Below are 72,089 nucleotides of genomic sequence, written 5' to 3'. Positions count from 1 at the left end.
CCCAGGAGAGTTCCAAATGTGTGTGGGTAGAATATATATCCCACGGGGGTAAAATTGAAAAAAGTTAAAAAAAATTTTTTCTTGGACTTTGTCATTTTTCCAGCGCTTATCAGACTTTCTGATAGGGGAAATGTCAGTGAGCATTCCGATTTCAGTTCCAGAGCAATTCGCCCAATGAGTCCTTGATATTTAGTCGTTTTCAGCCAATATTTTGGTTTTTTGAAAATTTCACTTTTTTGTGAAAATATCCACTAAATGAGGGAATAATATGTGTGAGGGTACCCCAGAAGAGTTCCTAATGTGTGTGGGTAGAATATATATCCCACGGGGTAAAATTGAAAAAAGTTAAAAAAAATTTTTTCTTGGACTAAGTCATTTTTCCGGCGTTTATCAGACTTTCAGATAGGGCAAATGTCAGTGAGCGTTCAGATTTCAGTTCCAGAGCGATTCGCCCAATGAGTCCTTGATATTTACTCGTTTTCAGCCAATTTTCTGGATTTTTGAAAATTTCACTTTTTTGTGAAATTATCCACTAAATGAGGGAATAATATGTGTGAGGGTAACCCAGGAGAGTTCCCAATGTGTGTGGGTAGAGTATATATCCCACGGGGTAAAATTGAAAAAAGTTAAAAAAAAATTTTCTTGGACTAAGTCATTTTTCCGGCGTTTATCAGACTTTCAGATAGGGCAAATGTCAGTGAGCGTTCCGATTTCAGTTCCAGAGCGATTCACCCAATGAGTCCTTGATATTTAGTCGTTTTCAACCAATTTTCTGGATTTTTGAAAATTTCACTTTTTTGTGAAAATATCCACTAAATGAGGGAATAATATGTGTGAGGGTACCCCAGGAGAGTTCCAAATGTGTGTGGGTAGAATATATATCCCACGGGGTAAAATTGAAAAAAGGTTAAAAAATTTTTTTTTTTGGACTTAGTCATTTTTCCGGCGTTTATCAGACTTTCAGATAGGGGAAATGTCAGTGAGCATTCCGATTTCAGTTCCAGAGCGATTCGCCCAATGAGTCCTTGATATTTAGTCGTTTTCAGCCAATTTTCTGCATTTTTGAAAATTTCACTTTTTTGTGAAAATATCCACTAAATGAGGGAATAATATGTGTGAGGGTACCCCAGGAGAGTTCCAAATGTGTGTGGGTAGAATATATATCCCACGGGGGTAAAATTGAAAAAAGTTTAAAAAAATTTTTTTTTTGGACTTAGTCATTTTTCCGGCGTTTATCAGACTTTCAGATAGGGCAAATGTCAGTGAGCGTTCCGATTTCAGTTCCAGAGTGATTCACCCAATGAGTCCTTGATATTTAGTCGTTTTCAACCAATTTTCTGGATTTTTGAAAATTTCACTTTTTTGTGAAAATATCCACTAAATGAGGGAATAATATGTGTGAGGGTACCCCAGGAGAGTTCCAAATGTGTGTGGGTAGAATATATATCCCACGGGGGTAAAATTGAAAAAAGTTAAAAAAAATTTTTTCTTGGACTTTGTCATTTTTCCAGCGCTTATCAGACTTTCTGATAGGGGAAATGTCAGTGAGCATTCCGATTTCAGTTCCAGAGCAATTCGCCCAATGAGTCCTTGATATTTAGTCGTTTTCAGCCAATATTTTGGATTTTTGAAAATTTCACTTTTTTGTGAAAATATCCACTAAATGAGGGAATAATATGTGTGAGGGTACCCCAGAAGAGTTCCTAATGTGTGTGGGTAGAATATATATCCCACGGGGTAAAATTGAAAAAAGTTAAAAAAAATTTTTTCTTGGACTAAGTCATTTTTCCGGCGTTTATCAGACTTTCAGATAGGGCAAATGTCAGTGAGCGTTCCGATTTCAGTTCCAGAGCGATTCACCCAATGAGTCCTTGATATTTAGTCGTTTTCAACCAATTTTCTGGATTTTTGAAAATTTCACTTTTTTGTGAAAATATCCACTAAATGAGGGAATAATATGTGTGAGGGTACCCCAGGAGAGTTCCAAATGTGTGTGGGTAGAATATATATCCCACGGGGTAAAATTGAAAAAAGGTTAAAAAATTTTTTTTTTTGGACTTAGTCATTTTTCCGGCGTTTATCAGACTTTCAGATAGGGGAAATGTCAGTGAGCATTCCGATTTCAGTTCCAGAGCGATTCGCCCAATGAGTCCTTGATATTTAGTCGTTTTCAGCCAATTTTCTGCATTTTTGAAAATTTCACTTTTTTGTGAAAATATCCACTAAATGAGGGAATAATATGTGTGAGGGTACCCCAGGAGAGTTCCAAATGTGTGTGGGTAGAATATATATCCCACGGGGGTAAAATTGAAAAAAGTTTAAAAAATTTTTTTTTTTGGACTTAGTCATTTTTCCGGCGTTTATCAGACTTTCAGATAGGGCAAATGTCAGTGAGCGTTCCGATTTCAGTTCCAGAGTGATTCACCCAATGAGTCCTTGATATTTAGTCGTTTTCAACCAATTTTCTGGATTTTTGAAAATTTCACTTTTTTGTGAAAATATCCACTAAATGAGGGAATAATATGTGTGAGGGTACCCCAGGAGAGTTCCAAATGTGTGTGGGTAGAATATATATCCCACGGGGTAAAATTGAAAAAGGTTGAAAAAAAATTTTTTTTGGACTTAGTCATTTTTCTGGCGTTTATCAGACTTTCAGATAGGGAAAATGTCAGTGAGCGTTCAGATTTCAGTTCCAGAGCGATTCGCCCAATGAGTCCTTGATATTTACTCGTTTTCAGCCAATTTTCTAGATTTTTGAAAATTTCACTTTTTTGTGAAATTATCCACTAAATGAGGGAATAATATGTGTGAGGGTAACCCAGGAGAGTTCCCAATGTGTGTGGGTAGAGTATATATCACACGGGGTAAAATTGAAAAAAGTTTAAAAAAATTTTTTCTTGGACTAAGTCATTTTTCCGGCGTTTATCAGACTTTCAGATAGGGGAAATGTCAGTGAGCATTCAGATTTCAGTTCCAGAGCGATTCGGCCAATGAGTCCTTGATATTTAGTCGTTTTCAGCCAATTTTCTGGATTTTTGAAAATTTCACTTTTTTGTGAAAATATCCACTAAATGAGGGAATAACATGTGTGAGGGTACCCCAGGAGAGTTCCAAATGTGTGTGGGTAGAATATATATCCCACGGGGTAAAATTGAAAATAGTTTAAAAAAAAATTTTCTTTGGACTTAGTCATTTTTCCGGTGTTTATTAGACTTTCAGATAGGGGGAATGTCAGTGAGCGTTCCGATTTCAGCTCCAGAGCGATTCGCCCAATGAGTCCTTGATATTTAGTCGTTTTCATCCAATTTTCTGGATTTTTGAAAATTTCACTTTTTTGTGAAAATATCCACTAAATGAGGGAATAATATGTGTGAGGGTACCCCAGGAGAGTTCCAAATGTGTGTGGGTAGAATATATATCCCACGGGGGTAAAATTGAAAAAAGTTTAAAAAATTTTTTTTTTTGGACTTAGTCATTTTTCCGGCGTTTATCAGACTTTCAGATAGTGGAAATGTCAGTGAGCGTTCCGATTTCAGTTCCAGAGCGATTCGCCCAATGAGTCCTTGATATTTAGTCGTTTTCAGGAAATATTTTGGATTTTTGAAAATTTCACTTTTTTATGAAAATATCCACTAATTGAGGGAATAATATGTGTGAGGGTACCCCAGGAGAGTTCCAAATTTGTTTGGGTAGAATATATATCCCACGGGGGTAAAATTGAAAAAAGTTTAAAAAAAATTTTTTTTGGACTTAGTCATTTTTCTGGCGTTTATCTGACTTTCAGATAGGGGAAATGTCAGTGAGCGTTCCGATTTCAGTTCCAGAGGGATTCCGCCAATGAGTCCTTGATATTTAGTCGTTTTCAGCCAATTTTCTGGATTTTTGAAAATTTCACTTTTTTGTGAAAATATCCACTAAATGAGGGAATAATATGTGTGAGGGTACCCCAGGAGAGTTCCAAATGTGTGTGGGTAGAATATATATCCCACGGGGGTAAAATTGAAAAAAGTTTAAAAAAATTTTTTTTTTGGACTTAGTCATTTTTCCGGCGTTTATCAGACTTTCAGATAGGGCAAATGTCAGTGAGCGTTCCGATTTCAGTTCCAGAGTGATTCACCCAATGAGTCCTTGATATTTAGTCGTTTTCAACCAATTTTCTGGATTTTTGAAAATTTCACTTTTTTGTGAAAATATCCACTAAATGAGGGAATAATATGTGTGAGGGTACCCCAGGAGAGTTCCAAATGTGTGTGGGTAGAATATATATCCCACGGGGGTAAAATTGAAAAAAGTTAAAAAAAATTTTTTCTTGGACTTTGTCATTTTTCCAGCGCTTATCAGAATTTCTGATAGGGGAAATGTCAGTGAGCATTCCGATTTCAGTTCCAGAGCAATTCGCCCAATGAGTCCTTGATATTTAGTCGTTTTCAGCCAATATTTTGGATTTTTGAAAATTTCACTTTTTTGTGAAAATATCCACTAAATGAGGGAATAATATGTGTGAGGGTACCCCAGAAGAGTTCCTAATGTGTGTGGGTAGAATATATATCCCACGGGGTAAAATTGAAAAAAGTTAAAAAAAAATTTTTCTTGGACTAAGTCATTTTTCCGGCGTTTATCAGACTTTCAGATAGGGCAAATGTCAGTGAGCGTTCCGATTTCAGTTCCAGAGCGATTCACCCAATGAGTCCTTGATATTTAGTCGTTTTCAACCAATTTTCTGGATTTTTGAAAATTTCACTTTTTTGTGAAAATATCCACTAAATGAGGGAATAATATGTGTGAGGGTACCCCAGGAGAGTTCCAAATGTGTGTGGGTAGAATATATATCCCACGGGGTAAAATTGAAAAAAGGTTAAAAAATTTTTTTTTTTGGACTTAGTCATTTTTCCGGCGTTTATCAGACTTTCAGATAGGGGAAATGTCAGTGAGCATTCCGATTTCAGTTCCAGAGCGATTCGCCCAATGAGTCCTTGATATTTAGTCGTTTTCAGCCAATTTTCTGCATTTTTGAAAATTTCACTTTTTTGTGAAAATATCCACTAAATGAGGGAATAATATGTGTGAGGGTACCCCAGGAGAGTTCCAAATGTGTGTGGGTAGAATATATATCCCACGGGGGTAAAATTGAAAAAAGTTTAAAAAATTTTTTTTTTTGGACTTAGTCATTTTTCCGGCGTTTATCAGACTTTCAGATAGGGCAAATGTCAGTGAGCGTTCCGATTTCAGTTCCAGAGTGATTCACCCAATGAGTCCTTGATATTTAGTCGTTTTCAACCAATTTTCTGGATTTTTGAAAATTTCACTTTTTTGTGAAAATATCCACTAAATGAGGGAATAATATGTGTGAGGGTACCCCAGGAGAGTTCCAAATGTGTGTGGGTAGAATATATATCCCACGGGGTAAAATTGAAAAAGGTTGAAAAAAAATTTTTTTTGGACTTAGTCATTTTTCTGGCGTTTATCAGACTTTCAGATAGGGAAAATGTCAGTGAGCGTTCAGATTTCAGTTCCAGAGCGATTCGCCCAATGAGTCCTTGATATTTACTCGTTTTCAGCCAATTTTCTAGATTTTTGAAAATTTCACTTTTTTGTGAAATTATCCACTAAATGAGGGAATAATATGTGTGAGGGTAACCCAGGAGAGTTCCCAATGTGTGTGGGTAGAGTATATATCCCACGGGGTAAAATTGAAAAAAGTTTAAAAAAATTTTTTCTTGGACTAAGTCATTTTTCCGGCGTTTATCAGACTTTCAGATAGGGGAAATGTCAGTGAGCATTCAGATTTCAGTTCCAGAGCGATTCGGCCAATGAGTCCTTGATATTTAGTCGTTTTCAGCCAATTTTCTGGATTTTTGAAAATTTCACTTTTTTGTGAAAATATCCACTAAATGAGGGAATAACATGTGTGAGGGTACCCCAGGAGAGTTCCAAATGTGTGTGGGTAGAATATATATCCCACGGGGTAAAATTGAAAATAGTTTAAAAAAAAATTTTCTTTGGACTTAGTCATTTTTCCGGTGTTTATTAGACTTTCAGATAGGGGAAATGTCAGTGAGCGTTCCGATTTCAGCTCCAGAGCGATTCGCCCAATGAGTCCTTGATATTTAGTCGTTTTCAGGAAATATTTTGGATTTTTGAAAATTTCACTTTTTTATGAAAATATCCACTAATTGAGGGAATAATATGTGTGAGGGTACCCCAGGAGAGTTCCAAATTTGTTTGGGTACAATATATATCCCACGGGGGTAAAATTGAAAAAAGTTTAAAAAAAATTTTTTTTGGACTTAGTCATTTTTCTGGCGTTTATCTGACTTTCAGATAGGGGAAATGTCAGTGAGCGTTCCGATTTCAGTTCCAGAGGGATTCCGCCAATGAGTCCTTGATATTTAGTCGTTTTCAGCCAATTTTCTGGATTTTTGAAAATTTCACTTTTTTGTGAAAATATCCACTAAATGAGGGAATAATATGTGTGAGGGTACCCCAGGAGAGTTCCAAATGTGTGTGGGTAGAATATATATCCCACGGGGGTAAAATTGAAAAAAGTTTAAAAAATTTTTTTTTTTGGACTTAGTCATTTTTCCGGCGTTTATCAGACTTTCCGATAGGGGAAATGTCAGTGAGCGTTCCGATTTCAGTTCCAGAGCAATTCACCCAATGAGTCCTTGATATTTAGTCGTTTTCAACCAATTTTCTGGATTTTTGAAAATTTCACTTTTTTGTGAAAATATCCACTAAATGAGGGAATAATATGTGTGAGGGTACCCCAGGAGAGTTCCAAATGTGTGTGGGTAGAATATATATCCCACGGGGTAAAATTGAAAAAAGTTTAAAAAATTTTTTTCTTGGACTTAGTCATTTTTCCGGCGTTTATCAGACTTTCAGATAGGGGAAATGTCAGTGAGCATTCCGATTTCAGTTCCAGAGCGATTCGCCCAATGAGTCCTTGATATTTAGTCGTTTTCAGCCAATTTTCTAAATTTTTGAAAATTTCACTTTTTTGTGAAAATATCCACTAAATGAGGGAATAATATGTGTGAGGGTACCCCAGGAGAGTTCCAAATGTGTGTGGGTAGAATATATATCCCACGGGGTAAAATTGAAAAAAGTTTAAAAATATTTTTTTTTGGACTTAGTCATTTTTCCGGCGTTTATCAGACTTTCAGATAGTGCAAATGTCAGTGAGCGTTCCGATTTCAGCTCCAGAGCGATTCGCCCAATGAGTCCTTGCTATTTAGTCGTTTTCAACCAATTTTCTGGATTTTTGAAAATTTCACTTTTTTATGAAAATATCCACTAAATGAGGGAATAATATGTGTGAGGGTACCCCAGGAGAGTTCCAAACGTGTGTGGGTAGAATATATATCCCACGGGGGTAAAATTGAAAAAAGTTTAAAAAATTTTTTTTTTTGGACTTAGTCATTTTTCCGGCGTTTATCAGACTTTCAGATAGGGCAAATGTCAGTGAGCGTTCCGATTTCAGTTCCAGAGCGATTCACCCAATGAGTCCTTGATATTTAGTCGTTTTCAACCAATTTTCTGAATTTTTGAAAATTTCACTTTTTTGTGAAAATATCCACTAAATGAGGGAATAATATGTGTGAGGGTACCCCAGGAGAGTTCCAAATGTGTGTGGGTAGAATATATATCCCACGGGGGTAAAATTGAAAAAAGTTTAAAAAATTTTTTTTTTTGGACTTAGTCATTTTTCCGGCGTTTATCAGACTTTCAGATAGGGCAAATGTCAGTGAGCGTTCCGATTTCAGTTCCAGAGCGATTCACCCAATGAGTCCTTGATATTTAGTCATTTTCAACCAATTTTCTGGATTTTTGAAAATTTCACTTTTTTGTGAAAATATCCACTAAATGAGGGAATAATATGTGTGAGGGTACCCCAGAAGAGTTCCTAATGTGTGTGGGTAGAATATATATCCCACAGGGTAAAATTGAAAAAAGTTTAAGAAAAATTTTTCTTGGACTTTGTCATTTTTCCGGCGTTTATCAGACTTTCTGATAGGGGAAATGTCAGTGAGCATTCCGATTTCAGTTCCAGAGCAATTCGCCCAATGAGTCCTTGATATTTAGTCGTTTTCAGTCAATATTTTGGATTTTTGAAAATTTCACTTTTTTGTGAAAATATCCACTAAATGAGGGAATAATATGTGTGAGGGTACCCCAGGAGAGTTCCAAATGTGTGTGGGTAGAATATATATCCCACGTGGTAAAATTGAAAAAGGTTGAAAAAAATATTTTTTTGGACTTAGTCATTTTTCTGGCGTTTATCAGACTTTCAGATAGGGCAAATGTCAGTGAGCTTTCCGATTTCAGCTCCAGAGCCATTCGCCCAATAAGTCCTTGATATTTAGTCGTTTTCAACCAATTTTCTGGATTTTTGAAAATTTCACTTTTTTGTGAAAATATCCACTAAATGAGGGAATAATATGTGTGAGGGTACCCCAGGAGAGTTCCAAATGTGTGTGGGTAGAATATATATCCCACGGGGGTAAAATTGAAAAAAGTTTAAAAAAATTTTTTTTTTGGACTGTCATTTTTCCGGCGTTTATCAGACTTTCAGACAGGGCAAATGTCAGTGAGCGTTCCGATTTCAGTTCAAGAGCGATTCACCCAATGAGTCCTTGATATGTAGTCGTTTTCAGCCAATATTTTGGATTTTTGAAAATTTCACTTTTTTGTGAAAATATCCACTAAATGAGGGAATAATATGTGTGAGGGTACCCCAGGAGAGTTCCAAATGTGTGCGGGTAGAATATATATCCCACGGGGTAAAATTGAAAAAGGTTGAAAAAAATTTTTTTTTGGACTTAGTCATTTTTCTGGCGTTTATCAGACTTTCAGATAGGGAAAATGTCAGTGAGCGTTCAGATTTCAGTTCCAGAGCGATTCGCCCAATGAGTCCTTGATATTTACTCGTTTTCAGCCAATTTTCTGGATTTTTGAAAATTTCACTTTTTTGTGAAATTATCCACTAAATGAGGGAATAATATGTGTGAGGGTAACCGAGGAGAGTTCCCAATGTGTGTGGGTAGAGTATATATCCCACGGGGTAAAATTGAAAAAAGTTTAAAAAATTTTTTTCTTGGACTAAGTCATTTTTCCGGCGTTTATCAGACTTTCAGATAGGGCAAATGTCAGTGAGCGTTCCGATTTCAGTTCCAGAGCGATTCATTCAATGAGTCCTTGATATTTAGTCGTTTTCAACCAATTTTCTGGATTTTTGAAAATTTCACATTTTTGTAAAAATATCCACTAAATGAGGTAATAATATGTTTGAGGGTACCCCAGGAGAGTTCCAAATGTGTGTGGGTAGAATATATATCCCACGGGGGTAAAATTGAAAAAAGTTTAAAAAATTTTTTTTTTTGGACTTAGTCATTTTTCCGGCGTTTATCAGACTTTCAGATAGGGCAAATGTCAGTGAGCGTTCCGATTTCAGTTCCAGAGCGATTCACCCAATGAGTCCTTGATATTTAGTCGTTTTCAACCAATTTTCTGGATTTTTGAAAATTTCACTTTTTTGTGAAAATATCCACTAAATGAGGGAATAATATGTGTGAGGGTACCCCAGGAGAGTTCCAAATGTGTGTGGGTAGAATATATATCCCACGGGGTAAAATTGAAAAAAGGTTAAAAAATTTTTTTTTTGGACTTAGTCATTTTTCCGGCGTTTATCAGACTTTCAGATAGGGCAAATGTCAGTGAGCATTCCGATTTCAGTTCCAGAGCGATTCACCCAATGAGTCCTTGATATTTAGTCGTTTTCAACCAATTTTCTGGATTTTTGAAAATTTCACTTTTTTGTGAAAATATCCACTAAATGAGGGAATAATATGTGTGAGGGTACCCCAGGAGAGTTCCAAATGTGTGTGGGTAGAATATATATCCCACGGGGGTAAAATTGAAAAAAGTTTAAAAATTTTTTTTTTTTGGACTTAGTCATTTTTCCGGCGTTTATCAGACTTTCAGATAGGGCAAATGTCAGTGAGCATTCCGATTTCAGTTCCAGAGCGATTCACCCAATGAGTCCTTGATATTTAGTCGTTTTCAACCAATTTTCTGGATTTTTGAAAATTTCACTTTTTTGTGAAAATATCCACTAAATGAGGGAATAATATGTGTGAGGGTACCCCAGGAGAGTTCCAAATGTGTGTGGGTAGAATATATATCCCACGGGGTAAAATTGAAAAAAGGTTAAAAAAAATTTTTTTTTGGACTTAGTCATTTTTCCAGCGTTTATCAGACTTTCAGATAGGGCAAGTGTCAGTGAGCGTTCCGATTTCAGTTCCAGAGCGATTCACCCAATGAGTCCTTGATATTTAGTCGTTTTCAACCAATTTTCTGGATTTTTGAAAATTTCACTTTTTTGTGAAAATATCCACTAAATGAGGGAATAATATGTGTGAGGGTACCCCAGGAGAGTTCCAAATGTGTGTGGGTAGAATATATATCCCACGGGGTAAAATTGAAAAAAGGTTAAAAAATTTTTTTTTTGGACTTAGTCATTTTTCCGGCGTTTATCAGACTTTCAGATAGGGCAAATGTCAGTGAGCATTCCGATTTCAGTTCCAGAGCGATTCACCCAATGAGTCCTTGATATTTAGTCGTTTTCAACAAATTTTCTGGATTTTTGAAAATTTCCCTTTTTTGTGAAAATATCCACTAAATGAGGGAATAATATGTGTGAGGGTACCCCAGGAGAGTTCCAAATGTGTGTGGGTAGAATATATATCCCACGGGGGTAAAATTGCAAAAAGTTTAAAAATTTTTTTTTTTTGGACTTAGTCATTTTTCCGGCGTTTATCAGACTTTCAGATAGGGCAAATGTCAGTGAGCGTTCCGATTTCAGTTCCAGAGCGATTCACCCAATGAGTCCTTGATATTTAGTCGTTTTCAACCAATTTTCTGGATTTTTGAAAATTTCACTTTTTTGTGAAAATATCCACTAAATGAGGGAATAATATGTGTGAGGGTACCCCAGAAGAGTTCCTAATGTGTGTGGGTAGAATATATATCCCACAGGGTAAAATTGAAAAAAGTTTAAGAAAAATTTTTCTTGGACTTTGTCATTTTTCCGGCGTTTATCAGACTTTCTGATAGGGGAAATGTCAGTGAGCATTCCGATTTCAGTTCCAGAGCAATTCGCCCAATGAGTCCTTGATATTTAGTCGTTTTCAGCCAATATTTTGGATTTTTGAAAATTTCACTTTTTTGTGAAAATATCCACTAAATGAGGGAATAATATGTGTGAGGGTACCCCAGGAGAGTTCCAAATGTGTGTGGGTAGAATATATATCCCACGTGGTAAAATTGAAAAAGGTTGAAAAAAATATTTTTTTGGACTTAGTCATTTTTCTGGCGTTTATCAGACTTTCAGATAGGGCAAATGTCAGTGAGCATTCCGATTTCAGCTCCAGAGCCATTCGCCCAATAAGTCCTTGATATTTAGTCGTTTTCAACCAATTTTCTGGATTTTTGAAAATTTCACTTTTTTGTGAAAATATCCACTAAATGAGGGAATAATATGTGTGAGGGTACCCCAGGAGAGTTCCAAATGTGTGTGGGTAGAATATATATCCCACGGGGGTAAAATTGAAAAAAGTTTAAAAAAATTTTTTTTTTGGACTGTCATTTTTCCGGCGTTTATCAGACTTTCAGACAGGGCAAATGTCAGTGAGCGTTCCGATTTCAGTTCAAGAGCGATTCACCCAATGAGTCCTTGATATGTAGTCGTTTTCAGCCAATATTTTGGATTTTTGAAAATTTCACTTTTTTGTGAAAATATCCACTAAATGAGGGAATAATATGTGTGAGGGTACCCCAGGAGAGTTCCAAATGTGTGCGGGTAGAATATATATCCCACGGGGTAAAATTGAAAAAGGTTGAAAAAAATTTTTTTTTGGACTTAGTCATTTTTCTGGCGTTTATCAGACTTTCAGATAGGGAAAATGTCAGTGAGCGTTCAGATTTCAGTTCCAGAGCGATTCGCCCAATGAGTCCTTGATATTTACTCGTTTTCAGCCAATTTTCTGGATTTTTGAAAATTTCACTTTTTTGTGAAATTATCCACTAAATGAGGGAATAATATGTGTGAGGGTAACCGAGGAGAGTTCCCAATGTGTGTGGGTAGAGTATATATCCCACGGGGTAAAATTGAAAAAAGTTTAAAAAATTTTTTTCTTGGACTAAGTCATTTTTCCGGCGTTTATCAGACTTTCAGATAGGGCAAATGTCAGTGAGCGTTCCGATTTCAGTTCCAGAGCGATTCATTCAATGAGTCCTTGATATTTAGTCGTTTTCAACCAATTTTCTGGATTTTTGAAAATTTCACATTTTTGTAAAAATATCCACTAAATGAGGTAATAATATGTTTGAGGGTACCCCAGGAGAGTTCCAAATGTGTGTGGGTAGAATATATATCCCACGGGGGTAAAATTGAAAAAAGTTTAAAAAATTTTTTTTTTTGGACTTAGTCATTTTTCCGGCGTTTATCAGACTTTCAGATAGGGCAAATGTCAGTGAGCGTTCCGATTTCAGTTCCAGAGCGATTCACCCAATGAGTCCTTGATATTTAGTCGTTTTCAACCAATTTTCTGGATTTTTGAAAATTTCACTTTTTTGTGAAAATATCCACTAAATGAGGGAATAATATGTGTGAGGGTACCCCAGGAGAGTTCCAAATGTGTGTGGGTAGAATATATATCCCACGGGGTAAAATTGAAAAAAGGTTAAAAAATTTTTTTTTTGGACTTAGTCATTTTTCCGGCGTTTATCAGACTTTCAGATAGGGCAAATGTCAGTGAGCATTCCGATTTCAGTTCCAGAGCGATTCACCCAATGAGTCCTTGATATTTAGTCGTTTTCAACCAATTTTCTGGATTTTTGAAAATTTCACTTTTTTGTGAAAATATCCACTAAATGAGGGAATAATATGTGTGAGGGTACCCCAGGAGAGTTCCAAATGTGTGTGGGTAGAATATATATCCCACGGGGTAAAATTGAAAAAAGGTTAAAAAAAATTTTTTTTTGGACTTAGTCATTTTTCCAGCGTTTATCAGACTTTCAGATAGGGCAAGTGTCAGTGAGCGTTCCGATTTCAGTTCCAGAGCGATTCACCCAATGAGTCCTTGATATTTAGTCGTTTTCAACCAATTTTCTGGATTTTTGAAAATTTCACTTTTTTGTGAAAATATCCACTAAATGAGGGAATAATATGTGTGAGGGTACCCCAGGAGAGTTCCAAATGTGTGTGGGTAGAATATATATCCCACGGGGTAAAATTGAAAAAAGGTTAAAAAATTTTTTTTTTTGGACTTAGTCATTTTTCCGGCGTTTATCAGACTTTCAGATAGGGCAAATGTCAGTGAGCATTCCGATTTCAGTTCCAGAGCGATTCACCCAATGAGTCCTTGATATTTAGTCGTTTTCAACCAATTTTCTGGATTTTTGAAAATTTCCCTTTTTTGTGAAAATATCCACTAAATGAGGGAATAATATGTGTGAGGGTACCCCAGGAGAGTTCCAAATGTGTGTGGGTAGAATATATATCCCACGGGGGTAAAATTGCAAAAAGTTTAAAAATTTTTTTTTTTTGGACTTAGTCATTTTTCCGGCGTTTATCAGACTTTCAGATAGGGCAAATGTCAGTGAGCATTCCGATTTCAGTTCCAGAGCGATTCACCCAATGAGTCCTTGATATTTAGTCGTTTTCAACCAATTTTCTGGATTTTTGAAAATTTCACTTTTTTGTGAAAATATCCACTAAATGAGGGAATAATATGTGTGAGGGTACCCCAGGAGAGTTCCAAATGTGTGTGGGTAGAATATATATCCCACGGGGTAAAATTGAAAAAAGGTTAAAAAAAATTTTTTTTTGGACTTAGTCATTTTTCCAGCGTTTATCAGACTTTCAGATAGGGCAAGTGTCAGTGAGCGTTCCGATTTCAGTTCCAGAGCGATTCACCCAATGAGTCCTTGATATTTAGTCGTTTTCAACCAATTTTCTGGATTTTTGAAAATTTCACTTTTTTGTGAAAATATCCACTAAATGAGGGAATAATATGTGTGAGGGTACCCCAGGAGAGTTCCAAATGTGTGTGGGTAGAATATATATCCCACGGGGTAAAATTGAAAAAAGGTTAAAAAATTTTTTTTTTTGGACTTAGTCATTTTTCCGGCGTTTATCAGACTTTCAGATAGGGCAAATGTCAGTGAGCATTCCGATTTCAGTTCCAGAGCGATTCACCCAATGAGTCCTTGATATTTAGTCGTTTTCAACCAATTTTCTGGATTTTTGAAAATTTCCCTTTTTTGTGAAAATATCCACTAAATGAGGGAATAATATGTGTGAGGGTACCCCAGGAGAGTTCCAAATGTGTGTGGGTAGAATATATATCCCACGGGGGTAAAATTGCAAAAAGTTTAAAAATTTTTTTTTTTTGGACTTAGTCATTTTTCCGGCGTTTATCAGACTTTCAGATAGGGCAAATGTCAGTGAGCGTTCCGATTTCAGTTCCAGAGCGATTCACCCAATGAGTCCTTGATATTTAGTCGTTTTCAACCAATTTTCTGGATTTTTGAAAATTTCACTTTTTTGTGAAAATATCCACTAAATGAGGGAATAATATGTGTGAGGGTACCCCAGAAGAGTTCCTAATGTGTGTGGGTAGAATATATATCCCACAGGGAAAAATTGAAAAAAGTTTAAAAAAATTTTTTCTTGGACTTTGTCATTTTTCCGGCGTTTATCAGACTTTCTGATAGGGGAAATGTCAGTGAGCATTCCGATTTCAGTTCCAGAGCGATTCACCCAATGAGTCCTTGATATTTAGTCGTTTTCAGCCAATATTTTGGATTTTTGAAAATTTCTCTTTTTTGTGAAAATATCCACTAAATGAGGGAATAATATGTGTGAGGGTACCCCAGGAGAGTTCCAAATGTGTGTGGGTAGAATATATATCCCACGTGGTAAAATTGAAAAAGGTTGAAAAAAATATTTTTTTGGACTTAGTCATTTTTCTGGCGTTTATCAGACTTTCAGATAGGGAAAATGTCAGTGAGCGTTCAGATTTCAGTTCCAGAGCGATTCGCCCAATGAGTCCTTGATATTTAGTCGTTTTCAGCCAATTTTCTGCATTTTTGAAAATTTCACTTTTTTGTGAAAATATCCACTAAATGAGGGAATAATAAGTGTGAGGGTACCCCAGGAGAGTTCCAAATGAGTGTGGGTAGAATATATATCCCACGGGGGTAAAATTGAAAAAAGTTTAAAAAATTTTTTTTTTTGGACTTAGTCATTTTTCCGGCGTTTATCAGACTTTCAGATAGGGCAAATGTCAGTGAGCGTTCCGATTTCAGTTCCAGAGTGATTCACCCAATGAGTCCTTGATATTTAGTCGTTTTCAACCAATTTTCTGGATTTTTGAAAATTTCACTTTTTTGTGAAAATATCCACTAAATGAGGGAATAATATGTGTGAGGGTACCCCAGGAGAGTTCCAAATGTGTGTGGGTAGAATATATATCCCACGGGGTAAAATTGAAAAAAGTTTAAAAAAATTTTTTCTTGGACTTAGTCATTTTTCCGGCGTTTATCAGACTTTCAGATAGTGGAAATGTCAGTGAGCATTCCGATTTCAGTTCCAGAGCGATTCGCCCAATGAGTCCTTGATATTTAGTCGTTTTCAGCCAATTTTCTGCATTTTTGAAAATTTCACTTTTTTGTGAAAATATCCACTAAATGAGGGAATAATATGTGTGAGGGTACCCCAGGAGAGTTCCAAATGTGTGTGGGTAGAATATATATCCCACGGGGTAAAATTGAAAAAAGTTTAAAAAAATTTTTTCTTGGACTTTGTCATTTTTCCGGCGTTTATCAGACTTTCTGATAGGGGAAATGTCAGTGAGCATTCCGATTTCAATTCCAGAGCGATTCGCCCAATGAGTCCTTGATATTTAGTCGTTTTCAGCCAATATTTTGGATTTTTGAAAATTTCACTTTTTTGTGAAAATATCCACTAAATGAGGGAATAATATGTGTGAGGGTACCCCAGGAGAGTTCCAAATGTGTGTGGGTAGAATATATATCCCACGTGGTAAAATTGAAAAAGGTTGAAAAAAATATTTTTTTGGACTTAGTCATTTTTCTGGCGTTTATCAGACTTTCAGATAGGGAAAATGTCAGTGAGCGTTCAGATTTCAGTTCCAGAGCGATTCGCCCAATGAGTCCTTGATATTTACTAGTTTTCAGCCAATTTTCTGGATTTTTGAAAATTTCACTTTTTTGTGAAATTATCCACTAAATGAGGGAATAATATGTGTGAGGGTAACCCAGGAGAGTTCCCAATGTGTGTGGGTAGAGTATATATCCCACGGGGTAAAATTGAAAAAAGTTAAAAAAAAATTTTTCTTGGACTAAGTCATTTTTCCGGCGTTTATCAGACTTTCAGATAGGGCAAATGTCAGTGAGCGTTCCGATTTCAGTTCCAGAGCGATTCACCCAATGAGTCCTTGATATTTAGTCGTTTTCAACCAATTTTCTGGATTTTTGAAAATTTCATTTTTTTGTGAAAATATCCACTAAATGAGGGAATAATATGTGTGAGGGTACCCCAGGAGAGTTCCAAATGTGTGTGGGTAGAATATATATCCCACGGGGTAAAATTGAAAAAAGGTTAAAAAATTTTTTTTTTTGGACTTAGTCATTTTTCCGGCGTTTATCAGACTTTCAGATAGGGGAAATGTCAGTGAGCATTCCGATTTCAGTTCCAGAGCGATTCGCCCAATGAGTCCTTGATATTTAGTCGTTTTCAGCCAATACTTTGGATTTTTGAAAATTTCACTTTTTTGTGAAAATATCCACTAAATGAGGGAATAATATGTGTGAGGGTACCCCAGAAGAGTTCATAATGTGTGTGGGTAGAATATATATCCCACGGGGGTAAAATTGAAAAAAGGTTAAAAAATTTTTTTTTTTGGACTTAGTCATTTTTCCGGCGTTTATCAGACTTTCAGATAGGGGAAATGTCAGTGAGCATTCCGATTTCAGTTCCAGAGCGATTCGCCCAATGAGTCCTTGATATTTAGTCGTTTTCAGCCAATTTTCTGCATTTTTGAAAATTTCACTTTTTTCTGAAAATATCCACTAAATGAGGGAATAATATGTGTGAGGGTACCCCAGGAGAGTTCCAAATGTGTGTGGGTAGAATATATATCCCACGGGGGTAAAATTGAAAAAAGTTAAAAAAATTTTTTTTTTTGGACTTAGTCATTTTTCCGGCGTTTATCAGACTTTCAGATAGGGCAAATGTCAGTGAGCGTTCCGATTTCAGTTCCAGAGTGATTCACCCAATGAGTCCTTGATATTTAGTCGTTTTCAACCAATTTTCTGGATTTTTGAAAATTTCACTTTTTTGTGAAAGTATCCACTAAATGAGGGAATAATATGTGTGAGGGTACCCCAGGAGAGTTCCAAATGTGTGTGGGTAGAATATATATCCCACGGGGTAAAATTGAAAAAAGTTTAAAAAAATTTTTTCTTGGACTTAGTCATTTTTCCAGCGTTTATCAGACTTTCAGATAGTGGAAATGTCAGTGAGCATTCCGATTTCAGTTCCAGAGCGATTCGCCCAATGAGTCCTTGATATTTAGTCGTTTTCAGCCAATTTTCTGCATTTTTGAAAATTTCACTTTTTTGTGAAAATATCCACTAAATGAGGGAATAATATGTGTGAGGGTACCCCAGGAGAGTTCCAAATGTGTGTGGGTAGAATATATATCCCACGGGGTAAAATTGAAAAAAGTTTAAAAAAAATTTTTCTTGGACTTTATCATTTTTCCTGCGTTTATCAGACTTTCAGATAGTGGAAATGTCAGTGAGCATTCCAATTTCAGTTCCAGAGCGATTCGCCCAATGAGTCCTTGATATTTAGTCGTTTTCAGCCAATACTTTGGATTTTTGAAAATTTCACTTTTTTGTGAAAATATCCACTAAATGAGGGAATAATATGTGTGAGGGTACCCCAGGAGAGTTCCAAATGTGTGTGGGTAAAATATATATCCCATGGGGTAAAATTGAAAAAAGTTTAAAAAAAATTTTTCTTGGACTTAGTCATTTTTCCGGCGTTTATCAGACTTTCAGATAGTGGAAATGTCAGTGAGCATTCCGATTTCAGTTCCAGAGCGATTCGCCCAATGAGTCCTTGATATTTAGTCGTTTTCAGCCAATTTTCTGCATTTTTGAAAATTTCACTTTTTTGTGAAAATATCCACTAAATGAGGGAATAATATGTGTGCGGGTACCCCAGGAGAGTTCCAAATGTGTGTGGGTAGAATATATATCCCACGGGGGTAAAATTGAAAAAGTTTAAAAAATTTTCTTTTTTTGACTTAGTCATTTTTCCAGCGTTTATCAGACTTTCAGATAGTGGAAATGTCAGTGAGCATTCCAATTTCAGTTCCAGAGCGATACGCCCAATGAGTAGTTGATATTTAGTAATTTTCAGCCAATTTTCTGCATTTTTGAAAATTTCACTTTTTTGTGAAAATATCCACTAAATGAGGGAATAATATGTGTGAGGGTACCCCAGGAGAGTTCCAAATGTGTGTGGGTAGAATATATATCCCACGGGGGTAAAATTGAAAAAGTTTAAAAAAAATTTTTTTTTTGACTTAGTCATTTTTCCGGCGTTTATCAGACTTTCAGATAGGGAAAATGTCAGTGAGCATTCCGATTTCAGTTCCAGAGCGATTCGCCCAATGAGTCCTTGATATTTAGTCGTTTTCAGCCAATTTTCTGCATTTTTGAAAATTTCACTTTTTTGTGAAAATATCCACTAAATGAGGGAATAATATGTGTGAGGGTACCCCAGGAGAGTTCCAAATGTGTGTGGGTAAAATATATATCCCACGGGGTAAAATTGAAAAAAGTTTAAAAAAATTTTTTCTTGGACTTAGTCATTTTTCCGGCGTTTATCAGACTTTCAGATAGTGGAAATGTCAGTGAGCATTCCGATTTCAGTTCCAGAGCGATTCGCCCAATGAGTCCTTGATATTTAGTCGTTTTCAGCCAATTTTCTGCATTTTTGAAAATTTCACTTTTTTGTGAAAATATCCACTAAATGAGGGAATAATATGTGTGCGGGTACCCCAGGAGAGTTCCAAATGTGTGTGGGTAGAATATATATCCCACGGGGGTAATATTGAAAAAGTTAAAAAAAATTTTTTTTTTTGACTTAGTCATTTTTCCGGCGTTTATCAGACTTTCAGATAGTGGAAATGTCAGTGAGCATTCCAATTTCAGTTCCAGAGCGATACGCCCAATGAGTCCTTGATATTTAGTCATTTTCAGCCAATTTTCTGCATTTTTGAAAATTTCACTTTTTTGTGAAAATATCCACTAAATGAGGGAATAAAATGTGTGAGGGTACCCCAGGAGAGTTCCAAATGTGTGTGGGTAGAATATATATCCCACGGGGTAAAACTGAAAAAAGTTTAAAAAAAAATTTTCTTGGACTTTGTCATTTTTCCTGCGTTTATCAGACTTTCAGATAGTGGAAATGTCAGTGAGCATTCCAATTTCAGTTCCAGAGCGATTCGCCCAATGAGTCCTTGATATTTAGTCGTTTTCAGCCAATACTTTGGATTTTTGAAAATTTCACTTTTTTGTGAAAATATCCACTAAATGAGGGAATAATATGTGTGAGGGTACCCCAGAAGAGTTCCTAATGTGTGTGGGTAGAATATATATCCCACGGGGGTAAAATTGAAAAAAGGTTAAAAAAAATTTTTTTTTGGACTTAGTCATTTTTCCGGCGTTTATCAGACTTTCAGATAGGGGAAATGTCAGTGAGCATTGCGATTTCAGTTCCAGAGCGATTCGCCCAATGAGTCCTTGATATTTAGTCGTTTTCAGCCAATTTTCTGCATTTTTGAAAATTTCACTTTTTTGTGAAAATATCCACTAAATGAGGGAATAATATGTGTGAGGGTACCCCAGAAGAGTTCCTAATGTGTGTGGGTAGAATATATATCCCACGGGGTTAAAATTGAAAAAAGTTTAAAAATATTTTTTTTTGGACTTAGTCATTTTTCCGGCGTTTATCAGACTTTCAGATAGGGCAAATGTCAGTGAGCGTTCCGATTTCAGTTCCAGAGTGATTCACCCAATGAGTCCTTGATATTTAGTCGTTTTCAACCAATTTTCTGGATTTTTGAAAATTTCACTTTTTTGTGAAAATATCCACTAAATGAGGGAATAATATGTGTGAGGGTACCCCAGGAGAGTTCCAAATGTGTGTGGGTAAAATATATATCCCATGGGGTAAAATTGAAAAAAGTTTAAAAAAAATTTTTCTTGGACTTAGTCATTTTTCCGGCGTTTATCAGACTTTCAGATAGTGGAAATGTCAGTGAGCATTCCGATTTCAGTTCCAGAGCGATTCGCCCAATGAGTCCTTGATATTTAGTCGTTTTCAGCCAATTTTCTGCATTTTTGAAAATTTCACTTTTTTGTGAAAATATCCACTAAATGAGGGAATAATATGTGTGAGAGTACCCCAGGAGAGTTTCAAATGTGTGTGGGTAAAATATATATCCCACGGGGTAAAATTGAAAAAAGTTTAAAAAAAATTTTCTTGGACATAGTCATTTTTCCGGCGTTTATCAGACTTTCAGATAGTGGAAATGTCAGTGAGCATTCCGATTTCAGTTCCAGAGCGATTCGCCCAATGAGTCCTTGATATTTAGTCGTTTTCTGCCAATTTTCTGCATTTTTGAAAATTTCACTTTTTTGTGAAAATATCCACTAAATGAGGGAATAATATGTGTGCGGGTACCCCAGGAGAGTTCCAAATGTGTGTGGGTAGAATATATATCCCACGGGGGTAAAATTGAAAAAGTTAAAAAAAAATTTTTTTTTTGACTTAGTCATTTTTCCGGCGTTTATCAGACTTTCAGATAGTGGAAATGTCAGTGAGCATTCCAATTTCAGTTCCAGAGCGATACGCCCAATGAGTCCTTGATATTTAGTCATTTTCAGCCAATTTTCTGCATTTTTGAAAATGTCACTTTTTTGTGAAAATATCCTCTAAATGAGGGAATAATATGTGTGAGGGTACCCCAGGAGAGTTCCAAATGTGTGTGGGTAGAATATATATCCCACGGGGTAAAATTGAAAAAAGTTTTAAAAAAAATTTTCTTGGACTTAGTCATTTTTCCTGCGTTTATCAGACTTTCAGATAGTGGAAATGTCAGTGAGCATTCCAATTTCAGTTCCAGAGCGATTCGCCCAATGAGTCCTTGATATTTAATCGTTTTCAGCCAATACTTTGGATTTTTGAAAATTTCACTTTTTTGTGAAAATATCCACTAAATGAGGGAATAATATGTGTGAGGGTACCCCAGAAGAGTTCCTAATGTGTGTGGGTAGAATATATATCCCACGGGGGTAAAATTGAAAAAAGGTTAAAAAATTTTTTTTTTTTTTAACTTAGTCATTTTTCCGGCGTTTATCAGACTTTCAGATAGGGCAAATGTCAGTGAGCGTTCCGATTTCAGTTCCAGAGTGATTCACCCAATGAGTCCTTGATATTTAGTCGTTTTCAACCAATTTTCTGGATTTTTGAAAATTTCACTTTTTTGTGAAAGTATCCACTAAATGAGGGAATAATATGTGTGAGGGTAAGCCAGGAGAGTTCCAAATGTGTGTGGGTAGAATATATATCCCACGGGGTAAAATTGAAAAAAGTTTAAAAAAATTTTTTCTTGGACTTAGTCATTTTTCCGGCGTTTATCAGGACTTTCAGATAGTGGAAATGTCAGTGAGCATTCCGATTTCAGTTCCAGAGCGATTCGCCCAATGAGTCCTTGATATTTAGTCGTTTTCAGCCAATTTTCTGCATTTTTGAAAATTTCACTTTTTTGTGAAAATATCCACTAAATGAGGGAATAATATGTGTGCGGGTACCCCAGGAGAGTTCCAAATGTGTGTGGGTAGAATATATATCCCACGGGGGAAATATTGAAAAAGTTAAAAAATTTTTTTTGTTTTGACTTAGTCATTTTTCCGGCGTTTATCAGACTTTCAGATAGTGGAAATGTCAGTGAGCATTCCAATTTCAGTTCCAGAGCGATTCGCCCAATGAGTCCTTGATATTTGGTCATTTTCAGCCAATACTTTGGATTTTTGAAAATTTCACTTTTTTGTGAAAATATCCACTAAATGAGGGAATAATATGTGTGAGGGTACCCCAGAAGAGTTCCTAATGTGTGTGGGTAGAATATATATCCCACGGAGGTAAAATTGAAAAAAGGTTAAAAAATTTTTTTTTTTGGACTTAGTCATTTTTCCGCCGTTTATCAGACTTTCAGATAGGGGAAATGTCAGTGAGCATTGCGATTTCAGTTCCAGAGCGATTCGCCCAATGAGTCCTTGATATTTAGTCGTTTTCAGCCAATTTTCTGCATTTTTGAAAATTTCACTTTTTTGTGAAAATATCCACTAAATGAGGGAATAATATGTGTGAGGGTACCCCAGAAGAGTTCCTAATGTGTGTGGGTAGAATATATATCCCACGGGGGTAAAATTGAAAAAAGTTTAAAAATTTTTTTTTTGGACTTAGTCATTTTTCCGGCGTTTATCAGACTTTCAGATAGGGCAAATGTCAGTGAGCGTTCCGATTTCAGTTCCAGAGTGATTCACCCAATGAGTCCTTGATATTTAGTCGTTTTCAACCAATTTTCTGGATTTTTGAAAATTTCACTTTTTTGTGAAAATATCCACTAAATGAGGGAATAATATGTGTGAGGGTACCCCAGGAGAGTTCCAAATGTGTGTGGGTAAAATATATATCCCATGGGGTAAAATTGAAAAAAGTTTAAAAAAATTTTTTCTTGGACTTAGTCATTTTTCCGGTGTTTATCAGACTTTCAGATAGTGGAAATGTCAGTGAGCATTCCGATTTCAGTTCCAGAGCGATTCGCCCAATGAGTCCTTGATATTTAGTCGTTTTCAGCCAATTTTCTGCATTTTTGAAAATTTCACTTTTTTGTGAAAATATCCACTAAATGAGGGAATAATATGTGTGAGAGTACCCCAGGAGAGTTCCAAATGTGTGTGGGTAAAATATATATCCCACGGGGTAAAATTGAAAAAAGTTTAAAAAAATTTTTTCTTGGACTTAGTCATTTTTCCGGCGTTTATCAGACTTTCAGATAGGGCAAATGTCAGTGAGCGTTCCGATTTCAGTTCCAGAGTGATTCACCCAATGAGTCCTTGATATTTAGTCGTTTTCAACCAATTTTCTGGATTTTTGAAAATTTCACTTTTTTGTGAAAGTATCCACTAAATGAGGGAATAATATGTGTGAGGGTACCCCAGGAGAGTTCCAAATGTGTGTGGGTAGAATATATATCCCACGGGGTAAAATTGAAAAAAGTTTAAAAAAATTTTTTCTTGGACTTAGTCATTTTTCCGGCGTTTATCAGACTTTCAGATAGTGGAAATGTCAGTGAGCATTCCGATTTCAGTTCCAGAGCGATTCGCCCAATGAGTCCTTGATATTTAGTCGTTTTCAGCCAATTTTCTGCATTTTTGAAAATTTCACTTTTTTGTGAAAATATCCACTAAATGAGGGAATAATATGTGTGCGGGTACCCCAGGAGAGTTCCAAATTTGTGTGGGTAGAATATATATCCCACGGGGGTAAAATTGAAAAAGTTAAAAAAATTTTTTTTTTTTGACTTAGTCATTTTTCCGGCGTTTATCAGACTTTCAGATAGTGGAAATGTCAGTGAGCATTCCAATTTCAGTTCCAGAGCGATTCGCCCAATGAGTCCTTGATATTTAGTCGTTTTCAGCCAATACTTTGGATTTTTGAAAATTTCACTTTTTTGTGAAAATATCCACTAAATGAGGGAATAATATGTGTGAGGGTACCCCAGAAGAGTTCCTAATGTGTGTGGGTAGAATATATATCCCACGGGGGTAAAATTGAAAAAAGGTTAAAAAATTTTTTTTTTTGGACTTAGTCATTTTTCCGGCGTTTATCAGACTTTCAGATAGGGCAAATGTCAGTGAGCGTTCCGATTTCAGTTCCAGAGTGATTCACCCAATGAGTCCTTGATATTTAGTCGTTTTCAACCAATTTTCTGGATTTTTGAAAATTTCACTTTTTTGTGAAAATATCCACTAAATGAGGGAATAATATGTGTGAGGGTACCCCAGGAGAGTTCCAAATGTGTGTGGGTAAAATATATATCCCACGGGGAAAAATTGAAAAAAGTTTAAAAAAATTTTTTCTTGGACTTAGTCATTTTTCCGGTGTTTATCAGACTTTCAGATAGTGGAAATGTCAGTGAGCATTTCGATTTCAGTTCCAGAGCGATTCGCCCAATGAGTCCTTGATATTTAGTCGTTTTCAGCCAATTTTCTGCATTTTTGAAAATTTCACTTTTTTGTGAAAATATCCACTAAATGAGGGAATAATATGTGTGAGGGTACCCCAGGAGAGTTCCAAATGTGTGTGGGTAGAATATATATCCCACGGGGGTAAAATTGAAAAAGTTTAAAAAAAAATTTTTCTTGGACTTTGTCATTTTTCCTGCGTTTATCAGACTTTCTGATAGGGGAAATGTCAGTGAGCATTCCGATTTCAGTTCCAGAGCGATTCGCCCAATGAGTCCTTGATATTTAGTCGTTTTCAGCCAATACTTTGGATTTTTGAAAATTTCACTTTTTTGTGAAAATATCCACTAAATGAGGGAATAATATGTGTGAGGGTACCCCAGAAGAGTTCCTAATGTGTGTGGGTAGAATATATATCCCACGGGGGTAAAATTGAAAAAAGTTTAAAAATATTTTTTTTTGGACTTAGTCATTTTTCCGGCGTTTATCAGACTTTCAGATAGGGCAAATGTCAGTGAGCATTCCGATTTCAGCTCCAGAGCGATTCGCCCAATAAGTCCTTGATATTTAGTCGTTTTCAACCAATTTTCTGGATTTTTGAAAATTTCACTTTTTTGTGAAAATATCCACTAAATGAGGGAATAATATGTGTGAGGGTACCTCAGGAGAGTTCCAAATGTGTGTGGGTAGAATATATATCCCACGGGGGTAAAATTGAAAAAAGTTTAAAAAAATTTTTTTTTTGGACTTAGTCATTTTTCCGGCGTTTATCAGACTTTCAGATAGGGCAAATGTCAGTGAGCGTTCCGATTTCAGTTCCAGAGCGATTCGCCCAATGAGTCCTTGATATTCAGTCGTTTTCAGCCAATTTTCTGGATTTTTGAAAATTTCACTTTTTTGTGAAAATATCCACTAAATGAGGGAACAATTTGTGTGAGGGTACCCCAGGACAGTTCCCAATGTGTGTGGGTAGAATATATATTCCACGGGAGTAAAATTGAAAAAATTAGAAAAATTGTTTTTCTTGGACTTAGTCATTTTTCCGGCGTTTATTAGACTTTCAGATAGGGCAAATGTCAGTGAGCGTTCCGATTTCAGTTCCAGAGCGATTCGCCCAATGAGTCCTTGATATTCAGTCGTTTTCACCCATTTTTCTGGATTTTTGAAAATTTCACTTTTTTGTGAAAATATCCACTAAATGAGGGAATAATTTGTGTGAGGGTACCCCAGGAGAGTTCCCAATGTGTATGGGGAGAATATATATTCCACGGGAGTAAAATTGAAAAAAGTTGAAAAATTTTTTTTTTTGGACTTAGTCATTTTTCCGGCGTTTATTAGACTTTCAGATAGGGGAAATGTCAGTGAGCGTTCCGATTTCAGCTCCAGAGCGATTCGCACAACGAGTCCTTGATATTTAGTCGTTTTCATCCAATTTTCTGGATTTTTGAAAATTTCACTTTTTTGTGAAAATATCCACTAAATGAGGTAATAATATGTGTGAGGGTACCCCAGGAGAGTTCCAAATGTGTGTGGGTAGAATATATATCCCACGGGGTAAAATTGAAAAAGGTTGAAAAAAAATTTTTTTTGGACTTAGTCATTTTTCTGGCGTATATCAGACTTTCAGATAGGGAAAATGTCAGTGAGCGTTCAGATTTCAGTTCCAGAGCGATTCGCCCAATGAGTCCTTGATATTTAGTCGTTTTCAGCCAATTTTCTGCATTTTTGAAAATTTCACTTTTTTGTGAAAATATCCACTAAATGAGGTAATAATATGTGTGAGGGTACCCCAGGAGAGTTCCAAATGTGTGTGGGTAGAGTATATATCCCACGGGGTAAAATTGAAAAAAGTTTAAAAAAATTTTTTCTCGGACTTAGTCATTTTTCCGTCGTTTATCAGACTTTCAGATAGGGCAAATGTCAGTGAGAGTTCCGATTTCAGTTCCAGAGCGATTCACCCAATTAGTCCTTGATATTTAGTCGTTTTCAAATAAAATTTTCTGGATTTTTGAAAATTTCACTTTTTTGTAAAAATATCCACTAAATGAGGGAATAATATGTGTGAGGGTACCCCAGGAGAGTTCCAAATGTGTGTGGGTAGAATATATATCCCACGGGGTAAAATTGAAAAAAGGTTAAAAAAATTTTTTTTTTGGACTTAGTCATTTTTCCGGCGTTTATCAGACTTTCAGATAGGGGAAATGTCAGTGAGCATTCCGATTTCAGTTCCAGAGCGATTCGCCCAATGAGTCCTTGATATTTAGTCGTTTTCAGCCAATTTTCTGCATTTTTGAAAAGTTCACATTTTTGTGAAAATATCCACTAAATGAGGGAATAATATGTGTGAGGGTACCCCAGGAGAGTTCCAAATGTGTGTGGGTAGAATATATATCCCACGGGGGTAAAATTGAAAAAAGTTTAAAAAATTTTTTTTTTTGGACTTAGTCATTTTTCCGGCGTTTATCAGACTTTCAGATAGGGCAAATGTCAGTGAGCGTTCCGATTTCAGTTCCAGAGTGATTCACCCAATGAGTCCTTGATATTTAGTCGTTTTCAACCAATTTTCTGGATTTTTGAAAATTTCACTTTTTTGTGAAAATATCCACTAAATGAGGGAATAATATGTGTGAGGGTACCCCAGGAGAGTTCCAAATGTGTGTGGGTAAAATATATATCCCACGGGGAAAAATTGAAAAAAGTTTAAAAAAATTTTTTCTTGGACTTAGTCATTTTTCCGGTGTTTATCAGACTTTCAGATAGTGGAAATGTCAGTGAGCATTTCGATTTCAGTTCCAGAGCGATTCGCCCAATGAGTCCTTGATATTTAGTCGTTTTCAGCCAATTTTCTGCATTTTTGAAAATTTCACTTTTTTGTGAAAATATCCACTAAATGAGGGAATAATATGTGTGAGGGTACCCCAGGAGAGTTCCAAATGTGTGTGGGTAGAATATATATCCCACGGGGGTAAAATTGAAAAAGTTTAAAAAAAAATTTTTCTTGGACTTTGTCATTTTTCCTGCGTTTATCAGACTTTCTGATAGGGGAAATGTCAGTGAGCATTCCGATTTCAGTTCCAGAGCGATTCGCCCAATGAGTCCTTGATATTTAGTCGTTTTCAGCCAATACTTTGGATTTTTGAAAATTTCACTTTTTTGTGAAAATATCCACTAAATGAGGGAATAATATGTGTGAGGGTACCCCAGAAGAGTTCCTAATGTGTGTGGGTAGAATATATATCCCACGGGGGTAAAATTGAAAAAAGTTTAAAAATATTTTTTTTTGGACTTAGTCATTTTTCCGGCGTTTATCAGACTTTCAGATAGGGCAAATGTCAGTGAGCATTCCGATTTCAGCTCCAGAGCGATTCGCCCAATAAGTCCTTGATATTTAGTCGTTTTCAACCAATTTTCTGGATTTTTGAAAATTTCACTTTTTTGTGAAAATATCCACTAAATGAGGGAATAATATGTGTGAGGGTACCTCAGGAGAGTTCCAAATGTGTGTGGGTAGAATATATATCCCACGGGGGTAAAATTGAAAAAAGTTTAAAAAAATTTTTTTTTTGGACTTAGTCATTTTTCCGGCGTTTATCAGACTTTCAGATAGGGCAAATGTCAGTGAGCGTTCCGATTTCAGTTCCAGAGCGATTCGCCCAATGAGTCCTTGATATTCAGTCGTTTTCAGCCAATTTTCTGGATTTTTGAAAATTTCACTTTTTTGTGAAAATATCCACTAAATGAGGGAACAATTTGTGTGAGGGTACCCCAGGACAGTTCCCAATGTGTGTGGGTAGAATATATATTCCACGGGAGTAAAATTGAAAAAATTAGAAAAATTGTTTTTCTTGGACTTAGTCATTTTTCCGGCGTTTATTAGACTTTCAGATAGGGCAAATGTCAGTGAGCGTTCCGATTTCAGTTCCAGAGCGATTCGCCCAATGAGTCCTTGATATTCAGTCGTTTTCACCCATTTTTCTGGATTTTTGAAAATTTCACTTTTTTGTGAAAATATCCACTAAATGAGGGAATAATTTGTGTGAGGGTACCCCAGGAGAGTTCCCAATGTGTATGGGGAGAATATATATTCCACGGGAGTAAAATTGAAAAAAGTTGAAAAATTTTTTTTTTTGGACTTAGTCATTTTTCCGGCGTTTATTAGACTTTCAGATAGGGGAAATGTCAGTGAGCGTTCCGATTTCAGCTCCAGAGCGATTCGCACAACGAGTCCTTGATATTTAGTCGTTTTCATCCAATTTTCTGGATTTTTGAAAATTTCACTTTTTTGTGAAAATATCCACTAAATGAGGTAATAATATGTGTGAGGGTACCCCAGGAGAGTTCCAAATGTGTGTGGGTAGAATATATATCCCACGGGGTAAAATTGAAAAAGGTTGAAAAAAAATTTTTTTTGGACTTAGTCATTTTTCTGGCGTATATCAGACTTTCAGATAGGGAAAATGTCAGTGAGCGTTCAGATTTCAGTTCCAGAGCGATTCGCCCAATGAGTCCTTGATATTTAGTCGTTTTCAGCCAATTTTCTGCATTTTTGAAAATTTCACTTTTTTGTGAAAATATCCACTAAATGAGGTAATAATATGTGTGAGGGTACCCCAGGAGAGTTCCAAATGTGTGTGGGTAGAGTATATATCCCACGGGGTAAAATTGAAAAAAGTTTAAAAAAATTTTTTCTCGGACTTAGTCATTTTTCCGTCGTTTATCAGACTTTCAGATAGGGCAAATGTCAGTGAGAGTTCCGATTTCAGTTCCAGAGCGATTCACCCAATTAGTCCTTGATATTTAGTCGTTTTCAAATAAAATTTTCTGGATTTTTGAAAATTTCACTTTTTTGTAAAAATATCCACTAAATGAGGGAATAATATGTGTGAGGGTACCCCAGGAGAGTTCCAAATGTGTGTGGGTAGAATATATATCCCACGGGGTAAAATTGAAAAAAGGTTAAAAAAATTTTTTTTTTGGACTTAGTCATTTTTCCGGCGTTTATCAGACTTTCAGATAGGGGAAATGTCAGTGAGCATTCCGATTTCAGTTCCAGAGCGATTCGCCCAATGAGTCCTTGATATTTAGTCGTTTTCAGCCAATTTTCTGCATTTTTGAAAAGTTCACATTTTTGTGAAAATATCCACTAAATGAGGGAATAATATGTGTGAGGGTACCCCAGGAGAGTTCCAAATGTGTGTGGGTAGAATATATATCCCACGGGGGTAAAATTGAAAAAAGTTTAAAAAATTTTTTTTTTTGGACTTAGTCATTTTTCCGGCGTTTATCAGACTTTCAGATAGGGCAAATGTCAGTGAGCGTTCCGATTTCAGTTCCAGAGTGATTCCCCCAATGAGTCCTTGATATTTAGTCGTTTTCAACCAATTTTCTGGATTTTTGAAAATTTCACTTTTTTGTGAAAATATCCACTAAATGAGGGAATAATATGTGTGAGGGTACCCCAGGAGAGTTCCAAATGTGTGTGGGTAGAATATATATCCCACGGGGTAAAATTGAAAAAAGTTTAAAAAAAAATTTTCTTGGACTTAGTCATTTTTCCGGCGTTTATCAGACTTTCAGATAGTGGAAATGTCAGTGAGCATTCCGATTTCAGTTCCAGAGCGATTCGCCCAATGAGTCCTTGATATTTAGTCGTTTTCAGCCAATACTTTGGATTTTTGAAAATTTCACTTTTTTGTGAAAATATCCACTAAATGAGGGAATAATATGTGTGAGGGTACCCCAGAAGAGTTCCTAATGTGTGTGGGTAGAATATATATCCCACGGGGGTAAAATTGAAAAAAGTTTAAAAATATTTTTTTTTGGACTTAGTCATTTTTCCGGCGTTTATCAGACTTTCAGATAGGGCAAATGTCAGTGAGCATTCCGATTTCAGCTCCAGAGCCATTCGCCCAATAAGTCCTTGATATTTAGTCGTTTTCAACCAATTTTCTGGATTTTTGAAAATTTCACTTTTTTGTGAAAATATCCACTAAATGAGGGAATAATATGTGTGAGGGTACCCCAGGAGAGTTCCAAATGTGTGTGGGTAGAATATATATCCCACGGGGGTAAAATTGAAAAAAGTTTAAAAAAATTTTTTTTTTGGACTGTCATTTTTCCGGCGTTTATCAGACTTTCAGATAGGGCAAATGTCAGTGAGCGTTCCGATTTCAGTTCCAGAGCGATTCACCCAATGAGTCCTTGATATGTAGTCGTTTTCAGCCAATATTTTGGATTTTTGAAAATTTCACTTTTTTGTGAAAATATCCACTAAATGAGGGAATAATATGTGTGAGGGTACCCCAGGAGAGTTCCAAATGTGTGCGGGTAGAATATATATCCCACGGGGTAAAATTGAAAAAGGTTGAAAAAAAATTTTTTTTGGACTTAGTCATTTTTCTGGCGTTTATCAGACTTTCAGATAGGGAAAATGTCAGTGAGCGTTCAGATTTCAGTTCCAGAGCGATTCGCCCAATGAGTCCTTGATATTTACTCGTTTTCAGCCAATTTTCTGGATTTTTGAAAATTTCACTTTTTTGTGAAATTATCCACTAAATGAGGGAATAATATGTGTGAGGGTAACCGAGGAGAGTTCCCAATGTGTGTGGGTAGAGTATATATCCCACGGGGTAAAATTGAAAAAAGTTTAAAAAAAATTTTTCTTGGACTAAGTCATTTTTCCGGCGTTTATCAGACTTTCAGATAGGGCAAATGTCAGTGAGCGTTCCGATTTCAGTTCCAGAGCGATTCATTCAATGAGTCCTTGATATTTAGTCATTTTCAACCAATTTTCTGGATTTTTGAAAATTTCACATTTTTGTAAAAATATCCACTAAATGAGGTAATAATATGTTTGAGGGTACCCCAGGAGAGTTCCAAATGTGTGTGGGTAGAATATATATCCCACGGGGGTAAAATTGAAAAAAGTTTAAAAAATTTTTTTTTTTGGACTTAGTCATTTTTCCGGCGTTTATCAGACTTTCAGATAGGGCAAATGTCAGTGAGCATTCCGATTTCAGTTCCAGAGCGATTCACCCAATGAGTCCTTGATATTTAGTCGTTTTCAACCAATTTTCTGGATTTTTGAAAATTTCACTTTTTTGTGAAAATATCCACTAAATGAGGGAATAATATGTGTGAGGGTACCCCAGAAGAGTTCCTAATGTGTGTGGGTAGAATATATATCCCACAGGGTAAAATTGAAAAAAGTTCAAAAAAAATTTTTCTTGGACTTTGTCATTTTTCCGGCGTTTATCAGACTTTCTGATAGGGGAAATGTCAGTGAGCATTCCGATTTCAGTTCCAGAGCGATTCGCCCAATGAGTCCTTGATATTTAGTCGTTTTCAGCCAATATTTTGGATTTTTGAAAATTTCACTTTTTTGTGAAAATATCCACTAAATGAGGGAATAATATGTGTGAGGGTACCCCAGGAGAGTTCCAAATGTGTGTGGGTAGAATATATATCCCACGTGGTAAAATTGAAAAAGGTTGAAAAAAATATTTTTTTGGACTTAGTCATTTTTCTGGCGTTTATCAGACTTTCAGATAGGGAAAATGTCAGTGAGCGTTCAGATTTCAGATCCAGAGCGATTCGCCCAATGAGTCCTTGATATTTAGTCATTTTCAGCCAATTTTCTGCATTTTTGAAAATTTCACTTTTTTGTGAAAATATCCACTAAATGAGGGAATAATATGTGTGAGGGTACCCCAGGAGAGTTCCAAATGTGTGTGGGTAGAATATATATCCCACGGGGGTAAAATTGAAAAAAGTTTAAAAAAATTTTTTTTTTGGACTGTCATTTTTCCGGCGTTTATCAGACTTTCAGATAGGGCAAATGTCAGTGAGCGTTCCGATTTCAGTTCCAGAGCGATTCACCCAATGAGTCCTTGATATGTAGTCGGTTTCAGCCAATATTTTGGATTTTTGAAAATTTCACTTTTTTGTGAAAATATCCACTAAATGAGGGAATAATATGTGTGAGGGTACCCCAGGAGAGTTCCAAATGTGTGCGGGTAGAATATATATCCCACGGGGTAAAATTGAAAAAGGTTGAAAAAAAATTTTTTTTGGACTTATTCATTTTTCTGGCGTTTATCAGACTTTCAGATAGGGAAAATGTCAGTGAGCGTTCAGATTTCAGTTCCAGAGCGATTCGCCCAATGAGTCCTTGATATTCAGTCGTTTTCAGCCAATTTTCTGGATTTTTGAAAATTTCACTTTTTTGTGAAAATATCCACTAAATGAGGGAATAATTTGTGTGAGGGTACCCCAGGACAGTTCCCAATGTGTGTGGGTAGAATATATATTCCACGGGAGTAAAATTGAAAAAAGTTGAAAAATTTTTTTTTTTGGACTTAGTCATTTTTCCGGCGTTTATTAGACTTTCAGATAGGGCAAATGTCAGTGAGAGTTCCGATTTCAGTTCCAGAGCGATTCACCCAATTAGTCCTTGATATTTAGTCGTTTTCAACCAATTTTCTGGATTTTTGAAAATTTCACTTTTTTGTAAAAATATCCACTAAATGAGGGAATAATATGTGTGAGGGTACCCCAGGAGAGTTCCAAATGTGTGTGGGTAGAATATATATCCCACGGGGTAAAATTGAAAAAAGGTTAAAAAATTTTTTTTTTTGGACTTAGTCATTTTTCCGGCGTTTATCAGACTTTCAGATAGGGGAAATGTCAGTGAGCATTCCGATTTCAGTTCCAGAGCGATTCGCCCAATGAGTCCTTGATATTTAGTCGTTTTCAGCCAATTTTCTGCATTTTTGAAAATTTCACTTTTTTGTGAAAATATCCACTAAATGAGGGAATAATATGTGTGAGGGTACCCCAGGAGAGTTCCAAATGTGTGTGGGTAGAATATATATCCCACGGGGGTAAAATTGAAAAAAGTTTAAAAAATTTCTTTTTTTGGACTTAGTCATTTTTCCGGCGTTTATCAGACTTTCAGATAGGGCAAATGTCAGTGAGCGTTCCGATTTCAGTTCCAGAGTGATTCCCCCAATGAGTCCTTGATATTTAGTCGTTTTCAACCAATTTTCTGGATTTTTGAAAATTTCACTTTTTTGTGAAAATATCCACTAAATGAGGGAATAATATGTGTGAGGGTACCCCTGGAGAGTTCCAAATGTGTGTGGGTAGAATATATATCCCACGGGGTAAAATTGAAAAAAGTTTAAAAAAATTTTTTCTTGGACTTAGTCATTTTTCCGGCGTTTATCAGACTTTCAGATTGTGGAAATGTCAGTGAGCATTCCGATTTCAGTTCCAGAGCGATTCGCCCAATGAGACCTTGATATTTATTCGTTTTCAGCCAATACTTTGGATTTTTGAAAATTTCACTTTTTTGTGAAAATATCCACTAAATGAGGGAATAATATGTGTGAGGGTACCCCAGAAGAGTTCCTAATGTTTGTGGGTAGAATACATATCCCACGGGGGTAAAATTGAAAAAAGTTTAAAAATATTTTTTTTTGGACTTAGTCATTTTTCCGGCGTTTATCAGACTTTCAGATAGGGCAAATGTCAGTGAGCGTTCAGATTTCAGTTCCAGAGCGATTCGCCCAATGAGTCCTTGATATTTACTCGTTTTCAGCCAATTTTCTGGATTTTTGAAAATTTCACTTTTTTGTGAAATTATCCACTAAATGAGGGAATAATATGTGTGAGGGTAACCGAGGAGAGTTCCCAATGTGTGTGGGTAGAGTATATATCCCACGGGGTAAAATTGAAAAAAGTTTAAAAATTTTTTTTCTTGGACTAAGTCATTTTTCCGGCGTTTGTCAGACTTTCAGATAGGGCAAATGTCAGTGAGCGTTCCGATTTCAGTTCCAGAGCGATTCATTCAATGAGTCCTTGATATTTAGTCGTTTTCAACCAATTTTCTGGATTTTTGAAAATTTCACATTTTTGTAAAAATATCCACTAAATGAGGTAATAATATGTTTGAGGGTACCCCAGGAGAGTTCCAAATGTGTGTGGGTAGAATATATATCCCACGGGGGTAAAATTGAAAAAAGTTTAAAAAATTTTTTTTTTTGGACTTAGTCATTTTTCCGGCGTTTATCAGACTTTCAGATAGGGCAAATGTCAGTGAGCGTTCCGATTTCAGTTCCAGAGCGATTCACCCAATGAGTCCTTGATATTTAGTCGTTTTCAACCAATTTTCTGGATTTTTGAAAATTTCACTTTTTTGTGAAAATATCCACTAAATGAGGGAATAATATGTGTGAGGGTACCCCAGAAGAGTTCCTAATGTGTGTGGGTAGAATATATATCCCACAGGGTAAAATTGAAAAAAGTTCAAAAAAAATTTTTCTTGGACTTTGTCATTTTTCCGGCGTTTATCAGACTTTCTGATAGGGGAAATGTCAGTGAGCATTCCGATTTCAGTTCCAGAGCAATTCGCCCAATGAGTCCTTGATATTTAGTCGTTTTCAGCCAATATTTTGGATTTTTGAAAATTTCACTTTTTTGTGAAAATATCCACTAAATGAGGGAATAATATGTGTGAGGGTACCCCAGGAGAGTTCCAAATGTGTGTGGGTAGAATATATATCCCACGTGGTAAAATTGAAAAAGGTTGAAAAAAATATTTTTTTGGACTTAGTCATTTTTCTGGCGTTTATCAGACTTTCAGATAGGGAAAATGTCAGTGAGCGTTCAGATTTCAGATCCAGAGCGATTCGCCCAATGAGTCCTTGATATTTAGTCATTTTCAGCCAATTTTCTGCATTTTTGAAAATTTCACTTTTTTGTGAAAATATCCACTAAATGAGGGAATAATATGTGTGAGGGTACCCCAGGAGAGTTCCAAATGTGTGTGGGTAGAATATATATCCCACGGGGGTAAAATTGAAAAAAGTTTAAAAAAATTTTTTTTTTGGACTGTCATTTTTCCGGCGTTTATCAGACTTTCAGATAGGGCAAATGTCAGTGAGCGTTCCGATTTCAGTTCCAGAGCGATTCACCCAATGAGTCCTTGATATGTAGTCGGTTTCAGCCAATATTTTGGATTTTTGAAAATTTCACTTTTTTGTGAAAATATCCACTAAATGAGGGAATAACATGTGTGAGGGTACCCCAGGAGAGTTCCAAATGTGTGCGGGTAGAATATATATCCCACGGTGTAAAATTGAAAAAGGTTGAAAAAAAATTTTTTTTGGACTTATTCATTTTTCTGGCGTTTATCAGACTTTCAGATAGGGAAAATGTCAGTGAGCGTTCAGATTTCAGTTCCAGAGCGATTCGCCCAATGAGTCCTTGATATTCAGTCGTTTTCAGCCAATTTTCTGGATTTTTGAAAATTTCACTTTTTTGTGAAAATATCCACTAAATGAGGGAATAATTTGTGTGAGGGTACACCAGGACAGTTCGCAATGTGTGTGGGTAGAATATATATTCCACGGGAGTAAAATTGAAAAAATTAGAAAAATTTTTTTTTTTTGGACTTAGTCATTTTTCCGGCGTTTATTAGACTTTCAGATAGGGCAAATGTCAGTGAGCGTTCCGATTTCAGTTCCAGAGCGATTCGCCCAATGAGTCCTTGATATTCAGTCGTTTTCACCCAATTTTCTGGATTTTTGAAAATTTCACTTTTTTGTGAAAATATCCACTAAATGAGGGAATAATATGTGTGAGGGTACCCCAGGAGAGTTCCAAATGTGTGTGGGTAGAATATATATCCCACGGGGTAAAATTGAAAAAAGGTTAAAAAATTTTTTTTTTTGGACTTAGTCATTTTTCCGGCGTTTATCAGACTTTCAGATAGTGGAAATGTCAGAGAGCATTCCAATTTCAGTTCCAGAGCGATACGCCCAATGAGTCCTTGATATTTAGTCATTTTCAGCCAATTTTCTGCATTTTTGAAAATTTCACTTTTTTGTGAAAATATCCACTAAATGAGGGAATAATATGTGTGAGGGTACCCCAGGAGAGTTCCAAATGTGTGTGGGTAGAATATATATCCCACGGGGTAAAATTGAAAAAAGTTTAAAAAAAAATTTTCTTGGACTTTGTCATTTTTCCTGCGTTTATCAGACTTTCAGATAGTGGAAATGTCAGTGAGCATTCCAATTTCAGTTCCAGAGCGATTCGCCCAATGAGTCCTTGATATTTAGTCGTTTTCAGCCAATACTTTGGATTTTTGAAAATTTCACTTTTTTGTGAAAATATCCACTAAATGAGGGAATAATATGTGTGAGGGTACCCCAGAAGAGTTCCAAATGTGTGCGGGTAGAATATATATCCCACGGGGTAAAATTGAAAAAGGTTGAAAAAAAATTTTTTTTGGACTTAGTCATTTTTCTGGCGTTTATCAGACTTTCAGATAGGGAAAATGTCAGTGAGCGTTCAGATTTCAGTTCCAGAGCGATTCGCCCAATGAGTCCTTGATATTTACTCGTTTTCATCCAATTTTCTGGATTTTTGAAAATTTCACTTTTTTGTGAAATTATCCACTAAATGAGGGAATAATATGTGTGAGGGTAACCGAGGAGAGTTCCCAATGTGTGTGGGTAGAGTATATATCCCACGGGGTAAAATTGAAAAAAGTTTAAAAAAAAATTTTCTTGGACTTTGTCATTTTTCCGGCGTTTATCACACTTTCTGATAGGGGAAATGTCAGTGAGCATTCCGATTTCAGTTCCAGAGCGATTCGCCCAATGAGTCCTTGATATTTAGTCGTTTTCAGCCAATATTTTGGATTTTTGAAAATTTCACTTTTTTGTGAAAATATCCACTAAATGAGGGAATAATATGTGTGAGGGTACCCCAGGAGAGTTCCAAATGTGTGTGGGTAGAATATATATCCCACGGGGGAAAATTGAAAAAAGTTAAAAAAAAATTTTTCTTGGACTAAGTCATTTTTCCAGCGTTTATCAGACTTTCAGATAGGGCAAATGTCAGTGAGCGTTCCGATTTCAGTTCCAGAGCGATTCACCCAATGAGTCCTTGATATTTAGTCGTTTTCAACCAATTTTCTGGATTTTTGAAAATTTCACTTTTTTGTGAAAATATCCACTAAATGAGGGAATAATATGTGTGAGGGTACCCCAGGAGAGTTCCAAATGTGTGTGGGTAGAATATATATCCCACGGGGTAAAATTGAAAAAAGGTTAAAAAATTTTTTTTTTTGGACTTAGTCATTTTTCCGGCGTTTATCAGACTTTCAGATAGGGGAAATGTCAGTGAGCATTCCGATTTCAGTTCCAGAGCGATTCGCCCAATGAGTCCTTGATATTTAGTCGTTTTCAGCCAATTTTCTGCATTTTTGAAAATTTCACTTTTTTGTGAAAATATCCACTAAATGAGGGAATAATATGTGTGCGGGTACCCCAGGAGAGTTCCAAATGTGTGTGGGTAGAATATATATCCCACGGGGGTAAAATTGAAAAAGTTGAAAAAAATTTTTTTTTTTTGACTTAGTCATTTTTCCGGCGTTTATCAGACTTTCAGATAGTGGAAATGTCAGTGAGCATTCCAATTTCAGTTCCAGAGCGATACGCCCAATGAGTCCTTGATATTTAGTCATTTTCAGCCAATTTTCTGCATTTTTGAAAATTTCACTTTTTTGTGAAAATATCCACTAAATGAGGGAATAATATGTGTGCGGGTACCCCAGGAGAGTTCCAAATGTGTGTGGGTAGAATATATATCCCACGGGGTAAAATTGAAAAAAGTTTAAAAAAAAATTTTCTTGGACTTTGTCATTTTTCCTGCGTTTATCAGACTTTCAGATAGTGGAAATGTCAGTGAGCATTCCAATTTCAGTTCCAGAGCGATTCGCCCAATGAGTCCTTGATATTTAGTCGTTTTCAGCCAATACTTTGGATTTTTGAAAATTTCACTTTTTTGTGAAAATATCCACTAAATGAGGGAATAATATGTGTGAGGGTACCCCAGAAGAGTTCCAAATGTGTGTGGGTAGAATATATATCCCACGGGGGTAAAATTGAAAAAAGGTTAAAAAATTTTTCTTTTTGGACTTAGTCATTTTTCCGGCGTTTATCAGACTTTCAGATAGGGGAAATGTCAGTGAGCATTCCGATTTCAGTTCCAGAGCGATTCGCCCAATGAGTCCTTGATATTTAGTCGTTTTCAGCCAATTTTCTGGATTTTTGAAAATTTCACTTTTTTGTGAAAATATCCACTAAATGAGGGAATAATATGTGTGAGGGTACCCCAGGAGAGTTCCAAATGTGTGTGGGTAGAATATATATCCCACGGGGTAAAATTGAAAAAAGTTTAAAAAAAATTTTTCTTGGACTTTGTCATTTTTCCTACGTTTATCAGACTTTCAGATAGTGGAAATGTCAGTGAGCATTCCAATTTCAGTTCCAGAGCGATTCGCCCAATGAGTCCTTGATATTTAGTCGTTTTCAGCCAATTTTCTGCATTTTTGAAAATTTCACTTTTTTGTGAAAATATCCACTAAATGAGGGAATAATATGTGTGAGGGTACCCCAGGAGAGTTCCAAATGTGTGTGGGTAGAATATATATCCCACGGGGGTAAAATTGAAAAAGTTTAAAAAATTTTTTTTTTTTTACTTAGTCATTTTTCCGGCGTTTATCAGACTTTCAGATAGTGGAAATGTCAGTGAGCATTCCAATTTCAGTTCCAGAGCGATACGCCCAATGAGTCCTTGATATTTAGTCATTTTCAGCCAATTTTCTGCATTTTTGAAAATTTCACTTTTTTGTGAAAATATCCACTAAATGAGGGAATAATATGTGTGAGGGTAACCCAGGAGAGTTCCCAATGTGTGTGGGTAGAGTATATATCCCACGGGGTAAAATTGAAAAAAGTAAAAAAAAATTTTTTCTTGGACTAAGTCATTTTTCCGGCGTTTATCAGACTTTCAGATAGGGCAAATGTCAGTGAGCGTTCCGATTTCAGTTCCAGAGCGATTCACCCAATGAGTCCTTGATATTTAGTCGTTTTCAACCAATTTTCTGGATTTTTGAAAATTTCACTTTTTTGTGAAAATATCCACTAAATGAGGGAATAATATGTGTGAGGGTACCCCAGGAGAGTTCCAAATGTGTGTGGGTAGAATATATATCCCACGGGGTAAAATTGAAAAAAGGTTAAAAAATTTTTTTTTTTGGACTTAGTCATTTTTCCGGCGTTTATCAGACTTTCAGATAGGGGAAATGTCAGTGAGCATTCCGATTTCAGTTCCAGAGCGATTCGCCCAATGAGTCCTTGATATTTAGTCGTTTTCAGCCAATTTTCTGGATTTTTGAAAATTTCACTTTTTTGTGAAAATATCCACTAAATGAGGGAATAATATGTGTGAGGGTACCCCAGGAGAGTTCCAAATGTGTGTGGGTAGAATATATATCCCACGGGGTAAAATTGAAAAAAGTTTAAAAAAATTTTTTCTTGGACTTAGTCATTTTTCCGGCGTTTATCAGACTTTCAGATAGTGGAAATGTCAGTGAGCATTCCGATTTCAGTTCCAGAGCGATTCGCCCAATGAGTCCTTGATATTTAGTCGTTTTCAGCCAATTTTCTGCATTTTTGAAAATTTCACTTTTTTGTGAAAATATCCACTAAATGAGGGAATAATATGTGTGAGGGTACCCCAGGAGAGTTCCAAATGTGTGTGGGTAGAATATATATCCCACGGGGTAAAATTGAAAAAAGTTTAAAAAAAATTTTTCTTGGACTTTGTCATTTTTCCTACGTTTATCAGACTTTCAGATAGTGGAAATGTCAGTGAGCATTCCAATTTCAGTTCCAGAGCGATTCGCCCAATGAGTCCTTGATATTTAGTCGTTTTCAGCCAATTTTCTGCATTTTTGAAAATTTCACTTTTTTGTGAAAATATCCACTAAATGAGGGAATAATATGTGTGAGGGTACCCCAGGAGAGTTCCAAATGTGTGTGGGTAGAATATATATCCCACGGGGGTAAAATTGAAAAAGTTTAAAAAATTTTTTTTTTTTTACTTAGTCATTTTTCCGGCGTTTATCAGACTTTCAGATAGTGGAAATGTCAGTGAGCATTCCAATTTCAGTTCCAGAGCGATACGCCCAATGAGTCCTTGATATTTAGTCATTTTCAGCCAATTTTCTGCATTTTTGAAAATTTCACTTTTTTGTGAAAATATCCACTAAATGAGGGAATAATATGTGTGAGGGTAACCCAGGAGAGTTCCCAATGTGTGTGGGTAGAGTATATATCCCACGGGGTAAAATTGAAAAAAGTAAAAAAAAATTTTTTCTTGGACTAAGTCATTTTTCCGGCGTTTATCAGACTTTCAGATAGGGCAAATGTCAGTGAGCGTTCCGATTTCAGTTCCAGAGCGATTCACCCAATGAGTCCTTGATATTTAGTCGTTTTCAACCAATTTTCTGGATTTTTGAAAATTTCACTTTTTTGTGAAAATATCCACTAAATGAGGGAATAATATGTGTGAGGGTACCCCAGGAGAGTTCCAAATGTGTGTGGGTAGAATATATATCCCACGGGGTAAAATTGAAAAAAGGTTAAAAAATTTTTTTTTTTGGACTTAGTCATTTTTCCGGCGTTTATCAGACTTTCAGATAGGGGAAATGTCAGTGAGCATTCCGATTTCAGTTCCAGAGCGATTCGCCCAATGAGTCCTTGATATTTAGTCGTTTTCAGCCAATTTTCTGGATTTTTGAAAATTTCACTTTTTTGTGAAAATATCCACTAAATGAGGGAATAATATGTGTGAGGGTACCCCAGGAGAGTTCCAAATGTGTGTGGGTAGAATATATATCCCACGGGGTAAAATTGAAAAAAGTTTAAAAAAATTTTTTCTTGGACTTAGTCATTTTTCCGGCGTTTATCAGACTTTCAGATAGTGGAAATGTCAGTGAGCATTCCGATTTCAGTTCCAGAGCGATTCGCCCAATGAGTCCTTGATATTTAGTCGTTTTCAGCCAATTTTCTGCATTTTTGAAAATTTCACTTTTTTGTGAAAATATCCACTAAATGAGGGAATAATATGTGTGAGGGTACCCCAGGAGAGTTCCAAATGTGTGTGGGTAGAATATATATCCCACGGCGGTAAAATTGAAAAAGTTTAAAAAATTTTTTTTTTTTGACTTAGTCATTTTTCCGGCGTTTATCAGACTTTCAGATAGTGGAAATGTCAGTGAGCATTCCAATTTCAGTTCCAGAGCGATACGCCCAATGAGTCCTTGATATTTAGTCATTTTCAGCCAATTTTCTGCATTTTTGAAAATTTCACTTTTTTGTGAAAATATCCACTAAATGAGGGAATAATATGTGTGAGGGTAACCCAGGAGAGTTCCCAATGTGTGTGGGTAGAGTATATATCCCACGGGGTAAAATTGAAAAAAGTAAAAAAAAATTTTTTCTTGGACTAAGTCATTTTTCCGGCGTTTATCAGACTTTCAGATAGGGCAAATGTCAGTGAGCGTTCCGATTTCAGTTCCAGAGCGATTCACCCAATGAGTCCTTGATATTTAGTCGTTTTCAACCAATTTTCTGGATTTTTGAAAATTTCACTTTTTTGTGAAAATATCCACTAAATGAGGGAATAATATGTGTGAGGGTACCCCAGGAGAGTTCCAAATGTGTGTGGGTAGAATATATATCCCACGGGGTAAAATTGAAAAAAGGTTAAAAAATTTTTTTTTTTGGACTTAGTCATTTTTCCGGCGTTTATCAGACTTTCAGATAGGGGAAATGTCAGTGAGCATTCCGATTTCAGTTCCAGAGCGATTCGCCCAATGAGTCCTTGATATTTAGTCGTTTTCAGCCAATTTTCTGCATTTTTGAAAATTTCACTTTTTTGTGAAAATATCCACTAAATGAGGGAATAATATGTGTGCGGGTACCCCAGGAGAGTTCCAAATGTGTGTGGGTAGAATATATATCCCACGGGGGTAAAATTGAAAAAGTTGAAAAAATTTTTTTTTTTTGACTTAGTCATTTTTCCGGCGTTTATCAGACTTTCAGATAGTGGAAATGTTAGTGAGCATTCCAATTTCAGTTCCAGAGCGATACGCCCAATGAGTCCTTGATATTTAGTCATTTTCAGCCAATTTTCTGCATTTTTGAAAATTTCACTTTTTTGTGAAAATATCCACTAAATGAGGGAATAATATGTGTGAGGGTACCCCAGGAGAGTTCCAAATGTGTGTGGGTAGAATATATATCCCACGGGGTAAAATTGAAAAAAGTTTAAAAAAAAATTTTCTTGGACTTTGTCATTTTTCCTGCGTTTATCAGACTTTCAAATAGTGGAAATGTCAGTGAGCATTCCAATTTCAGTTCCAGAGCGATTCGCCCAATGAGTCCTTGATATTTAGTCGTTTTCAGCCAATACTTTGCATTTTTGAAAATTTCACTTTTTTGTGAAAATATCCACTAAATGAGGGAATAATATGTGTGAGGGTACCCCAGAAGAGTTCTAAATGTGTGTGGGTAGAGTATATATCCCACGGGGGTAAAATTGAAAAAAGGTTAAAAAATTTTTTTTTTTGGACTTAGTCATTTTTCCGGCGTTTATCAGACTTTCAGATAGGGGAAATGTCAGTGAGCATTCCGATTTCAGTTCCAGAGCGATTCGCCCAATGAGTCCTTGATATTTAGTCGTTTTCAGCCAATTTTCTGGATTTTTGAAAATTTCACTTTTTTGTGAAAATATCCACTAAATGAGGGAATAATATGTGTGAGGGTACCCCAGGAGAGTTCCAAATGTGTGTGGGTAGAATATATATCCCACGGGGTAAAATTGAAAAAAGTTTAAAAAAAAATTTTCTTGGACTTAGTCATTTTTCCGGCGTTTATCAGACTTTCAGATAGGGGAAATGTCAGTGAGCATTCCCATTTCAGTTCCAGAGCGAGTCGCCCAATGAGTCCTTGATATTTACTCGTTTTCAGCCAATTTTCTGGATTTTTGAAAATTTCACTTTTTTGTGAAATTATCCACTAAATGAGGGAATAATATGTGTGAGGGTAACCGAGGAGTGTTCCCAATGTGTGTGGGTAGAGTATATATCCCACGGGGTAAAATTGAAAAAAGTTTAAAAAATTTTTTTCTTGGACTAAGTCATTTTTCCGGCGTTTATCAGACTTTCAGATAGGGCAAATGTCAGTGAGCGTTCAGATTTCAGTTCCAGAGCGATTCGGCCAATGAGTCCTTGATATTCAGTCGTTTTCAGCCAATTTTCTGGATTTTTGAAAATTTCACTTTTTTGTGAAAATATCCACTAAATGAGGTAATAATATGTGTGAGGGTACCCCAGGAGAGTTCCAAATGTGTGTGGGTAGAATATATATCCCACGGGGTAAAATTGAAAAAGGTTGAAAAAAAATTTTTTTTGGACTTAGTCATTTTTCCGGTGTTTATCAGACTTTCAGATAGGGCAAATGTCAGAGAGCGTTCCAATTTCAGCTCCAGAGCGATTCGCCCAATGAGTCCTTGATATTTAGTCGTTTTCAGCGAATTTTCTGGATTTTTGAAAATTTCACTTTTTTGTGAAAATATCCACTAAATGAGGAAATAATATGTGTGAGGGTACCCCAGGAGAGTTCCAAATGTGTGTGGGTAGAATATATATCCCACGGGGTAAAATTGAAAAAAGTTTAAAAAAAAATTTTCTTGGACTTAGTCATTTTTCCGGCGTTTATCAGACTTTCAGATAGGGGAAATGTCAGTGAGCATTCCGATTTCAGTTCCAGAGCGATTCGCCCAATGAGTCCTTGATATTCAGTCGTTTTCAGCCAATTTTCTGGATTTTTGAAAATTTCACTTTTTTGTGAAAATATCCACTAAATGAGGTAATAATATGTGTGAGGGTACCCCAGGAGAGTTCCAAATGTGTGTGGGTAGAATATATATCCCACGGGGTAAAATTGAAAAAGGTTGAAAAAAAATTTTTTTTGGACTTAGTCATTTTTCTGGCGTTTATCAGACTTTCAGATAGGGAAAATGTCAGTGAGCGTTCAGATTTCAGTTCCAGAGCGATTCGCCCTATGAGTCCTTGATATTTACTCGTTTTCAGCCAATTTTCTGGATTTTTGAAAATGTCACTTTTTTGTGAAATTATCCACTAAATGAGGGAATAATATGTGTGAGGGTAACCCAGGAGAGTTCCCAATGTGTGTGGGTAGAGTATATATCCCACGGGGAAAAAATTGAAAAAAGTTTAAAAAATTTTTTTCTTGAACTAAGTCATTTTTCCGGCGTTTATCAGACTTTCAGATAGGGCAAATGTCAGTGAGAGTTCCGATTTCAGTTCCAGAGCGATTCACCCAATGAGTCCTTGATATTTAGTCGTTTTCAACCAATTTTCTGGATTTTTGAAAATTTCTCATTTTTGTAAAAATATCCACTAAATGAGGGAATAATATGTGTGAGAGTACCCCAGGAGAGTTCCAAATGTGTGTGGGTAGAATATATATCCCACGGGGGTAAAATTGAAAAAAGTTGAAAAAAATTTTTTTTGGGACTTAGTCATTTTTCTGGCGTTTATCAGACTTTCAGATAGGGGAAATGTCAGTGAGAGTTCAGATTTCAGTTCCAGAGCGATTCGGCCAATGAGTCCTTGATATTTAGTCGTTTTCAGCCAATTTTCTGGATTTTTGAAAATTTCACTTTTTTGTGAAAATATCCACTAAATGAGGGAATAATATGTGTGAGGGTACCCCAGGAGAGTTCCAAATGTGTGTGGGTAGAATATATATCACACGGGGGTAAAATTGAAAAAAGTTTAAAAAAATCTTTTTTTGGACTTAGTCATTTTTCCGGCGTTTATCTGACTTTCAGATAGGGGAAATGTCAGTGAGCATTCCGATTTCAGTTCCAGAGCAATTCGCCCAATGAGTCCTTGATATTTAGTCGTTTTCAGCCAATTTTCTGCATTTTTGAAAATTTCACTTTTTTGTGAAAATATCCACTAAATGAGGGAATAATATGTGTGAGGGTACCCCAGGAGAGTTCCAAATGTGTGTGGGTAGAGTATATATCCCACGGGGGTAAAATTGAAAAAATTTAAAAAAATTTTTTTTTTGGACTTAGTCATTTTTCGGGCGTTTATCAGACTTTCAGATAGGGGAAATGTCAGTGAGCGTTCCGATTTCAGCTCCAGAGCGATTCGCCCAATGAGTCCTTGATATTTAGTCGTTTTCAGCGAATTTTCTGGATTTTTGAAAATTTCACTTTTTTGTGAAAATATCCACTAAATGAGGGAATAATATGTGTGAGGGTACCCCAGGAGAGTTCCAAATGTGTGTGGGTAGAATATATATCCCACGGGGGTAAAATTGAAAAAAGTTTAAAAAAAATTTTTTTTGGACTTAGTCATTTTTCTGGCGTTTATCAGACTTTCAGATAGGGGAAATGTCAGTGAGCGTTCCGATTTCAGTTCCAGAGCGATTCGCCCAATGATTCCTTGATATTTAGTCGTTTTCAGCCAATATTTTGGATTTTTGAAAATTTCACTTTTTTATGAAAATATCCACTAATTGAGGGAATAATATGTGTGAGGGTACCCCAGGAGAGTTCCAAATGTGTGTGGGTAGAATATATATCCCACGGGGGTAAAATTGAAAAAAGTTGAAAAAAAATTTTTTTGGGACTTAGTCATTTTTCTGGCGTTTATCTGACTTTCAGATAGGGGAAATGTCAGTGAGCGTTCAGATTTCAGTTCCAGAGCGATTCGGCCAATGAGTCCTTGATATTTAGTCGTTTTCAGCCAATTTTCTGGATTTTTGAAAATTTCACTTTTTTGTGAAAATATCCACTAAATGAGGGAATAATATGTGTGAGGGTACCCCAGGAGAGTTCCAAATGTGTGTGGGTAGAATATATATCCCACGGGGTAAAATTGAAAATAGTTTAAAAAAAAATTTTCTTTGGACTTAGTCATTTTTCCGGCGTTTATCAGATTTTCAGATACGGCAAATGTCAGTGAGCGTTCCGATTTCAGTTCCAGAGCGATTCGCCCAATGAGTCCTTGATATTCAGTCGTTTTCAGCCAATTTTCTGGATTTTTGAAAATTTCACTTTTTTGTGAAAATATCCACTAAATGAGGGAATAATTTGTGTGAGGGTACCCCAGGAGAGTTCCAAATGTGTGTGGGTAGAATATATATCACACGGGGGTAAAATTGAAAAAAGTTTAAAAAAAATTTTTTTTGGACTTAGTCATTTTTCCGGCGTTTATCAGACTTTCAGATAGGGCAAATGTCAGTGAGCGTTCCAATTTCAGCTCCATAGCGATTCGCCCAATGAGTCCTTGATATTTAGTCATTTTCAGCGAATTTTCTGGATTTTTGAAAATTTCACTTTTTTGTGAAAATATCCACTAAATGAGGAAATAATATGTGTGAGGGTACCCCAGGAGAGTTCCAAATGTGTGTGGGTAGAATATATATCCCACGGGGTAAAATTGAAAAAAGGTTAAAAAATTTTTTTTTTTGGACTTAGTCATTTTTCCGGCGTTTATCAGACTTTCAGATAGGGGAAATGTCAGTGAGCATTCCGATTTCAGTTCCAGAGCGATTCGCCCAATGAGTCCTTGATATTTAGTCGTTTTCAGCCAATTTTCTGCATTTTTGAAAATTTCACTTTTTTGTGAAAATATCCACTAAATGAGGGAATAATATGTGTGCGGGTACCCCAGGAGAGTTCCAAATGTGTGTGGGTAGAATATATATCCCACGGGGGTAAAATTGAAAAAGTTGAAAAAATTTTTTTTTTTTGACTTAGTCATTTTTCCGGCGTTTATCAGACTTTCAGATAGTGGAAATGTCAGTGAGCATTCCAATTTCAGTTCCAGAGCGATACGCCCAATGAGTCCTTGATATTTAGTCATTTTCAGCCAATTTTCTGCATTTTTGAAAATTTCACTTTTTTGTGAAAATATCCACTAAATGAGGGAATAATATGTGTGAGGGTACCCCAGGAGAGTTCCAAATGTGTGTGGGTAGAATATATATCCCACGGGGTAAAATTGAAAAAAGTTTAAAAAAAAATTTTCTTGGACTTTGTCATTTTTCCTGCGTTTATCAGACTTTCAGATAGTGGAAATGTCAGTGAGCATTCCAATTTCAGTTCCAGAGCGATTCGCCCAATGAGTCCTTGATATTTAGTCGTTTTCAGCCAATACTTTGCATTTTTGAAAATTTCACTTTTTTGTGAAAATATCCACTAAATGAGGGAATAATATGTGTGAGGGTACCCCAGAAGAGTTCTAAATGTGTGTGGGTAGAGTATATATCCCACGGGGGTAAAATTGAAAAAAGGTTAAAAAATTTTTTTTTTTGGACTTAGTCATTTTTCCGGCGTTTATCAGACTTTCAGATAGGGGAAATGTCAGTGAGCATTCCGATTTCAGTTCCAGAGCGATTCGCCCAATGAGTCCTTGATATTTAGTCGTTTTCAGCCAATTTTCTGGATTTTTGAAAATTTCACTTTTTTGTGAAAATATCCACTAAATGAGGGAATAATATGTGTGAGGGTACCCCAGGAGAGTTCCAAATGTGTGTGGGTAGAATATATATCCCACGGGGTAAAATTGAAAAAAGTTTAAAAAAAATTTTTCTTGGACTTAGTCATTTTTCCGGCGTTTATCAGACTTTCAGATAGGGGAAATGTCAGTGAGCATTCCCATTTCAGTTCCAGAGCGAGTCGCCCAATGAGTCCTTGATATTTACTCGTTTTCAGCCAATTTTCTGGATTTTTGAAAATTTCACTTTTTTGTGAAATTATCCACTAAATGAGGGAATAATATGTGTGAGGGTAACCGAGGAGTGTTCCCAATGTGTGTGGGTAGAGTATATATCCCACGGGGTAAAATTGAAAAAAGTTTAAAAAATTTTTTTCTTGGACTAAGTCATTTTTCCGGCGTTTATCAGACTTTCAGATAGGGCAAATGTCAGTGAGCGTTCAGATTTCAGTTCCAGAGCGATTCGGCCAATGAGTCCTTGATATTCAGTCGTTTTCAGCCAATTTTCTGGATTTTTGAAAATTTCACTTTTTTGTGAAAATATCCACTAAATGAGGTAATAATATGTGTGAGGGTACCCCAGGAGAGTTCCAAATGTGTGTGGGTAGAATATATATCCCACGGGGTAAAATTGAAAAAGGTTGAAAAAAAATTTTTTTTGGACTTAGTCATTTTTCCGGTGTTTATCAGACTTTCAGATAGGGCAAATGTCAGAGAGCGTTCCAATTTCAGCTCCAGAGCGATTCGCCCAATGAGTCCTTGATATTTAGTCGTTTTCAGCGAATTTTCTGGATTTTTGAAAATTTCACTTTTTTGTGAAAATATCCACTAAATGAGGAAATAATATGTGTGAGGGTACCCCAGGAGAGTTCCAAATGTGTGTGGGTAGAATATATATCCCACGGGGTAAAATTGAAAAAGGTTGAAAAAAAATTTTTTTTGGACTTAGTCATTTTTCTGGCGTTTATCAGACTTTCAGATAGGGAAAATGTCAGTGAGCGTTCAGATTTCAGTTCCAGAGCGATTCGCCCTATGAGTCCTTGATATTTACTCGTTTTCAGCCAATTTTCTGGATTTTTGAAAATGTCACTTTTTTGTGAAATTATCCACTAAATGAGGGAATAATATGTGTGAGGGTAACCCAGGAGAGTTCCCAATGTGTGTGGGTAGAGTATATATCCCACGGGGAAAAAATTGAAAAAAGTTTAAAAAATTTTTTTCTTGTACTAAGTCATTTTTCCGGCGTTTATCAGACTTTCAGATAGGGCAAATGTCAGTGAGAGTTCCGATTTCAGTTCCAGAGCGATTCACCCAATGAGTCCTTGATATTTAGTCGTTTTCAACCAATTTTCTGGATTTTTGAAAATTTCTCATTTTTGTAAAAATATCCACTAAATGAGGGAATAATATGTGTGAGAGTACCCCAGGAGAGTTCCAAATGTGTGTGGGTAGAATATATATCCCACGGGGGTAAAATTGAAAAAAGTTGAAAAAAATTTTTTTTGGGACTTAGTCATTTTTCTGGCGTTTATCAGACTTTCAGATAGGGGAAATGTCAGTGAGAGTTCAGATTTCAGTTCCAGAGCGATTCGGCCAATGAGTCCTTGATATTTAGTCGTTTTCAGCCAATTTTCTGGATTTTTGAAAATTTCACTTTTTTGTGAAAATATCCACTAAATGAGGGAATAATATGTGTGAGGGTACCCCAGGAGAGTTCCAAATGTGTGTGGGTAGAATATATATCACACGGGGGTAAAATTGAAAAAAGTTTAAAAAAATCTTTTTTTGGACTTAGTCATTTTTCCGGCGTTTATCTGACTTTCAGATAGGGGAAATGTCAGTGAGCATTCCGATTTCAGTTCCAGAGCAATTCGCCCAATGAGTCCTTGATATTTAGTCGTTTTCAGCCAATTTTCTGCATTTTTGAAAATTTCACTTTTTTGTGAAAATATCCACTAAATGAGGGAATAATATGTGTGAGGGTACCCCAGGAGAGTTCCAAATGTGTGTGGGTAGAGTATATATCCCACGGGGGTAAAATTGAAAAAATTTAAAAAAAATTTTTTTTTGGACTTAGTCATTTTTCGGGCGTTTATCAGACTTTCAGATAGGGGAAATGTCAGTGAGCGTTCCGATTTCAGCTCCAGAGCGATTCGCCCAATGAGTCCTTGATATTTAGTCGTTTTCAGCCAATATTTTGGATTTTTGAAAATTTCACTTTTTTATGAAAATATCCACTAATTGAGGGAATAATATGTGTGAGGGTACCCCAGGAGAGTTCCAAATGTGTGTGGGTAGAATATATATCCCACGGGGGTAAAATTGAAAAAAGTTGAAAAAAAATTTTTTTGGGACTTAGTCATTTTTCTGGCGTTTATCTGACTTTCAGATAGGGGAAATGTCAGTGAGCGTTCAGATTTCAGTTCCAGAGCGATTCGGCCAATGAGTCCTTGATATTTAGTCGTTTTCAGCCAATTTTCTGGATTTTTGAAAATTTCACTTTTTTGTGAAAATATCCACTAAATGAGGGAATAATATGTGTGAGGGTACCCCAGGAGAGTTCCAAATGTGTGTGGGTAGAATATATATCCCACGGGGTAAAATTGAAAATAGTTTAAAAAAAAATTTTCTTTGGACTTAGTCATTTTTCCGGCGTTTATCAGATTTTCAGATACGGCAAATGTCAGTGAGCGTTCCGATTTCAGTTCCAGAGCGATTCGCCCAATGAGTCCTTGATATTCAGTCGTTTTCAGCCAATTTTCTGGATTTTTGAAAATTTCACTTTTTTGTGAAAATATCCATTAAATGAGGGAATAATTTGTGTGAGGGTACCCCAGGAGAGTTCCAAATGTGTGTGGGTAGAATATATATCACACGGGGGTAAAATTGAAAAAAGTTTAAAAAAAATTTTTTTTGGACTTAGTCATTTTTCCGGCGTTTATCAGACTTTCAGATAGGGCAAATGTCAGTGAGCGTTCCAATTTCAGCTCCATAGCGATTCGCCCAATGAGTCCTTGATATTTAGTCATTTTCAGCGAATTTTCTGGATTTTTGAAAATTTCACTTTTTTGTGAAAATATCCACTAAATGAGGAAATAATATGTGTGAGGGTACCCCAGGACAGTTCCCAATGTGTGTGGGTAGAATATATATTCCACGGGAGTAAAATTGAAAAAAGTTGAAAAATTTTTTTTTTTGGACTTAGTCATTTTTCCGGCGTTTATTAGACTTTCAGATAGGGGAAATGTCAGTGAGCGTTCCGATTTCAGCTCCAGAGCGATTCGCCCAATGAGTCCTTGATATTTAGTCGTTTTCATCCAATTTTCTGGATTTTTGAAAATTTCACTTTTTTGTGAAAATATCCACTAAATGAGGGAATAATATGTGTGAGGGTACCCCAGGAGAGTTCCAAATGTGTGTGGGTAGAATATATATCCCACGGGGTAAAATTGAAAAAGGTTGAAAAAAAATTTTTTTGGGAATTAGTCATTTTTCTGGCGTTTATCAGACTTTCAGATAGGGAAAATGTCAGTGAGCGTTCAGATTTCAGTTCCAGAGCGATTCGCCCAATGAGTCCTTGATATTTACTCGTTTTCAGCCAATTTTCTGTATTTTTGAAAATTTCACTTTTTTGTGAAAATATCCACTAAATGAGGGAATAATATGTGTGAGGGTAACCCAGGAGAGTTCCCAATGTGTGTGGGTAGAGTATATATCCCACGGGGTAAAATTGAAAAAAGTTTAAAAAAATTTTTTCTTGGACTAAGTCATTTTTCCGGCGTTTATCAGACTTTCAGATAGGGCAAATGTCAGTGAGCGTTCCGATTTCAGTTCCAGAGCGATTCACCCAATGAGTCCTTGATATTTAGTCGTTTTCAACCAATTTTCTGGATTTTTGAAAATTTCACATTTTTGTAAAAATATCCACTAAATGAGGGAATAATATGTGTGAGGGTACCCCAGGAGAGTTCCAAATGTGTGTGGGTAGAATATATATCACACGGGGGTAAAATTGAAAAAAGTTTAAAAAAATTTTTTTTTGGACTAAGTCATTTTTCCGGCGTTTATCAGACTTTCAGATAGGGCAAATGTCAGTGAGCGTTCCAATTTCAGCTCCAGAGCGATTCGCCCAATGAGTCCTTGATATTTAGTCGTTTTCAGCGAATTTTCTGGATTTTTGAAAATTTCACTTTTTTGTGAAAATATCCACTAAATGAGGGAATAATATGTGTGAGGGTACCCCAGGAGAGTTCCAAATGTGTGTGGGTAGAATATATATCCCACGGGGGTAAAATTGAAAAAAGTTGAAAAAAAATTTTTTTGGGACTTAGTCATTTTTCTGGCGTTTATCTGACTTTCAGATAGGGGAAATGTCAGTGAGCGTTCAGATTTCAGTTCCAGAGCGATTCGGCCAATGAGTCCTTGATATTTAGTCGTTTTCAGCCAATTTTCTGGATTTTTGAAAATTTCACTTTTTTGTGAAAATATCCACTAAATGAGGGAATAATTTGTGTGAGGGTACCCCAGGAGAGTTCCCAATGTGTTTGCGTAGAATATATATTCCACGGGAGTAAAATTGAAAAAAGTTGAAAAATTTTTTTTTTTGGACTTAGTCATTTTTCCGGCGTTTATTAGACTTTCAGATAGGGAAAATGTCAGTGAACGTTCAGATTTCAGTTCCAGAGCGATTCGCCCAATGAGTCCTTGATATTTACTCGTTTTCAGCCAATTTTCTGGATTTTTGAAAATTTCACTTTTTTGTGAAATTATCCACTAAATGAGGGAATAATATGTGTGAGGGTACCCCAGGAGAGTTCCAAATGTGTGTGGGTAGAATATATATCACACGGGGGTAAAATTGAAAAAAGTTTAAAAAAATTTTTTTTTGGACTTAGTCATTTTTCCGGCGTTTATCAGACTTTCAGATAGGGCAAATGTCAGTGAGCGTTCCGATTTCAGTTCCAGAGTGATTCACCCAATGAGTCCTTGATATTTAGTCGTTTTCAACCAATTTTCTGGATTTTTGAAAATTTCACTTTTTTGTGAAAATATCCACTAAATGATTGAATAATATGTGTGAGGGTACCCCAGGAGTGTTCCAAATGTGTGTGGGTAGAATATATATCCCACGGGGTAAAATTGAAAAAAGTTTAAAAAAATTTTTTCTTGGACTTAGTCATTTTTCCGGCGTTTATCAGACTTTCAGATAGTGGAAATGTCAGTGAGCATTCCGATTTCAGTTCCAGAGCGATTCGCCCAATGAGTCCTTGATATTTAGTCATTTTCAGCCAATTTTCTGCATTTTTGAAAATTTCACTTTTTTGTGAAAATATCCACTAAATGAGGGAATAATATGTGTGAGGGTACCCCAGGAGAGTTCCAAATGTGTGTGGGTAGAATATATATCCCACGGGGGTAAAATTGAAAAAGTTAAAAAAAATTTTTTTTTTTGACTTAGTCATTTTTCCGGCGTTTATCAGACTTTCAGATAGTGGAAATGTCAGTGAGCATTCCAATTTCAGTTCCAGAGCGATACGCCCAATGAGTCCTTGATATTTAGTCATTTTCAGCCAATTTTCTGCATTTTTGAAAATTTCACTTTTTTGTGAAAATATCCACTAAATGAGGGAATAATATGTGTGAGGGTACCTCAGGAGAGTTCCAAATGTGTGCGGGTAGAATATATATCCCACGGGGTAAAATTGAAAAAGGTTGAAAAAAATTTTTTTTGGACTTAGTCATTTTTCTGGCGTTTATCAGACTTTCAGATAGGGAAAATGTCAGTGAGCGTTCAGATTTCAGTTCCAGAGCGATTCGCCCAATGAGTCCTTGATATTTACTCGTTTTCAGCCAATTTTCTGGATTTTTGAAAATTTCACTTTTTTGTGAAATTATCCACTAAATGAGGGAATAATATGTGTAAGGGTAACCGAGGAGAGCTCCCAATGTGTGTGGGTAGAGTATATATCCCACGGGGTAAAATTGAAAAAAGTTTAAAAAATTTTTTTCTTGGACTAAGTCATTTTTCCGGCGTTTATCAGACTTTCAGATAGGGCAAATGTCAGTGAGCGTTCCGATTTCAGTTGCAGAGCGATTCATTCAATGAGTCCTTGATATTTAGTCGTTTTCAACCAATTTTCTGGATTTTTGAAAATTTCACATTTTTGTAAAAATATCCACTAAATGAGGTAATAATATGTTTGAGGGTACCCCAGGAGAGTTCCAAATGTGTGTGGGTAGAATATATATCACACGGGGGTAAAATTGAAAAAAGTTTAAAAAATTTTTTTTTTTGGACTTAGTCATTTTTCCCGCGTTTATCAGACTTTCAGATAGGGCAAATGTCAGTGAGCGTTCTGATTTCAGTTCCAGAGCGATTCACCCAATGAGTCCTTGATATTTAGTCGTTTTCAACCAATTTTCTGGATTTTTGAAAATTTCACTTTTTTGTGAAAATATCCACTAAATGAGGGAATAATATGTGTGAGGGTACCCCAGAAGAGTTCCTAATGTGTGTGGGTAGAATATATATCCCACAGGGTAAAATTGAAAAAAGTTTAAAAAAATTTTTTCTTGGACTTTGTCATTTTTCCGGCGTTTATCAGACTTTCTGATAGGGGAAATGTCAGTGAGCATTCCGATTTCAGTTCCAGAGCGATTCGCCCAATGAGTCCTTGATATTTAATCGTTTTCAGCCAATATTTTGGATTTTTGAAAATTTCACATTTTTGTAAAAATATCCACTAAATGAGGCAATAATATGTTTGAGGGTACCCCAGGAGAGTTCCCAATGTATGTGGGTAGAATATATATTCCACGGGAGTAAAATTGAAAAAAGTAGAAAAATTTTTTTTTTTGGACTTAGTCATTTTTCCTGCGTTTATTAGACTTTCAGATAGGGGAAATGTCAGTGAGCGTTCCGATTTCAGCTCCAGAGCGAATCGCCCAATGAGTCCTTGATATTTAGTCGTTTTCATCCAATTTTCTGGATTATTGAAAATTTCACTTTTTTGTGAAAATATCCACTAAATGAGGGAATAATATGTGTGAGGGTACCCCAGGAGAGTTCCAAATGTGTGTGGGTAGAATATATATCCCACGGGGTAAAATTGAAAAAAGTTTAAAAAATTTTTTTCTTGGACTTAGTCATTTTTCCGGCGTTTATCAGACTTTCAGATAGGGCAAATGTCAGTGAGCGTTCCGATTTCAGTTCCAGAGTGATTCACCCAATGAGTCCTTGATATTTAGTCGTTTTCAACCAATTTTCTGGATTTTTGAAAATTTCACTTTTTTGTGAAAATATCCACTAAATGATTGAATAATATGTGTGAGGGTACCCCAGGAGAGTTCCAAATGTGTGTGGGTAGAATATATATCCCACGGGGTAAAATTGAAAAAAGTTTAAAAAAATTTTTTCTTGGACTTAGTCATTTTTCCGGCGTTTATCAGACTTTCAGATAGTGGAAATGTCAGTGAGCATTCCGATTTCAGTTCCAGAGCGATTCGCCCAATGAGTCCTTGATATTTAGTCGTTTTCAGCCAATTTTCTGGATTTTTGAAAATTTCACTTTTTTGTGAAAATATCCACTAAATGAGGGAATAATATGTGTGAGGGTACCCCAGGAGAGTTCCAAATGTGTGTGGGTAGAATATATATCCCACGGGGGTAAAATTGAAAAAGTTAAAAAAAAATTTTTTTTTTGACTTAGTCATTTTTCCGGCGTTTATCAGACTTTCAGATAGTGGAAATGTCAGTGAGCATTCCAATTTCAGTTCCAGAGCGATACGCCCAATGAGTCCTTGATATTTAGTCGTTTTCAGCCAATTTTCTGCATTTTTGAAAATTTCACTTTTTTGTGAAAATATCCACTAAATGAGGTAATAATATGTTTGAGGGTACCCCAGGAGAGTTCCAAATGTGTGTGGGTAAAATTGAAAAAGTTAAAAAAAATATTTTTTTTTGACTTAGTCATTTTTCCGGCGTTTATCAGACTTTCAGATAGGGAAAATGTCAGTGAGCGTTCCGATTTCAGTTCCAGAGTGATTCATTCAATGAGTCCTTGATATTTAGTCGTTTTCAACCAATTTTCTGGATTTTTGAAAATTTCACATTTTTGTAAAAATATCCACTAAATGAGGTAATAATATGTTTGAGGGTACCCCAGGAGAGTTCCCAATGTGTGTGGGTAGAATATATATTCCACGGGAGTAAAATTGAAAAAAATTGAAAAATTTTTTTTTTTGGACTTAGTCATTTTTACGGCGTTTATTAGACTTTCAGATAGGGGAAATGTCAGTGAGCGTTCCGATTTCAGCTCCAGAGCGATTCGCCCAACGAGTCCTTGATATTTAGTCGTTTTCAGCCAATTTTCTGGATTTTTGAAAATTTCACTTTTTTGTGAAATTATCCACTAAATGAGGGAATAATATGTGTGAGGGTAACCCAGGAGAGTTCCCAATGTGTGTGGGTAGAGTATATAGCCCACGGGGTAAAATTGAAAAAAGTTTAAAAATTTTTTTTCTTGGACTAAGTCATTTTTCCGGCGTTTATCAGACTTTCAGATAGGGCAAATGTCAGTGAGAGTTCCGATTTCAGTTCCAGAGCGATTCACCCAATGAGTCCTTGATATTTAGTCGTTTTCAACCAATTTTCTGGATTTTTGAAAATTTCACATTTTTGTAAAAATATCCACTAAATGAGGGAATAATATGTGTGAGGGTACCCCAGGAGAGTTCCAAATGTGTGTGGGTAGAATATATATCCCAAGGGGGTAAAATTGAAAAAAGTTGAAAAAAATTTTTTTTGGGACTTAGTCATTTTTCTGGCGTTTATCAGACTTTCAGATAGGGGAAATGTCAGTGAGAGTTCAGATTTCAGTTCCAGAGCGATTCGGCCAATGAGTCCTTGATATTTAGTCGTTTTCAGCCAATTTTCTGGATTTTTGAAAATTTCACTTTTTTGTGAAAATATCCACTAAATGAGGGAATAATATGTGTGAGGGTACCCCAGGAGAGTTCCAAATGTGTGTGGGTAGAATATATATCACACGGGGGTAAAATTGAAAAAAGTTAAAAAAAAATTTTTTTTGGACTTAGTCATTTTTCCGGCGTTTATCAGACTTTCAGATAGGGCAAATGTCAGTGAGCATTCCAATTTCAGCTCCAGAGCGATTCGCCCAATGAGTCCTTGATATTTAGTCGTTTTCAGCGAATTTTCTGGATTTTTGAAAATTTCACTTTTTTGTGAAAATATCCACTTAATGAGGAAATAATATGTGTGAGGGTACCCCAGGAGAGTTCCAAATGTGTGTGGGTAGAATATATATCCCACGGGGTAAAATTGAAAAAAGTTTAAAAAAAATTTTTCTTGGACTTAGTCATTTTTCCGTCGTTTATCAGACTTTCAGATAGGGGAAATGTCAGTGAGCATTCCGATTTCAGTTCCAGAGTGATTCAGCCAATGAGTCCTTGATATTTAGTCGTTTTCAGCCAATTTTCTGGATTTTTGAAAATTTCACTTTTTTGTGAAAATATCCACTAAATGAGGGAATAATTTGTGTGAGGGTACCCCAGGAGAGTTCCCAATGTGTGTGGGTAGAATATATATTCCACGGGAGTAAAATTGAAAAAAGTTGAAAAATTTTTTTTTTTGGACTTAGTCATTTTTCCGGCGTTTATCAGACTTTCAGATAGGGAAAATGTCAGTGAGCGTTCAGATTTCAGTTCCAGAGCGATTCGCCCAATGAGTCCTTGATATTTACTCGTTTTCAGCCAATTTTCTGGATTTTTGAAAATTTCACTTTTTTGTGAAATTATCCACTAAATGAGGGAATAATATGTGTGAGGGTAACCGAGGAGAGCTCCCAATGTGTGTGGGTAGAGTATATATCCCACGGGGTAAAATTGAAAAAAGTTTAAAAAATGTTTTTCTTGGACTAAGTCATTTTTCCGGCGTTTATCAGACTTTCAGATAGGGCAAATGTCAGTGAGCGTTCCGATTTCAGTTGCAGAGCGATTCATTCAATGAGTCCTTGATATTTAGTCGTTTTCAACCAATTTTCTGGATTTTTGAAAATTTCACATTTTTGTAAAAATATCCACTAAATGAGGTAATAATATGTTTGAGGGTACCCCAGGAGAGTTCCAAATGTGTGTGGGTAGAATATATATCCCACGGGGGTAAAATTGAAAAAAGTTTAAAAAATTTTTTTTTTTGGACTTAGTCATTTTTCCCGCGTTTATCAGACTTTCAGATAGGGCAAATGTCAGTGAGCGTTCTGATTTCAGTTCCAGAGCGATTCACCCAATGAGTCCTTGATATTTAGTCGTTTTCAACCAATTTTCTGGATTTTTGAAAATTTCACTTTTTTGTGAAAATATCCACTAAATGAGGGAATAATATGTGTGAGGGTACCCCAGAAGAGTTCCTAATGTGTGTGGGTAGAATATATATCCCACAGGGTAAAATTGAAAAAAGTTTAAAAAAATTTTTTCTTGGACTTAGTCATTTTTCCGGCGTTTATCAGACTTTCAGATAGGGGAAATGTCAGTGAGCATTCCGATTTCAGTTCCAGAGCGATTCGCCCAATGAGTCCTTGATATTTAGTCGTTTTCAGCCAATATTTTGGATTTTTGAAAATTTCACTTTTTGTAAAAATATCCACTAAATGAGGTAATAATATGTTTGAGGGTACCCCAGGAGAGTTCCCAATGTGTGTGGGTAGAATATATATTCCACGGGAGTAAAATTGAAAAAAGTAGAAAAATTTTTTTTTTTGGACTTAGTCATTTTTCCTGCGTTTATTAGACTTTCAGATAGGGGAAATGTCAGTGAGCGTTCCGATTTCAGCTCCAGAGCGAATCGCCCAATGAGTCCTTGATATTTAGTCGTTTTCATCCAATTTTCTGGATTATTGAAAATTTCACTTTTTTGTGAAAATATCCACTAAATGAGGGAATAATATGTGTGAGGGTACCCCAGGAGAGTTCCAAATGTGTGTGGGTAGAATATATATCCCACGGGGTAAAATTGAAAAAAGTTTAAAAAATTTTTTTCTTGGACTTAGTCATTTTTCCGGCGTTTATCAGACTTTCAGATAGGGCAAATGTCAGTGAGCGTTCCGATTTCAGTTCCAGAGTGATTCACCCAATGAGTCCTTGATATTTAGTCGTTTTCAACCAATTTTCTGGATTTTTGAAAATTTCACTTTTTTGTGAAAATATCCACTAAATGATTGAATAATATGTGTGAGGGTACCCCAGGAGAGTTCCAAATGTGTGTGGGTAGAATATATATCCCACGGGGTAAAATTGAAAAAAGTTTAAAAAAATTTTTTCTTGGACTTAGTCATTTTTCCGGCGTTTATCAGACTTTCAGATAGTGGAAATGTCAGTGAGCATTCCGATTTCAGTTCCAGAGCGATTCGCCCAATGAGTCCTTGATATTTAGTCGTTTTCAGCCAATTTTCTGGATTTTTGAAAATTTCACTTTTTTGTGAAAATATCCACTAAATGAGGGAATAATATGTGTGAGGGTACCCCAGGAGAGTTCCAAATGTGTGTGGGTAGAATATATATCCCACGGGGGTAAAATTGAAAAAGTTAAAAAAAAATTTTTTTTTTGACTTAGTCATTTTTCCGGCGTTTATCAGACTTTCAGATAGTGGAAATGTCAGTGAGCATTCCAATTTCAGTTCCAGAGCGATACGCCCAATGAGTCCTTGATATTTAGTCGTTTTCAGCCAATTTTCTGCATTTTTGAAAATTTCACTTTTTTGTGAAAATATCCACTAAATGAGGTAATAATATGTTTGAGGGTACCCCAGGAGAGTTCCAAATGTGTGTGGGTAAAATTGAAAAAGTTAAAAAAAATATTTTTTTTTGACTTAGTCATTTTTCCGGCGTTTATCAGACTTTCAGATAGGGAAAATGTCAGTGAGCGTTCCGATTTCAGTTCCAGAGTGATTCATTCAATGAGTCCTTGATATTTAGTCGTTTTCAACCAATTTTCTGGATTTTTGAAAATTTCACATTTTTGTAAAAATATCCACTAAATGAGGTAATAATATGTTTGAGGGTACCCCAGGAGAGTTCCCAATGTGTGTGGGTAGAATATATATTCCACGGGAGTAAAATTGAAAAAAATTGAAAAATTTTTTTTTTTGGACTTAGTCATTTTTACGGCGTTTATTAGACTTTCAGATAGGGGAAATGTCAGTGAGCGTTCCGATTTCAGCTCCAGAGCGATTCGCCCAACGAGTCCTTGATATTTAGTCGTTTTCATCCAATTTTCTGGATTTTTGAAAATTTCACTTTTTTGTGAAAATATCCACTAAATGAGGTAATCATATGTGTGAGGGTACCCCAGGAGAGTTCCAAATGTGTGTGGGTAGAATATATATCCCACGGGGTAAAATTGAAAAAGGTTGAAAAAAAATTTTTTTTGGACTTAGTCATTTTTCTGGCGTTTATCAGACTTTCAGATAGGGAAAATGTCAGTGAGCGTTCAGATTTCAGTTCCAGAGCGATTCGCCCAATGAGTCCTTGATATTTACTCGTTTTCAGCCAATTTTCTGGATTTTTGAAAATTTCACTTTTTTGTGAAATTATCCACTAAATGAGGGAATAATATGTGTGAGGGTAACCCAGGAGAGTTCCCAATGTGTGTGGGTAGAGTATATAGCCCACGGGGTAAAATTGAAAAAAGTTTAAAAATTTTTTTTCTTGGACTAAGTCATTTTTCCGGCGTTTATCAGACTTTCAGATAGGGCAAATGTCAGTGAGAGTTCCGATTTCAGTTCCAGAGCGATTCACCCAATGAGTCCTTGATATTTAGTCGTTTTCAACCAATTTTCTGGATTTTTGAAAATTTCACATTTTTGTAAAAATATCCACTAAATGAGGGAATAATATGTGTGAGGGTACCCCAGGAGAGTTCCAAATGTGTGTGGGTAGAATATATATCCCAAGGGGGTAAAATTGAAAAAAGTTGAAAAAAATTTTTTTTGGGACTTAGTCATTTTTCTGGCGTTTATCAGACTTTCAGATAGGGGAAATGTCAGTGAGAGTTCAGATTTCAGTTCCAGAGCGATTCGGCCAATGAGTCCTTGATATTTAGTCGTTTTCAGCCAATTTTCTGGATTTTTGAAAATTTCACTTTTTTGTGAAAATATCCACTAAATGAGGGAATAATATGTGTGAGGGTACCCCAGGAGAGTTCCAAATGTGTGTGGGTAGAATATATATCACACGGGGGTAAAATTGAAAAAAGTTAAAAAAAAATTTTTTTTGGACTTAGTCATTTTTCCGGCGTTTATCAGACTTTCAGATAGGGCAAATGTCAGTGAGCATTCCAATTTCAGCTCCAGAGCGATTCGCCCAATGAGTCCTTGATATTTAGTCGTTTTCAGCGAATTTTCTGGATTTTTGAAAATTTCACTTTTTTGTGAAAATATCCACTTAATGAGGAAATAATATGTGTGAGGGTACCCCAGGAGAGTTCCAAATGTGTGTGGGTAGAATATATATCCCACGGGGTAAAATTGAAAAAAGTTTAAAAAAAATTTTTCTTGGACTTAGTCATTTTTCCGTCGTTTATCAGACTTTCAGATAGGGGAAATGTCAGTGAGCATTCCGATTTCAGTTCCAGAGTGATTCAGCCAATGAGTCCTTGATATTTAGTCGTTTTCAGCCAATTTTCTGGATTTTTGAAAATTTCACTTTTTTGTGAAAATATCCACTAAATGAGGGAATAATTTGTGTGAGGGTACCCCAGGAGAGTTCCCAATGTGTGTGGGTAGAATATATATTCCACGGGAGTAAAATTGAAAAAAGTTGAAAAATTTTTTTTTTTGGACTTAGTCATTTTTCCGGCGTTTATCAGACTTTCAGATAGGGAAAATGTCAGTGAGCGTTCAGATTTCAGTTCCAGAGCGATTCGCCCAATGAGTCCTTGATATTTACTCGTTTTCAGCCAATTTTCTGGATTTTTGAAAATTTCACTTTTTTGTGAAATTATCCACTAAATGAGGGAATAATATGTGTGAGGGTAACCGAGGAGAGCTCCCAATGTGTGTGGGTAGAGTATATATCCCACGGGGTAAAATTGAAAAAAGTTTAAAAAATGTTTTTCTTGGACTAAGTCATTTTTCCGGCGTTTATCAGACTTTCAGATAGGGCAAATGTCAGTGAGCGTTCCGATTTCAGTTGCAGAGCGATTCATTCAATGAGTCCTTGATATTTAGTCGTTTTCAACCAATTTTCTGGATTTTTGAAAATTTCACATTTTTGTAAAAATATCCACTAAATGAGGTAATAATATGTTTGAGGGTACCCCAGGAGAGTTCCAAATGTGTGTGGGTAGAATATATATCCCACGGGGGTAAAATTGAAAAAAGTTTAAAAAATTTTTTTTTTTGGACTTAGTCATTTTTCCCGCGTTTATCAGACTTTCAGATAGGGCAAATGTCAGTGAGCGTTCTGATTTCAGTTCCAGAGCGATTCACCCAATGAGTCCTTGATATTTAGTCGTTTTCAACCAATTTTCTGGATTTTTGAAAATTTCACTTTTTTGTGAAAATATCCACTAAATGAGGGAATAATATGTGTGAGGGTACCCCAGAAGAGTTCCTAATGTGTGTGGGTAGAATATATATCCCACAGGGTAAAATTGAAAAAAGTTTAAAAAAATTTTTTCTTGGACTTAGTCATTTTTCCGGCGTTTATCAGACTTTCAGATAGGGGAAATGTCAGTGAGCATTCCGATTTCAGTTCCAGAGCGATTCGCCCAATGAGTCCTTGATATTTAGTCGTTTTCAGCCAATATTTTGGATTTTTGAAAATTTCACTTTTTGTAAAAATATCCACTAAATGAGGTAATAATATGTTTGAGGGTACCCCAGGAGAGTTCCCAATGTGTGTGGGTAGAATATATATTCCACGGGAGTAAAATTGAAAAAAGTAGAAAAATTTTTTTTTTTGGACTTAGTCATTTTTCCTGCGTTTATTAGACTTTCAGATAGGGGAAATGTCAGTGAGCGTTCCAATTTCAGCTCCAGAGCGATTCGCCCAATGAGTCCTTGATATTTAGTCGTTTTCAGCGAATTTTCTGGATTTTTGAAAATTTCACTTTTTTGTGAAAATATCCACTAAATGAGGGAATAATATGTGTGAGGGTACCCCAGGAGAGTTCCAAATGTGTGTGGGTAGAATATATATCCCACGGGGTAAAATTGAAAAAAGTTTAAAAAATTTTTTTCTTGGACTTAGTCATTTTTCCGGCGTTTATCAGACTTTCAGATAGTGGAAATGTCAGTGAGCATTCCGATTTCAGTTCCAGAGCGATTCTCCCAATGAGTCCTTGATATTTAGTCGTTTTCAGCCAATTTTCTGGATTTTTGAAAATTTCACTTTTTTGTGAAAATATCCACTAAATGAGGGAATAATATGTGTGAGGGTACCCCAGGAGAGTTCCAAATGTGTGTGGGTAGAATATATATCCCACGGGGGTAAAATTGAAAAAGTTAAAAAAAAATTTTTTTTTTGACTTAGTCATTTTTCCGGCGTTTATCAGACTTTCAGATAGTGGAAATGTCAGTGAGCATTCCAATTTCAGTTCCAGAGCGATACGCCCAATGAGTCCTTGATATTTAGTCGTTTTCAGCCAATTTTCTGCATTTTTGAAAATTTCACTTTTTTGTGAAAATATCCACTAAATGAGGTAATAATATGTTTGAGGGTACCCCAGGAGAGTTCCAAATGTGTGTGGGTAAAATTGAAAAAGTTAAAAAAAATTTTTTTTTTTGACTTAGTCATTTTTCCGGCGTTTATCAGACTTTCAGATAGGGAAAATGTCAGTGAGCGTTCCGATTTCAGTTCCAGAGCGATTCATTCAATGAGTCCTTGATATTTAGTCGTTTTCAACCAATTTTCTGGATTTTTGAAAATTTCACATTTTTGTAAAAATATCCACTAAACGAGGTAATAATATGTTTGAGGGTACCCCAGGAGAGTTCCAAATGTGTGTGGGTAGAATATATATCCCACGGGGGTAAAATTGAAAAAAGTTGAAAAAAAATTTTTTTGGGACTTAGTAATTTTTCTGGCGTTTATCAGACTTTCAGATAGGGCAAATGTCAGTGAGCGTTCCGATTTCAGTTCCAGAGCGATTCGCCCAATGAGTCCTTGATATTCAGTCGTTTTCAGCCAATTTTCTGGATTTTTGAAAATTTCACTTTTTTGTGAAAATATCCACTAAATGAGGGAATAATTTGTGTGAGGGTACCCCAGGACAGTTCCCAATGTGTGTGGGTAGAATATATATTCCACGGGAGTAAAATTGAAAAAATTTGAAAAATTTTTTTTTTTGGACTTAGTCATTTTTACGGCGTTTATTAGACTTTCAGATAGGGCAAATGTCAGTGAGCGTTCCGATTTCAGTTCCAGAGCGATTCGCCCAATGAGTCCTTGATATTCAGTCGTTTTCACCCAATTTTCTGGATTTTTGAAAATTTCACTTTTTTGTGAAAATATCCACTAAATGAGGGAATAATTTGTGTGAGGGTACCCCAGGAGAGTTCCCAATGTGTGTGGGTAGAATATATATTCCACGGGAGTAAAATTGAAAAAAATTGAAAAATTTTTTTTTTTGGACTTAGTCATTTTTACGGCGTTTATTAGACTTTCAGATAGGGGAAATGTCAGTGAGCGTTCCGATTTCAGCTCCAGAGCGATTCGCCCAACGAGTCCTTGATATTTAGTCGTTTTCATCCAATTTTCTGGATTTTTGAAAATTTCACTTTTTTGTGAAAATATCCACTAAATGAGGTAATCATATGTGTGAGGGTACCCCAGGAGAGTTCCAAATGTGTGTGGGTAGAATATATATCCCACGGGGTAAAATTGAAAAAGGTTGAAAAAAAATTTTTTTTGGACTTAGTCATTTTTCTGGCGTTTATCAGACTTTCAGATAGGGAAAATGTCAGTGAGCGTTCAGATTTCAGTTCCAGAGCGATTCGCCCAATGAGTCCTTGATATTTACTCGTTTTCAGCCAATTTTCTGGATTTTTGAAAATTTCACTTTTTTGTGAAATTATCCACTAAATGAGGGAATAATATGTGTGAGGGTAACCCAGGAGAGTTCCCAATGTGTGTGGGTAGAGTATATATCCCACGGGGTAAAATTGAAAAAATTTGAAAAAATTTTTTTCTTGGACTGTCATTTTTCCGGCGTTTATCAGACTTTCAGATAGGGCAAATGTCAGTGAGCGTTCCGATTTCAGTTCCAGAGCGATTCACCCAATGAGTCCTTGATATTTAGTCGTTTTCAACCAATTTTCTGGATTTTTTAAAATTTCACATTTTTGTAAAAATATCCACTAAATGAGGTAATAATATGTTTGAGGGTACCCCAGGAGAGTTCCAAATGTGTGTGGGTAGAATATATATCCCACGGGGGTAAAATTGAAAAAAGTTGAAAAAAAATTTTTTTGGGACTTAGTAATTTTTCTGGCGTTTATCAGACTTTCAGATAGGGCAAATGTCAGTGAGCGTTCCGATTTCAGTTCCAGAGCGATTCGCCCAATGAGTCCTTGATATTCAGTCGTTTTCAGCCAATTTTCTGGATTTTTGAAAATTTCACTTTTTTGTGAAAATATCCACTAAATGAGGGAATAATTTGTGTGAGGGTACCCCAGGACAGTTCCCAATGTGTGTGGGTAGAATATATATTCCACGGGAGTAAAATTGAAAAAAGTAGAAAAATTTTTTTTTTTGGACTCAGTCATTTTTCCGGCGTTTATTAGACTTTCAGATAGGGCAAATGTCAGTGAGCGTTCAGATTTCAGTTCCAGAGCGATTCGGCCAATGAGTCCTTGATATTCAGTCGTTTTCAGCCAATTTTCTGGATTTTTGAAAATTTCACTTTTTTGTGAAAATATCCACTAAATGAGGTAATAATATGTGTGAGGGTACCCCAGGAGAGTTCCAAATGTGTGTGGGTAGAATATATATCCCACGGGGTAAAATTGAAAAAGGTTGAAAAAAAATTTTTTTTGGACTTAGTCATTCTTCTGGCGTTTATCAGACTTTCAGATAGGGAAAATGTCAGTGAGCGTTCAGATTTCAGTTCCAGAGCGATTCGGCCAATGAGTCCTTGATATTTAGTCGTTTTCAGCCAATTTTCTGGATTTTTGAAAATTTCACTTTTTTGTGAAAATATCCACTAAATGAGGGAATAATATGTGTGAGGGTACCCCAGGAGAGTTCCAAATGTGTGTGGGTAGAATATATATCCCACGGGGTAAAATTGAAAATAGTTAAAAAAAAAATTTTCTTTGGACTTGGTCATTTTTCCTGGCGTTTATCAGACTTTCAGATACGGCAAATGTCAGTGAGCGTTCCGATTTCAGTTCCAGAGCAATTCGCCCAATGAGTCCTTGATATTCAGTCGTTTTCAGCCAATTTTCTGGATTTTTGAAAATTTCACTTTTTTGTGAAAATATCCACTAAATGAGGGAATAATATGTGTGAGGGTACCCCAGGAGAGTTCCAAATGTGTGTGTTTAGAATATATATCACACGGGGGTAAAATTGAAAAAAGTTAAAAAAAATTTTTTTTTGGACTTAGTCATTTTTCCGGCGTTTATCAGACTTTCAGATAGGGCAAATGTCAGTGAGCATTCCAATTTCAGCTCCAGAGCGATTCGCCCAATGAGTCCTTGATATTTAGTCGTTTTCAGCGAATTTTCTGGATTTTTGAAAATTTCACTTTTTTGTGAAAATATCCACTTAATGAGGAAATAATATGTGTGGGGGTACCCCAGGAGAGTTCCAAATGTGTGTGGGTAGAATATATATCCCACGGGGTAAAATTGAAAAAAGTTTAAAAAAATTTTTTCTTGGACTTAGTCATTTTTCCGTCGTTTATCAGACTTTCAGATAGGGGAAATGTCAGTGAGCATTCCGATTTCAGTTCCAGAGCGATTCGCCCAATGAGTCCTTGATATTTAGTCGTTTTCAGCCAATTTTCTGGATTTTTGAAAATTTCACTTTTTTGTGAAAATATCCACTAAATGAGGGAATAATATGTGTGAGGGTACCCCAGGAGAGTTCCAAATGTGTGTGGGTAGAATATATATCCCACGGGGTAAAATTGAAAATAGTTTAAAAAAAAATTTTCTTTGGACTTAGTCATTTTTCCGGCGTTTATCAGACTTTCAGATACGGCAAATGTCAGTGAGCGTTCCGATTTCAGTTCCAGAGCAATTCGCCCAATGAGTCCTTGATATTCAGTCGTTTTCAGCCAATTTTCTGGATTTTTGAAAATTTCACTTTTTTGTGAAAATATCCACTAAATGAGGGAATAATTTGTGTGAGGGTACCCCAGGAGAGTTCCCAATGTGTGTGGGTAGAATATATATTCCACGGGAGTAAAATTGAAAAAAGTTGAAAAATTTTTTTTTTTGGACTTAGTCATTTTTCCGGCCTTTATTAGACTTTCAGATAGGGGAAATGTCAGTGAGCATTCCGATTTCAGCTCCAGAGCGATTCGCCCAATGAGTCCTTGATATTTAGTCGTTTTCTTCCAATTTTCTGGATTTTTGAAAATTTCACTTTTTTGTGAAAATATCCACTAAATGAGGGAATAATATGTGTGAGGGTACCCCAGGAGAGTTCCAAATGTGTGTGGGTAGAATATATATCCCACGGGGTAAAATTGAAAAAGGTTGAAAAAAAATTTTTTTTGGACTTAGTCATTTTTCTGGCGTTTATCAGACTTTCAGATAGGGAAAATGTCAGTGAGCGTTCAGATTTCAGTTCCAGAGCGATTCGCCCAATGAGTCCTTGATATTTACTCGTTTTCAGCCAATTTTCTGGATTTTTGAAAATTTCACTTTTTTGGGAAATTATCCACTAAATGAGGGAATAATATGTGTGAGGGTAACCCAGGAGAGTTCCCAATGTGTGTGGGTAGAGTATATATCCCACGGGGTAAAATTGAAAAAAGTTTAAAAAAATTTTTTCTTGGACTAAGTCATTTTTCCGGCGTTTATCAGACTTTCAGATAGGGCAAATGTCAGTGAGCGTTCCGATTTCAGTTCCAGAGCGATTCACCCAATGAGTCCTTGATATTTAGTCGTTTTCAACCAATTTTCTGGATTTTTGAAAATTTCACATTTTTGTAAAAATATCCACTAAATGAGGGAATAATATGTGTGAGGGTACCCCAGGAGAGTTCCAAATGTGTGTGGGTAGAATATATATCACACGGGGGTAAAATTGAAAAAAGTTTAAAAAAATTTTTTTTTGGACTTAGTCATTTTTCCGGCGTTTATCAGACTTTCAGATAGGGCAAATGTCAGTGAGCGTTCCAATTTCAGCTCCAGAGCGATTCGCCCAATGAGTCCTTGATATTTAGTCGTTTTCAGCGAATTTTCTGGATTTTTGAAAATTTCACTTTTTTGTGAAAATATCCACTAAATGAGGGAATAATATGTGTGAGGGTACCCCAGGAGAGTTCCAAATGTGTGTGGGTAGACTATATAGCCCATGGGGGTAAAATTGAAAAAATTAAAAAAAAATTTTTTTTTGGACTTAGTCATTTTTCCGGCGTTTATCAGACTTTCAGATAGGGGAAATGTCAGTGAGCGTTCCGATTTCAGTTCCAGAGCGATTCGCCCAATGAGTCCTTGATATTTAGTCGTTTTCAGCCAATATTTTGGATTTTTGAAAATTTCACATTTTTGTAAAAATATCCACTAAATGAGGTAATAATATGTTTGACGGTACCCCAGGAGAGTTCCCAATGTGTGTGGGTAGAATATATATTCCATGGGAGTAAAATTGAAAAAAGTAGAAACATTTTTTTTTTTGGACTTAGTCATTTTTCCGGCGTTTATTAGACTTTCAGATAGGGGAAATGTCAGTGAGCGTTCCGATTTCAGCTCCAGAGCGAATCGCCCAATGAGTCCTTGATATTTAGTCGTTTTCATCCAATTTTCTGGATTTTTGAAAATTTCACTTTTTTGTGAAAATATCCACTAAATGAGGTAATAATATGTGTGAGGGTACCCCAGGAGAGTTCCAAATGTGTGTGGGTAGAATATATATCCCACGGGGTAAAATTGAAAAAAGTTTAAAAAATTTTTTTCTTGGACTTAGTCATTTTTCCGGCGTTTATCAGACTTTCAGATAGGGCAAATGTCAGTGAGCGTTCCAATTTCAGCTCCAGAGCGATTCGCCCAATGAGTCCTTGATATTTAGTCGTTTTCAGCGAATTTTCTGGATTTTTGAAAATTTCACTTTTTTGTGAAAATATCCACTAAATGAGGGAATAATATGTGTGAGGGTACCCCAGGAGAGTTCCAAATGTGTGTGGGTAGACTATATAGCCCATGGGGGTAAAATTGAAAAAATTTTAAAAAAATTTTTTTTTGGACTTAGTCATTTTTCCGGCGTTTATCAGACTTTCAGATAGGGGAAATGTCAGTGAGCGTTCCGATTTCAGTTCCAGAGCGATTCGCCCAATGAGTCCTTGATATTTAGTCGTTTTCAGCCAATATTTTGGATTTTTGAAAATTTCACATTTTTGTAAAAATATCCACTAAATGAGGTAATAATATGTTTGAGGGTACCCCAGGAGAGTTCCCAATGTGTGTGGGTAGAATATATATTCCATGGGAGTAAAATTGAAAAGAGTAGAAACATTTTTTTTTTTGGACTTAGTCATTTTTCCGGCGTTTATTAGACTTTCAGATAGGGGAAATGTCAGTGAGCGTTCCGATTTCAGCTCCAGAGCGAATCGCCCAATGAGTCCTTGATATTTAGTCGTTTTCATCCAATTTTCTGGATTTTTGAAAATTTCACTTTTTTGTGAAAATATCCACTAAATGAGGTAATAATATGTGTGAGGGTACCCCAGGAGAGTTCCAAATGTGTGTGGGTAGAATATATATCCCACGGGGTAAAATTGAAAAAAGTTTAAAAAATTTTTTTCTTGGACTTAGTCATTTTTCCGGCGTTTATCAGACTTTCAGATAGGGCAAATGTCAGTGAGCGTTCCAATTTCAGCTCCAGAGCGATTCGCCCAATGAGTCCTTGATATTTAGTCGTTTTCAGCGAATTTTCTGGATTTTTGAAAATTTCACTTTTTTGTGAAAATATCCACTAAATGAGGGAATAATATGTGTGAGGGTACCCCAGGAGAGTTCCAAATGTGTGTGGGTAGAGTATATATCCCACGGGGGTAAAATTGAAAAAATTAAAAAAAAATTTTTTTTTGGACTTAGTCATTTTTCCGGCGTTTAACAGACTTTCAGATAGGGGAAATGTCAGTGAGCGTTCCGATTTCAGTTCCAGAGCGATTCGCCCAATGAGTCCTTGATATTTAGTCGTTTTCAGCCAATATTTTGGATTTTTGAAAATTTCACTTTTTTGTGAAAATATCCACTAATTGAGGGAATAATATGTGTGAGGGTACCCCAGGAGAGTTCCAAATGTGTGTGGGTAGAATATATATCCCACGGGGTAAAATTGAAAATAGTTTAAAAAAAAATTTTCTTTGGACTTAGTCATTTTTCCGGCGTTTATCAGACTTTCAGATAGGGCAAATGTCAGTGAGCGTTCCGATTTCAGTTCCAGAGCGATTCGCCCAATGAGTCCTTGATATTTAGTCGTTTTCAGCCAATTTTCTGGATTTTTGAAAATTTCACTTTTTTGTGAAAATATCCACTAAATGAGGAAATAATATGTGTGAGGGTACCCCAGGAGAGTTCCAAATGTGTGTTGGTAGAATATATATCCCACGGGGTAAAATTGAAAAAAGTTTAAAAAAATTTTTTCTTGGACTTAGTCATTTTTCCGGCGTTTATTAGACTTTCAGATAGGGCAAATGTCAGTGAGCGTTCCGATTTCAGTTCCAGAGCGATTCGCCCAATGAGTCATTGATATTTAGTCGTTTTCAGCCAATTTTCTGGATTTTTGAAAATTTCACTTTTTTGTGAAAATATCCACTAAATGAGGAAATAATATGTGTGAGGGTACCCCAGGAGAGTTCCAAATGTGTGTTGGTAGAATATATATCCCACGGGGTAAAATTGAAAAAAGTTTAAAAAAATTTTTTCTTGGACTTAGTCATTTTTCCGGCGTTTATTAGACTTTCAGACAGGGGAAATGTCAGTGAGCGTTCCGATTTCAGCTCCATAGCGATTCGCCCAATGAGTCCTTGATATTTAGTCGTTTTCAGCCAATTTTCTGGATTTTTGAAAATTTCACTTTTTTGTGAAAATATCCACTAAATGAGGGAATAATATGTGTGAGGGTAACCCAGGAGAGTTCCCAATGTGTGTGGGTAGAGTATATATCCCACGGGATAAAATTGAAAAAAGTTTAAAAAATTTTTTTCTTGGACTAAGTCATTTTTCTGGCGTTTATCAGACTTTCAGATAGGGGAAATGTCAGTGAGCGTTCAGATTTCAGTTCCAGAGCGATTCGGCCAATGAGTCCTTGATATTTAGTCGTTTTCAGCCAATTTTCTGGATTTTTGAAAATTTCACTTTTTTGTGAAAATATCCACTAAATGAGGGAATAATATGTCTGAGGGTACCCCAGGAGAGTTCCAAATGTGTGTGGGTAGAATATATATCACACGGGGGTAAAATTGAAAAAAGTTTAAAAAAATTTTTTTTGGACTTAGTCATTTTTCTGGCGTTTATCAGACTTTCAGATAGGGGAAATGTCAGTGAGCGTTCCGATTTCAGTTCCAGAGCGATTCGCCCAATGAGTCCTTGATATTTAGTCATATTCAAATAATTTTCTGGATTTTTGAAAATTTCACTTTTTTGTGAAAATATCCACTAAATGAGGGAATAATATGTGTGAGGGTACCCCAGGAGAGTTCCAAATGTGTGTGGGTAGAATAAATATCCCACGGGGTAAAATTGAAAATAGTTTAAAAAAAATTTTTCTTTGGACTTAGTCATTTTTCCGCCGTTTATCAGACTTTCAGATAGGGAAAATGTCAGTGAGCGTTCAGATTTCAGTTCCAGAGCGATTCGCCCAATGAGTCCTTGATATTTACTCGTTTTCAGCCAATTTTCTGGATTTTTGAAAATTTCACTTTTTTGTGAAATTATCCACTAAATGAGGGAATAATATGTGTGAGGGTAACCCAGGAGAGTTCCCAATGTGTGTGGGTACAGTATATATCCCA

Source organism: Phyllobates terribilis, unplaced genomic scaffold, assembly GCF_046119375.1.
Source record: "Phyllobates terribilis strain yellow unplaced genomic scaffold, ASM4611937v1 Scaffold_2__4_contigs__length_985480577, whole genome shotgun sequence".
In the NCBI taxonomy this organism is placed as follows: domain Eukaryota; kingdom Metazoa; phylum Chordata; class Amphibia; order Anura; family Dendrobatidae; genus Phyllobates; species Phyllobates terribilis.
The sequence above is the reverse complement of the archived record's forward strand: the minus strand, read 5'-3'. Positions refer to the sequence as shown.